The sequence below is a fragment of the Lathyrus oleraceus genome, chromosome 5 (genome assembly GCF_024323335.1).
Source record: "Lathyrus oleraceus cultivar Zhongwan6 chromosome 5, CAAS_Psat_ZW6_1.0, whole genome shotgun sequence".
Classification (NCBI taxonomy): Eukaryota; Viridiplantae; Streptophyta; class Magnoliopsida; order Fabales; family Fabaceae; genus Lathyrus; species Lathyrus oleraceus.
The window spans coordinates 514,365,284-514,437,372 of NC_066583.1; the positions used below are offsets into that span (position 1 = coordinate 514,365,284).

Sequence of the window (72,089 nt, forward strand, 5' to 3'; positions counted from 1 at the left end):
CACACCTCGATTGATAATTCAGTATGATTGATCAACACGTCATTACTTCACCATACTAATGTCAGTTTCCGAAGCAAATGACCGTTGATCGCTCAAAGGAATAACAATCATTAAGTGTTTGAATGAGCAAAATAGAAACAATATATCCTATATACCATATTTTGCATCAGAATTACTTATATCATATATATAAACTGATCTATCTCATTTGTGTAACCTATGGACGATCGATGTATCGCTGCTTCACCATACTATCGTCGGATTCCGAAGCATAGTCAACATCCATCATCCAAATCGTACACACATGATGCCAAATTTAATTACTCGATTATTATTTAATTCGTTCTGTCTTTTAGTCATATTAATACAGAAAATACAAAAAATACAAAAAAATAAACAACTATCAGATGCATGGTTTCGTAAGTGGCTCTGATACCACTTAAGAAAAAATGCGATCCAAAACGCAGTGGAAATTAAAAAATTTCCTTTAGTGATCCTTACGAATGGACATGATCAGTGATAGAAACGGTTACCTCTTGTGGCGATTGAAACCTTTGATGCAGATATAAGGAGTGATCATGAGCATTGAATGGTGACAACGCATCTACTCAGTCCATACGAATGGATACCTTCAGTCTCAGTGCTAGTTGCTATGAATGAATGCTTTGAGAGAGAGAGAGAGAGAGAGAGAGAGAAACAAAATTTCATCAAGTGAAATGTTTCTGCACAAGGGTTCTATTTATAGAACCACGTGTGTGGGCTGCAAGCTAAAAAGCCCACTTAAGTGTATGTGGCCCATATCTTATGGTATACTGAAAACCACTTAAGCGCGTGGTACCTTACCATATTTCGTATTCTACTTAAGTGCATCATACCTTACGATATTCTACAATTAATTTAAGTGCACTGTAACTTACGATGTTCCTTATTTACTTTGTCTCTTATCAATCTGTCCTTTTGTGTGTGACTCTATAGATTTTTGCGATATTGACAATTATATTAAATCACGTATTTAACATAATAAACAGTGAGCGGTATCTAGAAACACATCACTGCTATCCAAGACACAAAAATGTCATGTGATCTGACAAATACCTTTTTGTGATAATACTTGTGTGTACAATTACCCATTTTGCCCTTATGTCTATATTGAACACAAGGCATAAACTGTATCATCCTTGTCCAGTTCAATATTGGGCCCTTAGACATTTATCCTGTTACGCAGGATGGGAAAATTCCATCTAAGTCACTCATGTCCCTCAGCATGCTTCATGGAGTATCCATCAACTGTCTTTATGGTCATCCAGTTATGGACAATATTTGATCAACAATAAAGCACTCGGCTCTACATCTAGGGTCCATAGTGGTTTCAGGTCGAAGGGTGGTGTACACCACTATCACCATGAGAATAACTTATGACACTTTTCATAACATTCTATGTAGTATTCTTATACAGGGTCAATCTAGTATAAATATTACTCCTAATATTCATACTTATGTTTAAGACTTGATAACTCCTTATCCATGATCCATGAGATGTGACCATTAGTTTATATACATAATAGTTTAATGCTTTAATGTTATCCCACTTCATAACAAAGCTCGACTACGGATACTTTAAGAATAATGTCCTTATGTTTAATGGGATCTCATGATTAAGTCACACTTGATACATTAAACGGACTAGCTATTCTAGGGACTTTATTAAACAAACATAATAAAGAAAAATCCTTTTATTATTAATAAATAATTCCATACAAGTACCAAAAGTATTGGCCTCTAGGGCTTACACCAACAGGAGGTGCGTTGAATTAGGAAATTGGATGATGATATGTGGAAGCTTCTCTTCAATATGGTAACTTAAGTTTGGTGAATGGATGGAAGAGGAACACCTCCGACGCGATGGCTTCGAAGAGGATAAACTGAAATTGATGAACTTTGAACTGGTATGCTCACTTCTCCTTGATCTTTCCTCTCTTGCTTGCTTCTTCTTCTTCTCATTTCCCCTTTGCTTCTCTGAATGAGAGTGAGTGGAGAGGTTTAAGTCATGACCTCCATTAGAGCTTCAATTCAAAGCTCTAAAGGGTCTCTGAAAGGACTCTGAGTGATGGAGATAAGTGGGGATTCAATTGGGCAGAATAACTTTAGGTGCTTCCTCCCTTCAAATGTGAATTACAGTGTCATTTATAGGCATGACTTGTATGAGGTTCACTCATGTGAGGTCATGAGGAATGGAATATGAGTCAATCAAGTGTAATTCAGAATCATGTGAATCAAATGTCATGTACCTCAAGTGTTAAAAGTGTGACTCATTTCTCCTTTTGTCTATAGTTAGCTTAGAATTGGTCCCCTCGTAATTTCCAAATTGAAATTCAACTACTGAGCTGGATAATTAAAGAGTGGTAAACAACAAGTTATTATAACTAGCCTTAGTTCGAATGAGATAGGGTGCTTTGCTGCAATGAATTGTTCCTCTTATTGGTCCTGCTGCACTCAAACTTCTATTGCATTGCTTTCCATTGCATTTTTCCCTGCTTTTGTTAGTTTGTGATTTTGTTACCCAGATGCATGCTTGCCTATTGTGATATTGGTTATGTTTGCAATGATAGGTTTGAAGCTAATGTAATTCTTGCACTGTGATGAATTGGTTTTAGGTTATTTGCATTACTTTACAAAATTATGTTGTTGGATTGCTGCAGGTTAACATGAGTCTTGGTATGGTATGTTTAGCCTGAACTGTTAGCTTGAACTATTTGTGCATTGCTTTGTTGATTGTTGTTATGGACAGGTTGCTTGTATATGGAATGGCCTACTTTGAGGATGATTTTATGTTGCTTATTTATTTTTTACAATAGGTTTTGATGTGGTTTTGCTGTCATGGATTATTGGACTTTGTAGGCTTGGTGTGTTGTGTTTGGTTGATGCATTGCCTTGGCCTGCTGTAGGTTGATGTTGCTTGACTTTTTAGGACATGCAGGTTTGAGTTGTGACCTGCATCTTGTATGTTTGGACTGTTAGCTCGTAGGATAAATAAATGCCATGTTAGTTTAAAATGAACTACTGAAAGTTAGGTTGTATTAAGATGATACCATTGATGCAATGCCCTTTCCTTGCCCTGTTATTATGCTATGCAATGTTATGATTTCTTTTCTTAATTTGGACATGTTATGATGTTGCAAGACTGTAGGATTGAATTCCATGGTTGCTTTTGAATGCAATGCTTCATGTGTATGAACAAGGTTATTATGTCATGAATGTATTTCTTATGGATTGATTGGATGCTTGAAATAATGCATGTATGCTAATGTATGTAGATTTCTTGTGGCTATTAATGTCATGATCATAAAAAATGCACAAAATGGTGATGCTTCCTTGTTATGATATTGTTGCTATTATGGATTGTTGCATTGGTTGAAACATGAGCCTTATGCAAGCTCTATGGAAATGACAAAGTGATGACCAATGCTTGCTTGCACATGAAGCAACATGGAATGGAAGATAAATGATGGAAAATGAAGAATGAAGACCAAAAGTTAAGACTTTAGAAAAGTGTGTTGACTTTGGTCTAAGTTGACAAAAAAGTCAAGTGTTGACCAAAGTCAACTTTGGTCAAAATTGCTTTTTTTTGTATTTTTTTTTTTGTAAAATGGTGTAGATGTAATGGACATTTTTAAATCATGGCTTATTTATTTTAATGAAAAGAAAGGCATTTCCCACCAAATCTCACATTTGAATTGCTTTGTTTTGAAACATGCACCATGAATTTGAATGAATGAAACTTAAAGTACTAAAATCAAGGGATCATGAATCATGCCTTAGGAGTGAAATGGACTATCATCAATGGTATGCCAATGAAACTATAAAATAGGGAATACACAACAAGAATCGATCTAACACAAGCAATGGTCCAAAATGATGAACAAAACTTATAAACCAAGCAACCAAGTGACTTGAATGCATCTTGACTATGACATGCTTGTAGATGGAAACAAACCCTTGAATAAAATTATGGGTGAAGCAACACGATGACATGAACTATGAATGCATGAACAAGTAACCAACATGTAATACACCAAAATTTTCCCTACCCTTTTTACCTTTTTTCTAAAGATTTCATTTGCATACATTGAATCATAGCATGCATCATCATGACCATTGCATTTGGTCATTGGCTCACAAGTATGGCTACCTTCTTTCAGTTGATTTAACATTAGGGTTTATCACTTTATTTTGATTTTCAAACTAACCAAAGCATCACAAGAGATGGTACTTGCTTGTTCATTTTCTCATATAGTTGATCATGCCTCAATTCAATAGAAACAAAGGTCTTTTGGTCAAGGGAAATGCAAGTTTGTCTCATTTGATTCAAGAGTGGTTCATGTGTTTATTTCCATGCCACATCACTCAATCTTCATGCCATCTTCAAGATCATTCAAGCCCAAATCAAGTTCTCCTCAAGGAATGATCATTCCATCATCATTTTGGCCTAATATGCAAGAAAACTTCATGTTTGCACAAGTCGGCACAAATTTGGTTGACCTAATTTGCAAGTATGGCATGCTTTTGGTCCAAACACTTTAACTCTATCATTTCTCAACATTTTTGGGATCTTATTTGAGCCAAATGTTCCATTTGATGTCTTCTACAGCTTTTCTTCAAGGGTCAAGACTCAATTTATCCTCTAAGACCATCAATTTTGGGGTTTTCTCAGCAGCCCATGTATGCATAAAACTAGGTCATGACATGTTTGACCTACTGCCTGGCTTAGAATTTCAGGTCATGACCTCAACTTCCCAAGCCTGCCATTTCCACCTCAAGAATCCTTTGGACTTGGTTCTTTTTGCATTGTGTTCTACTCCATGAAAAGACCATTTGGCCTGATGAAAATTAGAAAATGCACGATTGGATTTTATTTGGCCTAAGCATGAACATGGTAACATGAACTTTGTATTGAACCATGACCTATAATTTGGAAGCATACCAAAATTAACTTGGGACCACTTCTCACATGTGCAAACTTGCTTATCATGATCAAATGCATATCACCACAACACAAATGACTTGAAGTGTGTCAAAATCACAAAATTCGTGCCTTTCTTTCACACGGTTTGGATCTAGAAATTTCTGATTTCGGTTCACACGTTTGGGATCCAAATAGGCACGTACCTTGACCTCAATATCTTCCCTATAAATAGAGCATCATTTTGATTCATTTGAAAAAGGTTAGATAGCTACAGAACCCCTACCATTTTCGCTCTCCAAAAGCTCAAAAAACCAGTTTCTCTTACACTAAACCAAGCTTATTTGATCGTGTTTCTTTGCCCGTAAAGCTTCACCATCATCCTCTGAACCTTCTCCAACTGAAACCAAGCTTCGAGACTGCCTGAATTGCTCTGACCGTTTTCAACATCTTCAACCTCGAGCTTCGACTTGGACAAGGTAGATACGAGTAAAATTAAACTTCAAACAAGTTACCATCCTATTAGTATTGATCTTCTGGTGTTAATCCCTCACTTACATGTGATTTATTCATCGTGTTGACCATTTTATTTAACTTTTAAACCTTAGGGTTTTTATGCGTATTTGTGCAAATTCTCTCTACAAAGAGAAAATCAATTGCTCTGATGTAGAGAGACAAGAATGATGATGGTATTAGAAGCTTGCACGCATAGTGTTTGAGCTCAAAACTCCAAGTTCTTGGATCTAAAAAATCACACTTCAAAGTTTGAAGGTGAAGTGCTTTATGCGCTATTCAGCCAAATTCAAATTCTCCATCCAATCAGCGTGTGACACTTCACCTAGCTGTTGCATTTGATTTTTCTTTTCCTATTTTTAATTCATTTAAATTATTTTTCTTTCAAAATTAGTTTTAAATAGCTCCTTTATTATTTTTTATTCCAACTTTTTGTCATAGTTTCATAAGAATATTTTCTACCAAATACAATTTTTGCATAATTTTTAAAAACTATTTTGCATTTAGTTCATATTTTTTTATATTTTTTCATTGAATTTTCATTTAGCCTTTATTTTTAATCATTTTGAAACGATTTTCACTCCAACTTTTGAGGTTTCAATACTTATAATATTTCTAACTTTCTCAAATGTTTTAGAACTTTTTTTTGGTGTTTTGATACCTCTTTGACATTTTCCCTTTAATTTTCATTTAAAACCTCTTCTTAAAAATTGTTTTATTAGTTTGATCACCCTTTTTGGTCCATTTTTGTGTTGACTTGTGTTGACCTTTGATCATGTGTGCATGATTTATGCTTCGTCTTGTTCATTTGGACTTTGGATTGAGGCTATGATGATTTGAACTTTCTCCATTTCAAATTTATCATTAAATGATCATTTGATCATATATGATACTTTGGATTGATGACAAGTTTATTTCAAAGTGTCATGAAGAAGTTTGTATGAAATTGATGATAGATATTCCCCTTACCTTTGTGGTTGATGATCTCTCTCTCTCTCCATCTCTTTTTCATTCTTGTTTGGTTTTGACTTGTGTTACATTGTTTTAGGAGAATGATTTTGTATCATTTCTCTAACATGTATGACACATAGATTGTTATTGACCAGACTCAGATAGGTATGGCTTCTACATAAGCCTACTTACAATTTCTTAACATAGCACTAAATTGTCCCGACACAATCAATTAGTTACTAACTCTCACCATTAATAATTGACTTTACTTTCTTGTCATTTGATTCAGTCATTTATTCTTGTCATTTAAATTCAGTCATTTACTTCTTGTCATTTAATTAAAGTTATTTACTTTATGTCTTTACTTTATGTCCCATTCATCATCTTATCTCATACATTGCTCATAATATGTTGACCATCTTATCCTATTCTTCTTGTGTCTTCTTATATTGTGTTTGATTTGATTGACAAACCTCAATGAATCAAAACATGATAAAATGAATTGACTTGATCTTTAAAGACCTTTGCTTGATATGGAGTGTTGGTATGCTTTGTGGACTTTGGACCTGAGAATTAGAACCTTTGCTTGACTTGGAGTGACCTTGGACCCATGGACCTGGTGGACACTTGGACTTGGCACTTAGCCCTTTTATGGAACTGATGACTTTGTCATCTTTGTTTTTGCAATATTTACTTTATGTCTCTGCATATTGCATTCATCTGTTTAGGTTAGCACACATTAGCACACACATGGCTTTCTCTTGGGCTACCTAATAATTAGACCAGGCTCAGTACACTTTGCACCCACATGGGTTTCTCTTGGGCTACCTAACAATGAGGCATTAGGTTAGTCTTTGTATGATCATGCATTATGTGTTTCTATCCCTCTCATTCCCTATGATTTGGCTTGATCAAGGTCCACTTGATCAACTAAGTCCCTTGACTTTGAATATTCCCTCAGTATTTGTCAAGTGACTATAAGTCCATTGATCACTTGAAGGGACTCGCCTCTATTACCTTGGAGTCCCATCTTCCCTTTGAGTTTAATACTTTAAGAGTAAGTACAAGTTTTCCAGTGGACCACATGTTTCCTCAGCAAATCTTAGTCATCTGACTCATCCTCACAAAGTATCTCAGTAGACCTGCTTCAATAACCATGTCAATCATTGACAAAGATTGCATGCCATAATCCTTAAGCAATAGAGAAGGGGTGAGAGGGAGCATCCCTATCCTCATTCTGAATATTTTTGGTATGGGATGAATAACCTAGTTGCTCAGAGTATTCACCTCTATTCATAGGCTCTAGTGCAATTCCAGTCAGTTCACTGTCAAGTCTGCAACCGACCATATGGCTCCTTAATAATGCGAAAACGTATCGTATATTTGACTTAATATGCATTTCTTTTTACTTGATTAACACTTAGTATTACGCAGTATTTTATGTTTATTTTAGGTATTTATCGAATAAAAGATGTATAGGCAAGCAAAAAGGAAAATAGCAAAAAGGAAAGAAAAAGAGAAAAAAAATGGAGCAAAATAGGAATGGTGGGCCCACCACACAAGGAAGCATGTCGCCCACCACACCAAATGAATGGTGGCACCCACCACTTGGATGTGTGGCGCCCACCACAAGGCTTTAGGAAGTGGTGGAGCCTACCTCACACACTGTGGCGCCCTCCACAAGGCCTTAAGAAGTGGTGGCGCCCATCTCACACAATGTGGCGCCCGCCATGTAGACCACATTAGGGTTGTGGAAGCCGCCATCAACCCGATCTTCCTTATTCTTCTCCACACTTTTTGCCATGACCTTCTCTTACTTTTTCAACCAACCACTCCCCACTAGTAGATATCCAATGCTACATTTAAGGAGAGTGGGGAGTATATATGGGAAGGTAGTTTTTACGAAAAGGTGCATTTTTCAGTCAGATTCTTGTTGTTAGATTTTTCTTAGGCAGTTTCCTACTTTGTAAAAGCAATAGATTCTCCACATCGGGGACTATTGCAATTATTGTTTAAGCATCTGAATTTGATTGTAATGGTGTACTCGATTGCCAAAGCGTGTCGGCATTGTTTAATTTGAACAATCAGTATTCATTCCAAGTTCTCGATTTATATTCCAGGTTTTATTTTAATTGCCATTTTAATTACTTATGCCTTATTGTATGCTTGATTTTCTGAATATCATGTCTGTTACCGGATCTATGTCCGGCTAAACCTCGAGGTATCGGTATGTAAAGACCTTCGAAACGACGGGATTCGTAAATAATTGGCGTTGGCTTTTATAAAATATAATTTTCCGGTTTTAGTTTCTTGTTTTATTCAAAACTGTTTTTCGTACGAGAGCACAAAGCAAACAAAGGTTACGGTCAATAAGAACGAGAGTTTGAGATTTTAACCGAATAGTTGAAACTAGGCATTAATCCTAAACACGGCGAGAGCACTTTAGGATTAATTAGACTTTATTCATATTCAAAAATTACTTTTAAATTCATAATGAGACCACGAGAGGCAAGCATTCTGGTTTAAGATTATGGTCAGAGTAAATGTCAACGAGAGTGTGAGAGAAAGTCCTTTTTATAAATAATTTCTACTGAAGAATATTTTGATCTTTAAGATTACACCAACTATCTATCAAATCCCCAAAGTTTGATGCATTACATACCGATATCCCTTTATTAAATATCTTTATTAATATTCTATTTACGTTATAGTTATTTCTCTTCATCCCTCCACTCTTAGAAAGATCCTCAGCCTTAGATTTACATAGTAACATTAGATAACGATACGTTCGATTATTAGTTCTTTTGGGTTCGATAATCTTTAAAACTAAGCGATACGACTGTGCACTTGCAATCACGATTCCCATAGACTTACTAAGTCGCGATCATGTTTTTTGCGCCGTTCTCGGGGACTAATTTAGTCGATATCATAACTCCAGTATTGCCCTGTATAGACTAAGGCAAACAATTATATTTCCCTTTCTAACTTGTCGAGTGTATGCTAAGTACTCGCTCTCAAGGCAAGAAATTAAAGCTACCGTTCGACGAACCTGAGTGTTATCTAAGATTAGAACGCCGAATACGAGACCTGATATGAGATCATCGTATCAGGCTAAATTTTCATGGTCCTAATATCCCTATTCCTGAACCAGTTACACAACCAGAGATGGCCGAAGGACCGCATAACCATCCTCTTAAGTATATGTCATCCCTTCGCATGATGAACCGCATAATAGCATCGTTGCCCCTGCCCCTGTCATCCGTACAACAAAACCAATTTTCAGGTAGTCCCACGGAGGACCCGAACCTACATTTGTCAATGTTTTTGCAATATGAAGACACAGTGAAAGCAAATGGTGTCAGCCCCGAAGCTATAAGATGACGTCTTTTTCCTTTCTCATTAAGAGATAGAGCTAGAGCTTGGCTCCAGTCTCTACCATCCAACTCTTCCACTACGTGGAACGAGTTGAAGAAAGTTTTCTTAGCACGATATTTCCCACCTAGTAAGACGGCTATGCTAAGAGCCCAAATAAACGAGTTTAAACAAAAAGATAACGAATCATTTTTTGAAGCTTGGGAAAGATACAAAGACATGATGAGGCTTTGTCCACATGACGATCTAGAAGAGTGGTTGATCATCCATACCTTTTATAACGGTCTCTTGTACAACACAAGATTGATAATAGACGTTGCCGCAGGTGGCGCACTGATGGATAAACCCTACAATGAGGCCTATCAACTTATCAAAAGTATGGCCCAGAATCATTACAAGTGGGGAAGCAAAAGAACCTCCGTAGAGATACCTCCAACGAAAGGTGGTATGTACGAAGTAAGTAGTCTTGACCATGTCAATGCTAAGGTAGACGCTCTTACTCAAAAGATAGAAAACCTGACCATAACACCCGCAGCCACCGTGGCTGTCGTAGCACCAACTGCAAGATATGCGGAGTTCCTGGGCATGCTGCCCCTGAATGTCATCTTTTGGCAGGAGTCTCCACAGACCAAGTGAACTATGCTCAAGGAAACCCTTACTCAAACACCTATAACCTAGGTTGGAAGAACCATCCCAATGTTTCGTACAAAAATAATAATGTATTGTATGCACCTAACTAGGCACCTGCTGTACCACCAGGATATCATAAACCTGCCACAAATACTCAAAATGCTCCTAGGAAGTCAAACCTAGAAATAATGATGGAAAACTTCATAGCTACCCAATCCCAAACAAATAAGGATTTCCTAAATCAAAACATACACACTAGTGAGCAAATCAAGCAGTTAGCAAACAAGGTAGACACGTTAGCCACCCATAACAAAATGTTGGAAACACAAATTTTGCAAGTGGCTCAACAACAAGCACCTACGACTGCTCCTGCAAGCACGTTTCCTGGACAGCCGCAACCAAACCCGAAACTTCATACAAATGCTATTATACTACAAAGTGGGACAGAACTAGACGGACAGACCGACCCTAGGATTCAAAACCCAACCATGCACCAAGACACTGGTAAGGTAACTGAGAATGAAGACGAACTAGAGGAAGATAAAAGCAAAGAGGCCGTAGAAAAAGAAGAACCTTATGTGCATCCACCACCATATAAACCTCCAATCCCTTATCCTCAAAGACTCTTTAAATCTAAAAGTGTAGGGAAATTTTAAAAAATTGTAGAGCTTCTAAAACAATTGAATATCGCAATATGCTTTACGGAAGCTATCACTCAAATGCCCTCATACGCTAAGTTTCTCAAGGAAATCTTATCTAACAAGAAGTAGATAGAGGATAACGAAACAGTTACATTTACCGCTGAGTGTAGCGCCATAATACAAAACAACATGCCTCCTAAGCTGAAAGACCCAAGGAGTTTCTCCATACCCTATGTAATCGGAAAGTTTGTCATAGATAAAGCACAATGTGACTTAGGAGCCAGTATTAGCTTAATGCCCTTATCCATATGCGAAAGGCTTAAAATGGGAGAACTAAGACCTACTAGGATGTCCGTACAACTTGCGGATTGTTCTGTTAAATTTCCCGTAGATATGTTAGAAAACATTCTGATACGCATAAGTCAATTCTATATTCCTACTGATTTTATAATCATGGATATAAAAGAGGACTCAAATATCCCTATCATATTAGGAAGACCATTTCTAGCCACTACCGGAGCTATTATAGATGTTAAGAAAGGCAAGCTAACCTTTGAAGTTGGTGAGGAAAAAGTCGAATTTATTTTGACGCAATTCTTAAAGGCACCAGCTATAGACGATACATGTTGTCTGCTGGATGTCATCAATGAATGTATAAGAGAAATGGAGAATGAAAAAACATCATACTCCGAAATACTGGAAATTCCAAGGCCTCATACCTTTGAAGATGAAAATTGGAGTAAGGAATACCCCGATGACAACCTAAGTGAATGCCTAGCACTAACGCCTGATCATATGCCTTGCCCAAAGAAACTAGCCGTAGAACTTAAAATGCTACCCAAAAATCTAAGGTACGAATTCCTAGACACTTAACTCGAGCGACCTGTAATAGTCAATGCAGACTTAGGGCAGATAGAGACCGAAAAGCTTCTACATGTTTTAAGAAAATATCCAACTACTTTAGGCTACAACATCTCAGATCTAAAAGGAATAAGGCCTTCCATATGCATGCGTTGCATAATGCTAGAGGAAGACAATAAGACCTCTAGAGAACATCAAAGAAGGATAAATCCCATTCTGAGTGATGTAGTAAAGAAAGAAGTTCAAAAACTGTTAGAAGCAAGGATTATCTACCCAATATGCGATAGTTAATGGGTCAGTCCGGTACATGTCGTACCGGAGAAGGGAGGAGTCGCAGTTGTTAAGAATGAAAAAGGCGAATCTATAGCATAAAGAGTGGTTACTGGAAGTAGAATTTGCATTGATTATAGAAAATTAAACAAAGCCACTTGGAAGGATCATTTTCCTTTACCGTTTATCGTTCAAATGCTTGAACGATTGGCTAAGCATTCTCACTTCTACTATTTAGACGGTTATTCGAGATTTTTCCAAATTCCTATTCATCCTGATGACCAAGAAAAAATGACCTTCACATGTCCCTATGGTACATTCGCCTATCGACGAATGTCGTTCGGACTGTGTAACGCTCCCGCAACATTCCAAAGATGCATGATGTCATTTTTCGCTGATTTTATATATGACATCATGGAAGTCTTTATGGATGATTTCTCTGTTTGTGAGCATAGCTTTGAAGGATGTTTATCGAATCTTGAAATGGTACTTAAAAGATGCATAAAAGTGAACCTCGTGTTAAACTGGGAAAAATGCCATTTCATGGTCCGACAAGGGATCGTACTCTGACACATAGTGTTCGATAAGGGGATTGAAGTTGAAAAAGCTAAAATAGAAGTTATAGAAAACCTTTAACCTCCGAAAATCGTAACAGAAATACGAAGCTTCTTAGGACATGTCGATTTCTACCGGCGATTCATTAAAGATTTCTCAAAAATCACCAAACCACTGACTGGCTTATTGATGAAAGACGCCGAATTCATCTTTGATGACAAATGCCTAGCGGCGTTTGAACAACTGAAAACAACTCTTATCACCGCACCTATCATGCAACTGCCCAATTGGAGATTACCTTTTGAAATCATGTGTGACGCTAGTGACTATGTTGTAGGCGCAGTCTTAGGACAAAGAAGGAATAAGAAACTTCATGCAATGTACTACACAAGTAGAACCCTAGACCCTGCACAGATGAACTACGCCACCACAAAAAAGGAACTTTTAGCCGTAGTGTTTGCTCTAGATAAATTCCGTTCTTACCTAGCAGGAGCAAAGATAATTATCTATACCGACCATGCTACAATTAGGTACCTATTAAATAAAAAGGACGCCAAACCAAGATCCTAAGGTGGATGTTACTACTACAAGAGTTTGACCTAGAAATCAAAGATAAGAGGGGAACTAAAAACATCATGGCCAATCACTTGTCAAGAATGGAAGGTATTGAACCTGAACGAGTGCCTATAAACAACGATTTCCCTTACGAACGACTCATAGCCCAACTGGAAAGCAATACAACTAAATGTGTATTAACCTATAAGGATACCGAAACAAACGAGGTAGTGGAAGCAATTTACACTAAAACCATATTGCCATGGTACGCTGACTTCGTCAACTACTTAGCAGCTGAGGTGCTTCCACCAGACTTGACTTACCAACAAAAGAAAAAATTCTTCCACGATCTTAAACATTGCTATTTGGATGAGCCTCTGATATTCAAGAGAGGCGCCAACGGTATCTTCCATCAATGTGTCCCCGAAGATGAGGTAGAAAACATAATCTCCCACTGTCATTCTGCTCCCTATGGAGGACATGCAAGCACCTCGAAGACTTGCGCTAAGATGCAAGCCGGCCTTTTTTGGCCCACTCTATGGAATGATGTCCACATCACGATCATCAATTGTGACTGGTGTCAACGCACTGGCAACATATCTAGACGCGACGAAATGACACTTAAAAGCATTTTGGAAGTAGAAGTCTTCAATGTTTGGGGAATTGATTTTATGGGACCATTCCCATCTTATTTTGGTAACAAGTACATCCTCATTGCAGTCGATTACGTATCAAAATGGATCGAGGCTATAGCCTCTCCAAAAAAACGACACACAAGTTGTAATTAGACTCTTTAAGCGCATAATCTTCCCTAAATTTGGCGTGCCGAGACTTGTCATCAGTGATGGTGGCTCCCATTTCATTTCAAAGATTTTTGAAAATCTATTATTGAAATATGGAGTCTGGCACCGCACAGTAACACCCTATCACCCACAAACGAGTGGGAAAGTAAAGGTCTCGAACAGAGAAATCAAACAAATATTAGAAAATACAGTTGCCACCTCTAGGAAAGATTGGTCCTCAAAATTACACGAAGCCCTGTGGGCATATAGAACAGCTTATAGGACCCCAATAGGAACCACACATTTTAACTTAGTTTATCGAAAGTCGTGTCATCTTCCGGTAGAATTAGAACATAAAGCATATTGGGCCATTAAGACCCTTAATCTTAATTATACATCTGCAGGAGAGAAAAGAATATTAGATATCCATGAACTAGAAGAACTTATATTAAATGCGTATGAGAATGCCCGGACCTAAAAAGAAAGAACAAATAAATGGCATGACAATCGCATATCGAGGAAAGAGTTTAAGGAAGGTGACAAAGTACTTCTGTTTAACTCCCGCCTTAGACTCTTTCCAGGAAAACTTTTTCTAGGTGGTCCAGTCCCTTCGAAATTACCAACGTCTTTCCAAATGGAGTGATAGAGATAAAGGGAAAAGCGAGCGAACCATTTACAGTAAACGGGCAGCGTTTGAAACATTACCATAACATTGACAACAATGATTTCATTGCGAATCTAAAGCTTGCAGAGTTGCCCGCTCATTCACCAGATTAACATCTATCCTATTTCTGTCGAGCTTACGACAATAAATAAAGCGCTTGGTGGGAGACAACCCACACTCTATTTTTAACTATTAATTCAATTATCTAAATTTATGTTTATTACTATTGCTTATTTTTCATTTTCTTTCTTTCTTATTTTTCATAAAGTCAGTCGGTATCTTTCTTTATTATTGATCATTACTAACTTAATGCTATTATCTACTTAAATTTATCTAGCTACTGACCATCACAATGTAACAAGTAGATTAAAGGGATATAGTCTTCAGAGGCAGGGGTCAAAGGAGACGTTTTAAGGCTCTAACTCAGAGAGAAATGGCACTAACCATATACCTAGATAGACGTACTATGACCAAGTTAGGTATACGAGACAATGTTATATTCCTAATTAACCAAATAGGCTGGGACACCTTTGCTATCAAAATAAATTTTAGTTCCTATCGTAGGTTAACTTTAGAATTCCTAAGCTCCCTAGTTTACCTGTCAAACCATGGTATGGGATTTAACAAAGGCATCATCACCTTTAGGTTGTTTGATATTGAGTATCGCTACACTCATAGAGAAATAACTAAACTCCTAGGATGCCCTAATAGTATTGATACCTTTACCACTACCCGGGAAGATATGCTTGTAGATCTTGAATTAGATTACTTTTTTGGTAGCATCACAGGAAACAACCATCCCGAGCCGGATCTCATGTATTCCGAGAACATCCACAACCCTGCCATTCATTACTTCCATAAGATCCTAGCTCACACCCTATTTGGAAAGGAACATAACATAACCTTCGTGTCCAAAGACGATCTCTTTATAATGTATTCTGCATCATAGGCCCGACCTGTTAACGCCGCTACAATTATGATAGCTAATTTGGACCGTATAGCGCAAAATAACCATGGACCAATCTTAGTGGGGGGCTTAGTGACCATGATCGCAAATTCCATTGGACTGAAGCATCCACTTATCATACTTATACGACCAATGAACATCTGATTCTGTTTCAACACTAGTATCATTAGGAACCTAGGCCCGGATGTGTTGGAATTTCTAATAAACCGGCAAGTAGTACACTTGTTTACCCTACCAGACCATAGGACGAGTGTACATGATATGAACAACTAGATCTATGATTTGGATGGACCACCAGATGCACCACCTTCTCCTCCAGAGACGCCCCAAATCTATGACCATTATGATACCTTTCTCTCTGATGCTGAATCACATGTCCCAGTTATACCTGATGCGCCTCCTACCGATCATGTTGCTGCCATCGAAGTTGTCCAGACAGACATCACCAACCTGAGAGGCAAGCTGAACACTTTGCGCATGAATTTCGACGGCTTTATGGATGTAGTGGCAGAGAACCTGGATCACATTTACCAGCACTTCTACTCGTTCGCTCCTCCTACCAGCAGTCGCCGTAATGGCTAATTTATTTGAATATTAGCGATTTACTGACATTGATCTTAGATTCTATTTTATGTTTGGAATTTTATTATTGTTTTTACACATTGGGAATTTTTATTTATTTCATTTCTTTTTATTCTAGTAGACGAATTATATTATCCTTTCCTATCTACCTCATTCTTCGATTTTGCATTTAAATTTCATTTTACCATATCTTATTTCTAATTCTTACTTCTATATATTATGTTGGCTTTCTTTTACCTAATTGTACAACTACTATTTAATGTCGGTCAAATTAATTTATCATGCAAAAGATGTGGTCAAAGATAATATGCAGAGGCTAAGAATCTCAAAAGGATCACACATGGGAACACACAACACTGCATGTGGCGCCTGCCACACACAGGCTGTGGCGCCCATGTGAACACTGTGGCACCCGCCACACACATGAAAAGTGGTTCCAGCCACTACATTAACACTCATGCGCACGTTGCTGTACTTTTGTCACATAAATCCTTTAATTGCCTTGTCCCTTGCATGCTAGACATTGTAATAAAGCTTCTTCAACCACTTTCAAATCCTTTGACCGAGACATTGAAAACCATTAAATAAAATTTATTTCATTCATCAACCTCCATCACCTCTATATAAACCACCAACATAATCTCACAAAACCACACCTCTTATAAGCATAATTCTCCTCTTTCTTGCTATATTCTTACTACATTACACGAGTAGTGTGAAATTCAGTCATGACACAAATAAGGGAATACGAAATATTGTTCAGAAACGGCAAACTAGGTGATTTGCAGGAAAAGACTTACACGACTCTAAGTGCAAGAGAAATCGAATCAACAAGGTACGCTGATGAACCCTGCTTAATAGCCTTAGGAATTCTAGATAGTGTTAACCATATGCTAAACACTTTAAGTTTAAATTATTTCCTATCTTTTAAGGACCCAGTCTATGCTCAATTAACACTAGAATTCCTAAGTTCGTTAATTTTTAGTCTCACACCCAACACAAATTGTTCTAGTGGGACTGTCCAGTTTCGCTTGTTCAACATAGAATATGCTTTTACCTTTGCCGAACTAGCGAACCTGCTACAATTTCCCCATGGGGATGGCGTAGTAAGTGAGGTCGCAGATACTGAAGGTTAGCAACGCGCCTTTCAACCATTTTGGAGGGCCATAACAGGTACAGTAACCCATAGTTTTGAGGGAAACATAGCCACTTTAATTCATAATCCGGCTATTTGATATTTCCGCCAAATATTGGCATGCACCATTTTTGGTCGAGTCAACTCTAACAAAGTGAACAAAAAAGAACTCTTTTATCTGTTCGCCACTTTTCTGCCACAAAAGGTAAATACTGTCCCTTTTACGTTATCTCAAATGCAGGCCATTGTCAATGCAAAGAGAGGGCCAATTATTTTTGGAGGTTTAATAACCTCAATAGCCAGAGTCCTAGGACTCGAAGAAAAATTCTCCCAGCTAACTCCTCTCCTGCCTCGTGCCATTGGCATTGACATGGCGAGGAACATGAAATTGGTAAAACGAAGACGAGACGGTAAGTTTAGCCTAATAATTGCAAATAATGTTTTACAAGATTTCATCCTCCCAAATCCAACTCGCACAGATGTGCATAACCCAGATAATTATTGTTATATTCATGATCAGGTGCCCGACCAGGTCCCCGCGCACATTCCTGAGAATGTAGCTGCTGGCGAGGACACCGACGAGGATTATATTCTGGAGCAAGTTGCTCCCGCTACTGACACACACCCATACATCACACACATGTCATCAGAAAATGTTACAGGTACATCATTCATCCAAAGACCCAGAAGAAGAAATGTGGCACCTGCCACACTTGATGAGATCTATGTTGAACTGTTGCGGCATAGCGAACTAGACGCACAGCGCGACCAACAAATCCAAAACATGGAAGCTCAGCAAACAGAAATGCTGCAAATCCTTTGCCAGATGCAGCATGACCAGCATGACTACGCTTTCAGAACCGAACAAAACATGTCTGGCTTGATTGATGAAACGGAAGCATTAACAGTGCGTGTGGAAGATCTACAAGACTACGCGCCACCTTACCAACCTGGAAATGGTGGACGTGCATGAACATATGGCAGAAGGCGTCAGTAGCAGGCTACCCAGGTTCTACCTTCCTTTCCTATCTTATGTTGTTGCATTGGGGACAATGCTCAATTTAAGTATGGGGAAGGAAGCTTTACCGCTTTTATTTATCGATTTCTAGGTAGATTTAAATTATTGTTATTTCCTTTTGTTATTTTATTTTTGTTAAGTGTCAGTCAAGTCAAATATCAATGTGATGTCAAGTCTTTATGCATGATTTCCGTTATTTACTAATTCTCCCATTTTCTTAAGCCATACAATTTTTTTTGTAAAAATCTAGACTTAGAAATACAGTACATCTTATAAAAATTCTAACCTATAAATAAAACTGAGGTAGAATTATAGAGGTTTGGAAAAACTTTACAAGATCGGTATCATTTTAACACCTTAAATCTCCCAAGTATAAGATCGATTTGAGTACTTGTCATGCCATAGCCTTAAATTCTATCCTTTAATATTCCTTAAGTATTTTATCTAGCGGTCAGCACCATCCTAAGCATACACTACGCAAGAAGTCGATGCAAATAAGTGTAGGATCTCAGGCTTAAAAGAGAAAAAAAAAGATTGACAAAATTTATGAAAAATGTTGTTCCTTCTAAGTTAGGTGACCCTCACCCGGTCATTTAACCCAACGATATAACCATCTTTAGCTGTATTTGAGCCAAAGTGCGAGAAAAGAAAGAAAGAAATAATGAGATCATAGTCACTAACAGACTATCTTGCTATGAATGTGAAAGGATAACAGGCTTAATGTGATTGCGCCAGAATGAAAAAGGATAAAACGAAGGATTAGTAAGGTAGGCTTAGGCATGATGACATGATTCGGATTGGTTTGTATAGGAGGGAGGCTTATGGTTGCACTATTGTGACTATGTGTTCCATCAAATACCATGCCCCAACGGGAACCAGGTTTTGACCCTTCTTCAAGCAATGGTTCATCATAATGTTTCATTTTCAAGTACAAGATCTCTTCATCAAGAAAATCATACTGCACTGACTGATAATCTTCAATTGGTTGGAGAGCCAAATGGTCAGCCAAGATACTAACTTTGATTGTTTTCTGAGATCGATATTCAATATCATACTCTGATAAGAACATCTTCCAACGGGAAATCCTCCCAATTAAAATAGGTTTCTCAGATATATACTTGATTGGATCCATTTTAAATATCAACCAAGTGGTATGATTCAACATATATTGACGCAGACGCTTAGCAGCCCAAGCCAATGCGCTACAAGTCTTCTCTAGCATAGAATACTGAGTCTCACAGTCGGTGAACTTCTTACTGAGGTAGTAAATTGAAAATTCTTTCTTTCCAGTCTCATCTTGCTGACCAAGAACACAACCCATACTATCTTCGAGCACAGTCAAATACATGATCAATGGTCTTCCTTCAACAGGCGGAGACAAAATCGGAGGCTCAAGCAGATATTCTTTGATACTGTCAAAAGCTTTATGGCAGTCTTCGGTCTAATCACAAGACTGATCTTTCTGAAGAAGCTTGAATATAGGCGCACATGTAGTAGTCATGTGTGAAATGAATCTCGAGATATAATTCAAGCGGCCGAGATAACCTCTGACTTGCTTCTCAATTTTGGGCGCAGGCATCTCTCGTATTGCTTTGACCTTGGCGGGATCAACTTCAATACCTTTCTTGCTAACAATAAAGCCCAACAACTTACCAGAACGAACACCAAAAGTACACTTATTGGGATTCAAGCGGAGTTTATACTTCCTCAAACGCTGGAAAAGTTTCAACAAATGCTCAACATGTTCCTCTTCATCAATAGATTTAGCAATCATATCATCAACATAGACTTCAATTTCTTTATGCATCATATCATGAAAAAGAGTAGTTATCGTGTTGGTGTAAGCCCTAGAGGCCAATACTTTTGGTACTTGTATTGAATTATTTATTAATAATAAAAGGATTTTTCTTTATTATGTTTGTCTAATAAAGTCCCTAGAGTAGATAGTCCGTTTAATGTATCAAGTGTGACTTAATCATGAAATCACATTAAACATAAGGACACTATTCTTAAAATATCCATAGTCGAGCTTTATTGTGAAGTGGGATAACATTAAAGCATTAAGACTATTATGTATATAGACTGATGATCACATCTCATGGATCATGGATAAGGAGTTATCAAGTCTTAAACATAGGTATGAATATTAAGAGTAATATTTATACTGGATTGACCCGCTATGAGAATACTATATAGAATGTTATGCAAAGTGTCATAAGTTATTCTCATGGTGATAATGGTGTATACCACCCTTCGACATGAAACCACTATGGACCCTAGATGTAGAGTCGAGTGCCTTATTGATGATCAAACATTGTCCGTAACTGGACGACCATAAAGACAGTTGATGGGTACTCCACGAAGCATGCTAAGGAACATGAGTGACCTAGATGGAATTTTCCCATCCTGCGTAACAGGATAAATGTCTATGGGCCCAATATTGAACTGGACAAGGATGACGCAGTCTATGCCTTGTGTTCAATATAGACATAAGGGCAAAAGGGTAATTATACACATAAGTATTATCACATGAAATGTTCGTGTCTTGGGTAGCAGTGATGTGTTGCTAGATACCGCTCACTGTTTATTATGTTAAATGCGTGATTTAATATAATTGCCAATGCCGTGAAAACCTACAGGGTCACACACAAAAGGACAGATTGATGAGAGATAGAGTAACTAAGGAATACCATAATGTACGGTGCATTTAAGTGAATTGTAGAACATCGTAAGGTACGGTGTACTTAAGTAGAATATGAAATATGGTAGGGTACCATGCGCTTAAGTGATTTTGGCATATTATAAGATATGGGCCACATACACTTGAGTGGGCTTTTTAGTTTGTAGCCCACACAAGTGGTTCTATAAATAGAACCCTTGTGTAGAAGCATTTGTGCAGTTGCAATTTCGTTTCTCTCTCTCTCTCTCTCTCTCTCACTCAAAGCCTTCATTCGTAGCAGCTAGCACTAAGATTGAAGGAATCCGTCCGTGTGGACTGAGTAGAGGCGTTATCATCGTTCAACGTTCGTGATCGCTCCGCAGATCTGCATCAAAGGTTACAATCTCCATAAGAGGTAACGATTCTATCACTGATCATGCCCATTCATAAGGATCACTAAAGGAGAAATTTTATATTCCGCTGCGTTTTGGATCGCTCTTCTCCTTTAGTTTACTCCCAGTCCACCACCAACAAAACCTCCAAGTTTCCAAAAGAGAACTTCATTGCAAGTCAGACCCAACAAAATAAAGAATTTACAAACCAAAATGTATACACAAATGAGTTGATAAAACAATTGATGAACAAGGTTGATGTCATGGCTACACACAACAAGATGCTTGAGACAATGATCTCTCACTTAGCTCAACAACAAGCGGCTAATGCTGCTCCTGCTGGCACATTTCCAGGCCAACCTCAACCCAGCCTAAAAATCCATGCTAACTTCATCACACTACAAAGTGGGATGTAACTAGATGGACCTGTTGATCCGAGAGTTTCATACCTTATGATGTATAGGAAAGTTGAGAAAGAACCCAATAAAGTAGCTGATGAGAGCCAAGTAGGAACACATATAGCTGATAATGAGGAGATGATCATAACCAAAGAAACTGTTGAGAAAGAAAAGTCATATGTTCCTCCACCACCCTATAAACCAACAATACCATATCCTCACAGACTTGCTAAAACTAAGAATGAGGGCCAGTTCAATAAATTTATAGAGCTTCTAAAGCAACTTCATATCATTGTACTTTTTACAAAGACCATTACACAAATACCCTCTTACGCCAAGTTCCTAAAAGAGATCATGTCCAATAAAAAGAAACTTGAAGATGATAAGACAATGGAACTCACTTCAGAGTGTAGCACCATTATCCAAAATAACATGCCCCCGAAGCTGAAAGGCCTTGGCACTTTTTCTATACCATGTGTGATAGGCAAGTTTGTCATCAACAAGGCATTTTATGACCTAGGATCTAGCGTTAGTTTAATGCCCCTCTCGATTTATGAAAATCTGAACTTAGGAGACTTGAGGCCAACGAGGATGTCCCTTCAGTTGGCCGATCGCTCCGTTAAGTACCATGTAGGAATGTTGGAAAACATTCTAGTGCGCATTGGCCAATTTTACATTCCTGTGATTTTATACTGATGGACATAAAGGAGGACTCTAATATTCCTATCATCTTAGGAAGACCCTTTTTAGCCACAGTCGGTGCAATCATAGATGTGAATATAGGGAAACTAACCTTCGAAGTTGGTGAGGAGAAAATTGAATTTATTCTTTCCCAATTTCTGAAAGCATCATATATTGATTATACTTGTTATTTTATAGACATTATTGATGAGTGCATAAAAGAGTTAGCATCAGAAACACCACCAACTACAGAGTTGGTTGAATTTCCAACTACTAACATGGAAGAGGAAGATGAGGCTTAATATTATCGCCCTTATGTAGAGGATAGCCTAAGAGAATGTCTTGAACTCGCTCCTAATACTATGCCTAAGCAACCATCAGTAGAACTTAAGGAACTACCCAAAAAATCTAAGATATGAGTTTCTAGACGAGCAACTTAACCATCCAATCATAGTTAACACTGATGTTAATAGTGATGAAACTTAGAAAGTCTTGGTTTTGTTATGGAAGTACCCTACAACTTCAGGCTACCACATCGTTGGTCTTAAAGGAATCATCCCCTCTGTATCCATGCATATAATTATGATCAAAGAGGACTCTAAAACCTCAAGATAACATCAGATGAGGATTAATCCTATCATGAGCAATGTAGTTAGAAAGGAAGTGTTAAAGTTGCTTGAAGCTGGAATAATTTATCTGATATCATATAGTCAATGGGTTAGTCTGGTACACGTAGCACCAAAGAAAGGAGGAGTAACAGTATTTAAGAATGGAAAAGTTAAATTTGTAGCTAAGCGTGTAGAGACAGGGTGCCGAATTGTATTGACTATATAAAATTAAACAAAACCACCATAACAGATCATTTCTCCTTCCTTTCATTGATCAAATGCTAGAACGTTTGGCTAGACATTCATATTTTTGTTACTTAGATTGATATTCAGGATTCTTCCAAATCCCAATCCATCTTGATAACCAGGAGAATAGTACCTTCACTTGACCCTATAACATGTTTGCATATCGTCGAATATCGTTCGGACTTTGCAATGCACCTGCAACTTTTCAGAGATGTATGATGGCAATATTCGCAGACTTCCTTGGTGATATCCTGGAAATGTTCATGGATGACTCTTCCGTATGCAGATCAAGTTTTGAAGGGTGCCTTGCTAATTTAGAAAAGGTACTAGAAAGGTGCGTGAAAGTCAACTCAGTGTTTAATTGGGAGGAAATTCCATTTCATGGTAAAATAGGGCATAGTCTTAGGGAATATAGTGTCTGAAAGGGGAATCGAGGTTGACAAAGCTAAGATAGAAGTTATTAAGAACCTCCAACCACCCAAAATTGTCAGAGCATAAGTTTTCTGGGACACGCTGGTTTATACTGATGTTTTATTAAGGATTTCTATAAAATCACAAAAACCATGATCGGCCTCTTAATGAAGGACGTCGAGTTTATCTTTGACGAAAAATTCCTTGAACACACCCTGATCTATGCGCCTATTATGCAACCTACTGATTGGAGTCGACCGTTTGAGATCATGTGCGATGCGAGCAATTATACAGTAGGCGCTATTTTAGGAGAGAGGAAAGATAGAAAATTTCATGTCATCTATTATGCAAGTAGAACCCTAGATGGAGCTCAAAAAACTATGTCACGACTGAAAAGGAGCTCCTAGTTATGGTATTCGCAATTGCATGCTCGAATATACAACAGAGTCGCCATTGAACTTTATTTATTCCCAAAGGAAAGGGAAAACATCGATAAAACCCGGGGAAGAGAAAAAGGGTAAGGAAGTTGGTTATGCAAGGGGAAGGTATTAGCACCCATCACATTCGTTGTACTCAACAGAAACCATTTTGATTGTTCTTGCTCGAATGGGTGTTACTATCTAACTGATACTCGCGAAAGGAGAAAAAAGAAAGGAATAAACAAAGTGATTGAAGAGGATTGTGACCCTCAAGCCTATGTATCCTTATAGTGAAATAAGGAATTCAGAGCTCCATAGTTCATAGAACTAAAGGTGGGAGATGAAAGAAGTTGTGATAAAGGTATGGTTTGAACCAAAGGATAATGGTGTTTGAACCCAAAAGATAGGTATATCTGAACCAATGAGAAAAGTTGGCATATGGCCAAAAAATAAAGGGTATTGCTTATATAAGGCTGCAAAGTAAGTAAACAAAGGAAAGGTTCTTGGTTGAGAGGCAGACATTGGTTATTGGGCCAATAGTATGTATGAAACTCAAAGAAATAGTATACTTGGCTCAAAGAGAAAGTATATCATTGGGGATGAATGATTGAAGGTATTGAATTATGGATGATGAAAGATCTGCGTGGTGCCCTAAGGCAGAAGAAGAAATAATAATAAATATGTTCGTCAAGGATTTGAACCATTTTGCCTACGTATTCTCATCGTGCAATGAGAAAGTCAGAGTTGTGTAGTTCATAGAACTAATGCGGAACAAAGAAAGAAAGAGTTGATTGGGTTGCCAAAAGACGAAGCAAATTGCTTGGATAGCAGGAGTGTGTCATTAAGCAGTATATGGTGTTTAGCCAAAGTGACAAAATAACAAGTGTTTTTGAATTTGTGAAGGCATGGTCTGAACCAAAGATGCTATCAGAGCTTGTGACTCTACAAGGTAGGAAAAGATGTTTTCCAGGGTCTGTAACCCTACAGGATAGAATGAGAGATAGCCAAAGTCTGTAATTGTATAGGCAGGAAAAAAAGGGGTAAGAGTCTGTAACTTTACAATGAAATGCTTGTTTGCCAAAGTCTGTCATTTTATAGGGCAAAGTGCAATGATATGTGTCATAGTCGATAACTACACAAGGCAAAAGGAAATGAATTCCAGAGTCTTTAACTCTATAAGGAAAAAGAGAAATGATGCCACAATCTGAAAATATATAAGGCATTGAAATGGATGTGCGCCAGGGTCTGTAACTCTTTAAGAAAAAAGAAGAAGAAGCCAAAGTCTACAACCCTATAGGCATAATGAATGAATGCCAAATTTGTAACTTTATAGGAAGAAAGAAATAGGGCTTTGCCAAAGAATATAACTCCTTAAGGCAAAAAGAAAAGTTTCCAGAGTATATAACTCTATAGGACAAAAGAGAACTTGCCAGAGTTTGTAACTTTATAGGGTAAGGAAAAAGAATGCCAAAGTCTGTAACTTTATAGGCAATGAAAAGAGGATGTCAAATTCTATAACTGTATAGGAAATTCATGAAGAAATTGATTAGGAGATGGGTGCTTGACCACGAGGTGATGAACCCAAAAGATGTATGGATATCAAGGAGGGGAGTATGACACTGGATCCAATAAGGAGAGTGTAGTTGAAATAGCATTGCAATGTTGCAGTGTAGAAGAGCTTTCCTGAAGAAGACCTTATCAATTACCTAATTTGAATTGCACTAAAGACTATGAGCAGAGGTAAATACTCTGAGAAACCGGGTCACTCGTCCCATACCCAAAAATATTCAGAATAAGGATAGGAATGTTCCCTATTATCCATTCTCTATTTCTTAAGGCTCATGGTGTGTAATCCTCATCATAATTGACAAGTTTCTGAAGGAGATTCTTCTTGTTGCTCCTTATGATGAAGTGTTGCTTGTGAAGAAAGATACTTGACAATCATTTGATTTGAATTGTACTAAATTCTATGAATATAGGTGAATACTCTGAGCAACTAGGTCATTCGTCCCGTACCCAAAGATATTCAGAATAAGGATATGAATACTCTCTCCCATGTCTGCTCTATTTCTTAAGGCTCATGACACACAACTTGAATCATGATTGAAAAGTGTTGATACACCTTTGTTGCGCTTGAACATTAGTCCACTTTGTCTGCAATGTGAATGTCTTGTACTGACTTGAAGTCTTGAACTTGGGTTGATCTCTTGAGCTTGTGAGATCCAATACAACTTTAACACAAGGGACTTGTACTATCAAGTGATCGAGGGTATTTTGATCACTTGAACATGCTTGAGGAATGAGAACATATAAAAGGATTTGGTTGATCAAAGTAAACTTTGATCAAATCAATCAATGGGAATAAAAACAATTGAATTGTGTACAACAAACCTCATGAATTACTCAAATCAATGCTAAACTTGGTTTGAAAATCAACCTAACACTAGGGGAACATGGTAATGATACAATGATTATCAAACATCCACATGAATTAATTAAAAAGAAATTAAGATTCTAATTATCATGGTGAACATGATTAAATCTAATTAATTCGAAAAACAAGAAAATAATATATACATTATTTCCTATTATTTTTTAAAATCATGAACTAAAATCTAATCTCTAATATCTACATAATTTCATCAAGAAAATTAATGCAAAAAATATATAATAAAAATGTAAAAATAATGAAAATATAAAAGGAAAAAAGCAGGGGGTTTATTGGTTAAGTGGGGTTGTGTGCTAGGAAAAAAAAGCCAAATGAGCCTGGGTTAGCCCAAAAGAGAATACGGATGATGGATGAGGAACATAACGTGGTTGCCTTCATTGTGAAACACGATTTCAACGTTCGTGCTTGAACCAAATCACCATGATCCTTCCCTCACTGTTCAACCAAAATCTCCGGAAAAACTCTATCCAAACATCACACGGGTATGATGTGAATTGAAAATGGGGCTGCTATGCATTTCGAACTACTGATTATTCATAGGCTCCAAATGTGTAGCATAGCCATGAAAATGGGGCTGCTAGGGAGATTGTTGACATGAACCTTTTTTATGCACTTTTGTTAACAAATGGAAAAGTTGCACCAACAGTTAGTTGTTATAATGATTGAGAATTAGTTATGCTTGAGAATTAAGATGAAAATTGTTAACCATTAGATATTTGTCATTAGCTCTTGGTAATTCCATTATGCACTTGAATTTGAATGTTCAATTAGTTACTTGCTTGTTTAATTTGTGTTAGTGAAAAAACCATTGGAGTTAGTTATTAGGTTCAATTGTGTTAAGAAATGATTAGTTCCAATTGAATTGACTTGTATTACTTTTGTGTTAAAGATATGATGTGAATTGAAAAATGTAGTATGCTTGAATAGATCATTTGTGTAAGTGAATCTAATTGTGAGTTTAATGATCCTCTTGGTTTGGAATTGAGATTTAATTAAGGTGTGATATCAAGGCATGAATCAAATGGATATGGGCTTGAAGATCAAGATGAGGTGGTTTGGGCAAGAACAGATCATGGTGATTAGGAATTATGAATATGTGGTTGATTTTGGTCAATTGATTGACCAAAAAGTCAATAATTGACCAAAGTCAATTGTAGGTTATAAAATAGGATTTTCCTTGATGTAATTGTATGGACTTGTAAAAATGCACATTTGATGACTTGTAATGTGGAAAAGATCCTTGAAATGAATATAACTTAGTTTCTTCTTAAAGGAAACATGGCTTTTTATGACTTCTTCAAATACATTTTCCTCAAGCAAAAATGAATGAATCTTGGTCTTGAATTTAAACAGGGATCTTGAATTTGTACATTGGATAAAGACAATAAACCCTTGAAATGAAAGGAAACTTGAATTTTGATTAGGAATCTTGAAATTTTGGACATTAATCTTGAATTAGTCACAATGCACGACTTGGATCCAAACCAAAAAGATGGACTAATGCAATGACCAAATCCCCATAAAGAGGTTGATCAGTCAAAATTCAACTTTCATGGGTGTCCAGGCATACTTGTAATCCTTGGTTAAACTCCAACACCAAGATATAATCCACATGACCCATTAGGTGCCAACAACTAAGAATTAGGGTTTTAGTTAATCACAAGTCCAATAGTCAGCCAACATGGCACACAAGTACCAATTATCCCTGATTAGGGTTTCATGATACACATTATCTAATCAAGGTCTTCAAACCAAGCACAAAGGCTTCATTATCAACTTTCCAATACATGGGCTCAAGATTAGGGTTTGGTGGTCAAGTCAAATGCTCATGAAGTCAATCACACGATCCAATAGGAGCAAAGTCAAGAATTAGGATTTGGATGCACAAATGAATACCATGTTGTGGACTTCATGAATCAAGGTTCCAAAGGCCAAAGAATTAGGGTTTCACCCCATATGATGAGCAATACCACAATCCTAGGGCTTGATCCATAGGCAAAAGCTTAGCTTTTGTTAACTACAAACTTTGAATTTATGATGATTATTAGAAAGTGTTAGTATGAATGAATGATGAATATGAAAGAGGCATGAATGAGTGCAGATGAATATCAAGGCAAAGGTTGGATGAAAAGTGAAAAGGGGAGGGCAAATTTTAGGGTATGACAGATATAAAATCATTATCTACACAGATCATGCAACTATAAGGTATCTATTGAGCAAGAAAGACGCAAAACCAAGGTTACCTCGATGGATCCTACTTTTGCAGGAATTTGACTTGGAAATCTAAGACACAAAGGGAACCTAAAATGTGGTAGCTGACCACCTACCTAGACAAGATAATGTTAAGCCTAAACATGTTCCCATCAATGACGATTTTCCCTATGATAGACTTGTAGCACTAGTTGGAAACAAAGAACCTACTTATGCTCACCTAACTAATTATTTTGAGAAAGGTAGCTCCAATATTAAAAGTGAAACAAAAGAAGCTGCCCTAGCATAAACTACAATTCCATGGTATGTTGATTTCGCAAACTACCTAGCAGACGGAGTCATAACTCCATATATGACTTACCACAACAGAAGAAGAAATTATTCCACGATCTAAAACAATTATATTGGAATGAACCCCTCCTTTTCAAAAGAGGATCTAACAGTATCTTCCGTGGTTGTGTTCCTGAGGAGGAGATTCTTAGTATCATAAACCATTGCCACGCCTCTTCTTATGGAAGGCATGCAAGCACATAAAAGACATGCGCAAAAATTCTTCAAGCAGTCCTTTATTGGCTAAACATATGGTGGGATGACCACGCTATGGTCGTAAACTATGACTGTTGTCAGTGCACCAGAAACATTTCCCGATGAGATGAGATGCCATTGAATAATATTTTAGAAGTAGAAGTCTTTGATGTTTGGGACATTTATTTTATGGGTTCTTTTCCATCCTTAATACACATAATGCAATCTTTTAGATTTTGAGGTGGCGAGGTGCACAGTGGGAAAAAGGTTTCCGAAAAAACGTATCGTGTCAGATCAATACAAACTATATAAGTTCGTTTAGCTTCGTGAAAAATAAAATTCAAACTCGCTCGAGATATGTTGTCAACCAACTGAGAATAAAGATTATTGTCTTTAAATCTGTTGAAATTCTAGTATCATATATGAGATGTCGAAGGTAATGTCACGACACTAATATCTGAACAACAACTAAAATATAAACAGGATAGAAAACAAAGAAACAATTGAACAAGTGACACAAGCAATTGTTAACCCAGTTCGGTGCAAACTCACCTACGTCTACGGGCTACCAAGCCAGGAAGGAAATCCACTAAACAGAATCAGTTCAAAGACTCTCAGTAAACAACTTCAAGTTACAGTCTTTTCACCTAATCTCTACCCGTGTGACTTCTATCTAAGAACTCTTAGATATGAGACCCTACTCACTCCCCCTCAATCACAGCAGTGATATAAAAACAAATATTACAAAGAAAGAAAACACTCTTCCAGAACACATACTTGATCTTGCTTAAAAGCTTCAACCAAGTAAACACACACTCGTGCTTCAAAGCTTAGACTGGACAAATTACAACAAAAAGTCAGTCCAATTCAAACATCAATAAGATGAATGAATGGCTCACAATACACAAGCTCACACAAGACTAAAACCTTAAAACTCTCTCACTATTTTGTTTGTTTCTTGTGTGTTAAAACCAGGTTTTACATGGCCTTTAAATAGAAGCTTTTGAATGGGCATGGGCATCATAAAACCCTAAATTTATTTTCCTTGTGTATCTTGTTATTAACGACAGCTAATCATCCCTTATTGGAAAATAGATCATTCTGGTTTTAAATCAAATTACTCCTTGAATAGTGCATTCAATCTCCACATAATCACACACAGATTTGCATGAAAAACGCAATCTTAAGATACATAACATTCAGACTGAATGTTCTGTATCCACATGTCTTAACATCGGGTCTGACATCTTAGCTAAATCCTGCACAACCATATTTAAACATCCTGCAAGAAACTGATATCACATGTCAAGACAACACGCGTGACAACTTGTGATAACTCTAGGTTTTACCAAAATTGATGGCAACATAGAACCAACAAACTCCCCCTTTGGCAAATTTTGGCTAAAATATACATCAGATCATACATTTCACAAGAAATCAATCACAGTATCAGTTCAGCAGCAGAAGTAGACATACACACATTACTAGCAAAAATAGCAACTAGTAAACACGCATGTGCTTGTGCTCATAACACACCACCTCCCCCTTCAGCTAGCACCAATATGCTTTACACAGACAGAACACTTCCCCCTTTTCTCCCTCTTTGTATCAACCATCTAACATCATCTATAACATCATCTATAACATCATCTATAGCATCATCTATAGCTATAGCTACTTCTCCCCCTTTATAGCCAAAAGAGACCAAAGAGACAAAATAAATGTCTATTCAGTCAAAAACCAGAATGTCAAAAGTTAAGGGTTACAGAACCAAGTACATAAACAGCTTTAAACAAGCTGAGATACAAACTAATAAATCCATCAAAACAGCAGAACATAACTGCCAAAATCCAGAAAATCCATAAACACAGCAACAAAAACCATCACATAAATGGGTGCCAAATTCAAAGGAGCTAATCAGAGGAGCTTGAGCTTGCAGCGTCATCAGCATTAGAAACAGAATTGCCACTTGTCTCATCATTAGTTGCAGACCTCTCACTAGAGGTGTGGGCTTCATCTTCCTTAGCATGTTCAATATTCTCACCTCCAGCTTTCTCCAAGCTTGCAATCAGGGCTTCCAACGAATTCTTCCTAGTTGTTGCTACCCTTATCCCTTCACCCAGCTCTTTACACGTCTCCTTCAGCTCAGCAATAAGTCCAACTTTTGAGGTTGGCTTTTTCATAGCAGATGTCATGACAATGTCTTCGACATGACTGCCTTCAAACAGTTTATAGTGTACTGATAGAGCAGGTTTTCTTCTACTTGGTAGGTCATTAGTACTCAGAATCCCAGGGTGTTGACTTAGGATAATCCCACAAATCATAGAGGAAAAGGCTATAGGCAGCTTCACTGCATTAGTAGATGCATGCTTGACAATTTGTTCAAACATAAATCTACTATAGTCAAACTTTAGTTTGGTTCCAACAGCAAAGATAAATCTTCCAAGGGTATTAGAAATTGTGGAAATGCGGTTGGTAGGCACCCAATTTGCAGATCCTATTTTATGCAATATAGCATACTTGACAGTCAGCTTCCCAGCAGGAAGATGCTTTTTAATAGGCCACCCTTTCACTTGCCTTGCTGTAATTTCTCTACATACCTCATTGTCTGTAGCTTCCAATTCACCTGCACCCTCTACTCTTCTTCCCAGAAAATTGTTAATGACAATGGGAGAGAATGTGATACACTTACCTCTCACAAATACTTTGCAAAATTCCTTGTTGTTCTTATCAGCAATATCTTCAGGAATGCTGACAATGAATTCCTTAACCAATCCCTCATAGCACTGAGATAACCCAGACACAGTCTTCATTAACCCAACATTCTTTATTAGGTCCATGACCTCTTTGACTTCAACAACATCCTTTCCTAACTCCCTCTCTATAGCCACCCTTCTTTGAATCACAAATTTTCATTTGTCAGCTCCATCTTCAAGATGGAAAGAGATATTATCCAAATGCACAGCAACAACTTTCATAGGGGACTTCCTCACAACGGTTCTCTTTACAGGGGAGATGTCAAGGACATCTTCCTCAACATCTTCTTCAGACTCAGAAACTGCTCTAACCTTCCTCTTCTTCACATCAACCTTGCTCCAAGATTTGGAAGGACCAAGACCAGCAGTCTTCTTGGCAGTTTTAGCTGACATCATTTCAGCCGCAGATCTTCCTTTTCTAGTCTTCACACGCTTAGCCACACTAGGCTTTAAGTGTTGAAGTAAGTTATCCTCTTGATCATCAGACATATCATCCTCTAGGTCAATCACATTATTTGCAGCATCATGCTTCTTAGAGTGGGAAGCATTGGCAGTTGTAGATGCCACAAATTTTCCTTTACCAGACACAGTTTTCCCTAGAGAGCACAAACCTTCAGCAACCATGTCCTTCTCAGATCTAGAGGAATCGTCATCCTTCTCACTATGATGTTCAACCTCAGGAGAGGGGTACATTTTAGACAGGGGAGTAGAGACTCCCTTCACAGAATGTCCTTCATTAAGGATTCTAGTGACTAGGTTTCTTATGACACGATCAGTGTGGTGCATATATTCCTTAGAACTAGTGGCATGAGTTGAGCTTGAAGGGATACTAGATTTGTTACCTTGATTGGGGCATGCATAAGATGATGCATCCATGGGATGGTTTAAATCAAGGGCTTCGCCTGGAATAATAGACAGAGGGACCACATCCAAAATCTCATCATCGTGAATGTCCATGGAAGGAGTGTTATCCTTGTGAGTAGGCTTAGTAGTTTTTGAACCAGATGGAGTTTGATGTTGCGACATCTTGACGTTTCTGTGGAAAATTTTCAGTTGCCCTAGCAGAGGAGTTTGAGGAAGAAGCGGGGAGTTGGAAAAGTTGGAGTAGGTAGTGAGGTTGCGTGTGAAAAGGTAATAGATGGTATTTCCAAGACTAAGTGATGATTTACCATAAAGGGGCGCTTTATTTTAAGAAAGTAAACAATAATTTGATTACCTTTTCCACTCCATATTAATTGCTACAAATTTTCATAAATGCAAATCCCTAATTTCCCTCTTAGGAATTCAAATTGATTTGCATCCAAGGCCTTTGTAAAAATATCAGTTAACTACATCTCAGTAGCAACATGCTCTAGGGCTACAATTTTATCCTCCACGAGTTCTCTAATAAAATGGTGACGGATATCAATATGTTTTGTCCTGCTGTGCTGAATAGGATTCTTAGAAATGTTTATAGCACTCAGGTTGTCACAGTACAATGTCATGACATCTTGCGTGACATTATATTCAGTCAGCATTTGTTTCATCCATACCAGTTGAGAACAACTACTTCCAGCTACCATGTATTCAGCTTCAGCAGTAGACAGAGACACACAATTTTGTTTCTTACTAAACCATGATATTAAATTGTTCCCCAAGAAGAAGCATCATCCTGATGTGATTTTCCTATCATCAGCACTTCCAGCCCAATCAGCATCACAATATCCAGACAACACAGATTCAGATCCACGAGTGTATAGCATCCCATAGTCACTAGTGCCACTGACATATTTCAGGATCCTCTTCACTTGGTTTATGTGACTCACCTTTGGTTCAGCTTGATATCTAGCACATACACCTACAGCAAAAGCAATGTCAGGTCTACTTACTGTGAGATATAGCAGACTCCCTATCATGCTTATGTAGAGACTTTGATCCACACTGACACAATTTTCATCTTTAGACACTTTCAGATGAGTAGGGGCAGGTGTCCTTTTGTGGCTTTCATTCTCCATGCCAAACTTCTTGACAATATTTTTGGCATATTTACTTTGAGATAGAAAGGTAGAATCTTCCATCTGCTGGACTTGTAGCCCAAGAAAGTAGGTTAGTTCTCCAACAAGGCTCATTTCAAATTCAGACTGCATTTGTTCAACAAAATGTTGAACCATCTTACTTGACATCCCACCAAACACAATATCATCCATATATATCTGAGCCACCATGAGCTTTCCTCCTTCATTTTTGACATATAACGTCTTATCAATGGCTCCCTTCCTGTATCCATTGTCAATGAGAAACACTGTGAGTCTCTCATACCAAGCTCTAGGAGCTTGTTTCAACCCATAGAGGGCTTTCCTCAACTTATACACATGCTTTGGAGGATTTGGGTCTGTGAACCCTTTAGGTTGATCAACATACACTTCCTCATATAAGTAGCCATTTAAGAAGGCACTTTTCACATCCATTTGGAACAATTTAAACTTCAGAACACATGTCACTCCGAGCAGTAATCTAATGGACTCCAGGCGAGCTACAGGAGCAAATGTTTCATCAAAGTCAACTCCTTCAACTTGAGTGTATCCTTGTGCTACCAATCTTGCTTTACTTTTAGTAACCACACCTTTTTCATCAGATTTATTCTTGTAAACCCACTTTGTTCCAATAACATTTATTCCTTCCAGTCTTGGAACCAATTCCCACACTTCATTTCTCTTGAATTGGCCTAACTCTTCCTGCATGGCATTGATCCAGAATTCATCAGTTAAGGTATCTTTGACATTCTTGGGCTCAATCTTGGACACAAAACATCCATGTGAGATCACTTCCCTTGATCTAGTGGTGACCCCTTTATTTGGGTCTCCTATAATGAGATCTTTCGAATGATCCTTCTGAATTTTGATAGAGGGTCCCTTATTAATTTTATCAGCTTTAGGTTCAGCTTGAGTGGACTCACTCTCATTACTTTTGTCCAGGAGATCAGCTGGGGTACCCTTTAGAGATGTTTCAACATCGTTTGTGACATCAGTCTCTTGATCATCAACAACAACATTGATAGATTCCATCATAACTTTTGTTCTGGAATTAAAAACTCTAAACGCTCTTCTGTTTCTTGAGTAGCCCAGAAATATTCCTTCATCACTCTTGGGGTCCATTTTCCTTCTTTGTTCACGATCAGCCAGGATATAACATTTACTACCAAACACATGGAAGTATTTGACAGTAGGTCTTCTTCCCTTCCAAACTTCATATAAAGTGGTTGGGGTCCCTTTCTTCAAGGTTACTCTGTTGTGAACATAGCAGGCCATGTTTATAGCTTCATCCCAGAAGTGGTAAGGCAACTTCTTAGCATGAATCATAGCTCTAGCAGATTCTTGGAGAGTTCTATTTTTCCTTTCTACCACACCATTTTGCTGGGGGGTAATGGGAGAGGAGAACTCATGACCAATTCCTTCAGATGAACAGAATTCAACAAATTTATTGTTCTCAAATTCTTTCCCAGGATCACTTCTGATTCTGATAACATGACTCTCTCTTTCTCTTTGAAGTCTTAGACAAAGATCTTTGAACACATCAAACACATCAGATTTTTCCCTTATAAAATTTACCCAGGTATATCTGGAGAAGTCGTCCACCATAACATAAGCATACCTTTTCCCACCAAGATTTTCCACCTGCATAGGTCCCATCAAGTCCATGTGGAGAAGTTCCAGCACTCTAGATGTGGGGTCATGTTTGATCTTCTGATGTGACATCTTTGTCTGCTTTCCAATCTGACACTCACCACAAACTCTTCCTTCATCAATCTTTAATTTTGGGATTCCTCTGACAGCTTCAACAGATATAATCCTCTTCATTCCTTTAAGATGCAGATGACCCAGTTTTTGATGCCATAGTTTCATTTCTTCTTCTTTAGCTAGAGTGCACATTGATGAATAACTAGTTTCTTGAGAATTCCACATATAGCAGTTGTCCTTAGACCTGACTCCTTTCATGATCACCTCATTTTTTCATTAGTAATCAAGCATTCAGTTTTTGTGAAGTTCACATTTAGACCTTGGTGCATAGTTGACTGATGCTAATCAGGTTTGCAGTCAATCCTTTAACAAGCAGCACATTATCAAGGTTAGGGACTCCAGGACAGTTTAGCTTTCCAATCCCCTTGATTTCACCCTTTGCTCCATCACCAAAAGTTACATAGCTGGTGACATGAGGTTGGAGGCAATTAGCAGGTTTTTGCTTCCAGTCATGTGTCTGGAGCATCCACTATCAAAGTACCAGTCTTCTTTGGCTGAAACTCTGAAGGAAGTGTGAGCTATCAAGTTAGTAGCACCAGCCCTAGGAACCCACTATTTTCTATTAACAAGGATGCGATATTTGGGTCTAGGTTGATGATGAGTAGGACTAGGATAACCATACAACTTAAATCATAATGGTTTTATGTGGCCAAATTTCCCACAGTAATGACATCTCCATCTTTGGTGTTTTCCTTTATGTTGTCTTTCCTTGTGATGTTGAGACACCTTATGTGACATCTTTGGTTTGCTGCCAGTGGGACTACACTCAGGAGAGGATTCATTGAACCCAAGGCCATTCATGTCTCCTACCATCTTTCTAGTCTGGAGGATTTTGTATAAGGTGTCAGATCCATTGTTTAGCATTCTGACATACTTGGTCATCTCATCCAGTTTGGAGTTCAGGAACACGACTTCGATCTTCGACTTAGAAATGGTTTCTAAGTGTTCTGTCTTCTCATCCTCTAGTTGGGTTATCAATTTCTTCTGATTCTCCACTTGTTGACACACTTCTTCACTTCTGAAACACAACTTCCTGTAGGTAGTAGCTAATTCATCAAAAGTTACTTCATCATCACTGAATTCTTCATCAGAATCCCATCTTTCAGTCAAGGCAGTCACAAGATTGGCAGACTCTCCTTCTGTTTCACTTTCATCAGACCAAGTAGCAGCAAGACTCTTCTTCTGTTTCTTGAGATAGGTCCCACATTCAGCTCTAATGTGTTCATATCCTTCACATTCATGGCACTGAATTCCTTTGCCCTGTTTGGATTTTTCCTCAGATTTTGTTCTTCTTCCAGCATCATTGGACCTACTGATGTCAAATGAGTTGTTCTTGACATTAGACTTTGACCTTACATCCATCCTCTTCTGGAGTTTGTTGAATTGTCTCCCAAGTAATGTTACATAATTTTCCAGATCTTCATCAGTATCTTGACTACTGTCTTCCCCTTTCTCTTCAGTGTTTGACATAAAGGTTATGCTTTTGACTTTCTTTTCAGATCCATCACTCATTCCCAACTCGAATGTTTGGAGGATCCAAATAGCTCATCCACTCTCATCTTGCAGATATCTTGAGATTCTTCTATGGCTGTCACTTTCATGGCAAATCTCTTGGGAAGTGGCCTGAGAATTTTCCTTACAAGCTTTTCATCTGACATCTTCTTACCTAGGGCTCCTGAGGCGTTAGCAATTTCAAGGATATTCATATGGAAGTCATGAATACTTTCATCTTTTTTCATCCTCAAATTCTCAAACTTAGTAGTAAGCAGCTGCAATCTAGACATCTTCACTCTAGAGGTACCTTAATGAGTGGTTTTGAGAATATTCCAAGCATCTTTAGCTACCTTACTGTTGTTCACCAGTCTGAAGATGTTCTTGTCAACCCCATCGAATATAGCATTCAGTGCTTTAGAGTTTCCAAGAGCTAGTTCATCCTCCTCCTTGGTCCATTCTTCCTCATCCTTCTTATCAGTTGTAACTTCTCCTTCCTTAGTAATGAAGGGATGTTCCCAGCCTATTAGAACAGTCTTCCAAGCCTTATTATCCAAAGATTTCAAGAAGGCTACCATTCGAGGTTTCTAGTAGTCATAGTTAGATCCATCCAGAATTGGTGGTCTGTGTACAGATCCTCCGTCTCTATCCATAGTACCAAAAAGTAACATCCCAAGATCTCACCCAGAACCAGAGCAGGATGCCTGCTCTGATACCAATTGAAATTCTGGTATCAGATATGAGATGTCGAAGGTAATGTCACGACACTAATATCTGAGCAACAACTAAAATATAAACAGGATAGAAAACAAAGAAACAGTTGAACAAGTGACACAAGCAATTGTTAACCCAGTTCGGTGCAAACTCACCTACGTCTGGGGGCTACCAAGCCAGGAAGGAAATCCACTAAACAGAATTAGTTCAAAGACTCTCAGTAAACAACTTCAAGTTACAGTCTTTTCACCTAATCTCTACCCGTGTGACTTCTATCTAAGAACTCTTAGATATGAGACCCTACTCACTCCCCCTCAATCACAACAGTGATATAAAAACAAATATTACAAAGAAATAAGACACTCTTCAAGAACACATACTTGATCTTGCTTAAAAGCTTCAACCAAGTAAACACACACCCGTGCTTCAAAGCTTAGAGTGGACAAATTACAACACAAAAGTCAATCCAATTCAAACATCAATAAGATGAATGAATGACTCACAATACACAAGCTCACACAAGACTAAAACCCTAAAACTCTCTCACTATTTCGTTCGTTTATTGTATGTTAAACCCAGGTTTTACATGGCCTTTAAATAGAAGCTTTTGAATGGGCCTGGGCATCATAAAACCCTAAATCTATTTTCCTTGCGTATCTTCTTATTAACGACAGTTAATCATCCCTTATTGGAAAGTAGATCATTCTGGTTTTAAATCAAATTACTCCTTGAATAGCGCATTCAATCTCCACATAATCACACACAGATTTGCATGAAAAGTGCAATCTTAAGATACATAACATTCAGACTGAATGTTCTGTATACACATGTCTTAACATCGGGTTTGACATCTTAGTTAAATCCTGCACAACCATATTTAAACATCCTGTAGGAAACTGATATCACATGTCAAGACAACACGCGTGACAACTTGTGATAACTCTAGGTTTTACCAAAATTGATGTCAACATATAGAACCAACATTTGTGTTCCAAAATTGTGATGCTCCGACCAAATGATGTTTGTACCTCATTATGTTGGTTCTTAATCATTTAGTTCACAAGGCCTCAATCTCTACATAAATCGCCCTTACTAATTCCCATCAAATTCTTCAATGTAGCATGGGCATACTCAACTCGGTTAATTTTTGTATTTCCAAGGTGTCTAACCTGATCGGTCCAAGCACAAACAATTTTCTCCTTCACCTGGTCAAGAATTGTGCTTTCAACATATTTAAACAAATCCGGATATTTTTTGCACTATTTCCTGAAATGCATAATGAAATCGGCAAATAATTCTTTAGTGGGAGAATTTACTATACGATTCCATGCATCCATTATTTTTCCACAACCACACCCGCCTTCACCATTTTCCCATCTTCAAAATTTATTTGTTTCGTCCCAACCGCGGGTTTAACCCGACTTATCACATTCTTTGTTATGTGATACCTACAAAGAAATGCATAAGAAGTAAGAAATACCTTTGCAATTGAATTCATCAACGCGGTATCACAGTCGATAACAATCACTTTAGGCATCTCTTTTTTGTCCTTCAACATTTCCCGACACACCTCTAAGGCCCAAGTAACATTCTCCTCTTTCTCACTCTCTAGTAATGCAAATCTGATAGAATAGGTCTTCTCGGTAGAGGTAATACTAACAATCTCCAATAATGGAAGCATGTACTTGTTGATCTTGTACGTTGAATCAAATATTAGAACAGTATGAAACGTGTTGAACAACTTGATAGAATCAGGATGAGTCCAAAATATATCTCTAATGGTTACTCCATCCTCGCAAGTTCGGTACCTAGACATATAATTGTTATCATCCAATTGTTTCAAGAGTTGTTTCATTTTAGTTCTACCCCCCTCAACGCCTTGTTATTTTGGTGTTGAATATTATACACTTGCTTTATATTTTAAATATTTTCAGATCTTTTGTGTTTCAAAATTGCAAGTATATTTTTTGGTTGAACCAAATCAAATGTCATGTCAGCAACACACTCATTCTCTTTCGACAAGAGGTGACACACAATTGGATGGCCGAATAACTTTTCACACAAGTCATGGTTATGCAAACTACATATAATATTAAATATTTATTTATTGTTTACCAACATATAACCACTCAACTTAAATGGACACTCGCATTTTCAAGAATCGGTGTCGTCTCGTTTAAAATTTTGAAGATGAGGTCTATATTTCTCACTTCTTTCGCACGTCATTGTCGTAAAAGCACATCTTCTATCTGAACCATTGTTGAACCTTCCGATTACAACACCAAATCCTAGTTTATAGGCCTTCGTATGAATCCATTGAAGCATATGATCACTAATTTCAAACTCTTGCTCATTGCTAAATTGGTTGTGAACATCTACCGCCTCCACAACAACACATTTGGCATCTAGAGACATAATATTTTTGGGGGAATTATTGGGGTGCATCATATCTAATGGAAACAATTACCACGGAACAGTAAATAAGTGTTAATTCTGTAAATAGAGCTGAAAAAATGAACACATACTGATACCGGAAATGCATTTTCATATGAGTTTATACTCATTCCAGAAATGTATCTCCAGAAATAACATGTGGTTTTCTAAAAACAAGTTGAATGCAAGCAATGAGGCTTGAAATAAATTATCTTTATCCAAAATTCCAATTTCTTTTGCTCCATTTGATGTGGTGAAACATAAGATTAAAGTTTTGGAGTGAAAATGTGGATTGAAAATGGAAGGGATTTGGGTGAGGGTTTTGAGTGAAAAACAAGTATGGTTGTGTGATCATGAAGCTCTGTGTTTTATCAAATTATTTGGCATATGCATCTCTGAAAAATATCTGACATGCAAAGGTGACATAAAATTTCAAAATTTCGTCCCAAACTTTCGAAGATGCATCTCCGGAAGTACCACTGGATTGATTAAATTTCAATATATTCATTGAAAATATCCGGATATTTATCTTTGAAATTTTTTATAGTGTTCCTATAGGGTAACACTTCGTTGATGCGCCATTACCTTAGTGCATGGTGAGTACAGAGATGCATCTCCATAATCTAAAGAACGATTTCGACTATTCATAAGATATTTTTCCACCATAGAGAGTGTCATAAAAAATTCTCATAATATTATTTATATTTTAGGAATTTCATTGTACAATGTGGCCCAATAGGATGGATCATGCTCATCACGGGGCACTCATAATGCAATTCAAACTGACTTTTTCATTCTTGTTGTATTGGTTCTAAGTGTTGGCAGCACTTTTGGTAAAACAAAGAGTGTTCACAAGATGTTACATGTGATGTCTTAACATCTGATATAATGTACCTGCTGGATATTTAAAAAGGAATTATGCAGGATTGTTCCAGGATGTCAGACCTGATGTCATGACATCTGTACACAGAATATTCAGTCTGAATGGTATGTGTTATGTGATTGCGCTTTTAATGGCAATCTATGTTCGATTGATGAGTTAATTGCAAACGCTATCAATCAATGATTACAACGTGATTTAACTTATTTTCCAAAGAGATCTAACCAACTGTCATAAGAAGATTTGAATGGAAAATAGTTTTAGGGTTTTATGATGTCCAAGCTCAGCTGAATGCTTCTATAAAAAGGACATGGAAAACCTGATTTGATACACAAGAAATACTGAGTGAAATATTGAGAGAGAATAAGGGTTTTAGTCTTGTGTGGTCGTGTGACTTGTAAGCCATTCAATTCATCCATAGATGATTGAATTGGTCTGATTTTTGAGTTGTAATTTGTCACTCTAACCTTTTAAGCATGAGTGTGTGTCTACTTGATTGAAGTTGCTAAGTAAGATCAAGTATGTGTCTTTGAAGAGTGTCTTCTTTTCATAAGAAATTCTTGTTTAATATCACTGGTGTGATTGAGGGGGAGTGAGTGGGATCTCATATCTAAGAGTTCTTAGGTAGAAGTCATACGGGTAAAGATTAGGTGAAAAAGACTGTAACTTGTGTTGTTTACTGAGAGTCTTTGAACTGATTCTATTTAGTGGATTTCCTTCCTGGCTTGGTAGCCCCCAGACGTAGGTGAGTTGCACTGAACTGGGTTAACAATTGTTTATGTCTCTTGCATTACTATTCTTTATCTTTATCCTGTTTGTATTGTTCAGATATTAGTGTTGTGACATTACCTTCGACATCTCATATCTGATACCAGAATTTCATGTTGTTTAGGCGAGGCTCACAAATTGTCTTCATATACTTCTATTACATCGTATACAACTGTCTATGTTGATTATGACTCACACTAGCCCAACCATTGTCAAACTTAGCTTCAAGTTTTGCGAGAAAATGTTTAGTTGTACTAAGCATAAAATTTTAGTAAGTTTTACCTTAAGAGGGAGGGCTACAATCAAATCTTAATATTTATTATTAGGATTAGAATTAGTAATCATATCATTTGTTAATATAAATGGATGTTTTTATTATTAAATCACTCACTATTTATTATGATTATTATGCACCATGTTCAATGGCGTTGATCATTCAGGGAGTGAGTTAAGTTTTATACATTATGCAATATATCTTGTAAACTTATATTTATAAGTGAAGGTAAATTTGATCTTATAAGACAACTTTATAAGATTGAGTTAAACTCGACTCAAATTATTAAATTATCATAAGATAACTACTATTTGATAAAATAAAAAGTTGTTTTAATTAAGAAAGAATACTAATTTAAAGGAGTTCATCCAACATGTCGATCTTTTCATCTCACCCTAAAAAAAATAGAAAATAATTTAAAGTAGCATGCGCGAAACTTATAGGATATAGTTAAATAGAGAATAGAAATACATTATTTACTTAATCATTTTAGACCTAAAAACTTAAAATCGTAGTGATAAATAGAACGAGTTTTATTTGAATCATAACAATGTTATTGATAACTTAGATATAAGATAATCTTAATGAGCCAATGCACGAGTCATTGTCTAAAAATCTTGCAATTATGAATTGAACTCATTTTATTTTTTACTATTATATAAACTCCTTGCATGTTATCAAAGTATTATCTTTTTATCTCATAAATTACTTTATCATTTTGGATCATTAATAAAAAATTTAATTAACAATCCTCATGGGATTGATATCTTTTTTATCACTTGTTATTAAATTGATTGTTCATACTTGCATGACTCATCCAAGACATAATATTTCTTATCACTTTTTTATAGTATTGAATTGAATTGATTGTTGTATGATATGATCTTCGACTTTCACGTCTAAGTTTAAAATATTTCTTCTTTTACATTCCATGTACTCCTTATTTTTACTTAAACGGAAATCATAGACTTTAAAGTCAATCTATATGTCTTCAACAATAAGAAATATAATAAATAAACAATAAATGGTGGTTGAGATAATAAATTTCTTTTAAATATCTCACATAAAACCACCTCTCACATTTTGTCTTCTAAAGTAATTTTCTTAGAGATATTTAATCATTTCTTTTACAATAATAACTAAACAAACAAAGAATACATAAATTGTGGTTGAAGATAAATGGAGGGAGACAAGGAAAGAGGGTGAAATATTTAATAATTTATATATTTGATTTAAATTTTAATAGAGGGAGATGAGGTAGATGGAGGAAATCAAAATCCCTCCTGAATTCTTTTTGTATCCCTCATTTTGGAGAGATATGGAAGAGAATGGAGGTATTTCATTTTAATTATAACTATATTTATATGTATATCTTTATTTATTTATTTAAATACAAAATTAATTTATTAAAATATTAAAAAATTTATTTTAAACAAATTTCATCTTACTATTATATTTTTTGTATTTTTATATCATTATGTGTTTAAACTTTTTTATTTTATCTTTTATATTTTAATGTTATTTTTTAATTATCTTAATGTAATGTTGTTGCAATAATAATTTTTGTTAGATTATTTTGTATTAGATAATCTTTTTAAAATTATATATTATAATCGTTACATTTTCATAAAATCTTTCAAGATGATCTCTGAATGAATATCTATATTTCATTAACAAATTTGCATTTCAATTATAAACGGTAAATATCATTATCTTGATAAAGTTAGAAGAATAAAAAAATAAATTAATTTTAAAATACATCTCCACCCCCATCTGAACCATACATATTTATAAATAAAATATCTCCCCAACCCTCCCATCCCCTCCCCTCCTCTCCACTTTCATATTTTGAACAAAGAATATTATCTATAATTAGACAGACATTGAACTTTATACATATAAAGAAATTGACAATGTGAACCAATAAAAATAAAAAAGAATCACAAATTATCAAGAGAAATCAAACCCAAGTATCACATTATGGAATCAATCAAAACGAAAAAATTCTTCAGAAACTGTTACATACATGAATGTCTTACCTCTCAAAAAAATGAGGTTAGAAACCAAAACAACTGCTCATTATTCGAGTACAACTACTCTAGACCTTTTCTGTGTCTCCTCATCATTTGATAGATTAAATACTAATCTTACACACTTCATACCAGAAAGTTCAAATTATATGAATGAACATGTGATATTAGATTCCACTAAAATTTGAGGGTGACTCTGTTTTCATCTATGCAATATGCCCGGCTAAGGTAAGGATCTTGACATGCTTCTTCTGCCTCAACTCATGAGGAACTGGTCCGAAAACTCTGGTCCCAATAGGCTGCCCTTGTTTGTCAACAAGGACAACAGCATTGTCGTCAAACTTGACCTCACTGCCATCACACCTCCCCTTGGGCATTGCTGCACGAACAACTACGGCAAATACAGTTGATCCCTTCTTCACTTTTCCATTAGGATGTGCTTCCTTCACTGATGCTTTTATCATATCACCTAGTCTTGCTCCTTTCTTCCCTTTCAACGCGTGTATGCACATCACCTTTTTAGCTCCAGAGTTGTCCACAACCTTCAGAACAGTCCTCATCTGTATGAAGGTTCGCTGTTGCTGCAAAAAGAGAAACATGTTGTTTTCTTAAGGAAAGAATCACACCAGTGTGTGTAAGAACTAAGAACTGAATTGTGATTCATTTTAAGAGCATGTGTATCCTTACACTTCATGGAAAATTACTGTTGTTTTCTACAAACTTGATTTAAGTTTAGCAATACCATGTTTGGCAAGCATAAGAAAATAATAAAGTAAAGGAGAATATAATAATTGAAACATGATCATGCAACTGATTCCTACACTTACCTGAGAAAAATAATTGCTGCATGTCATCTCATGTGACGTGGTAAATAGACCAGGGGAACTGTTGCTTAATCCACCGAACAGAGAACGGCCCACTAATTTGGTTTTTCAACACATGAAACAATGAACAAATAAATTAATAGAAAGATTACTAATAAATTGATAAAAATATCATCTTATCAACATAAAAGTTCTTGAGCACATGATTGACTTGTAAATAGAGGGAGGGGAGTATCAGTGGCAGGAAAGCAGACTCAATATGTACCAAGATAGAGTTATGCAGCTCAAAATATGAAATTTCAGAGTGGTTGCAAAATGTAGTGGTTAAACAAAACAGTTTATTGCAAAGGGAACCGTTTATCAATGGTCCATGTTCTAGGGAGAAAAATCATCATGTAATAATGAAGCGACAACATGGCTCCAAAAGTTGTGAAGACAACCTTTGGAAGAGTATAAGCATCTGCATCATGGGTTGTGTCCGGAAATTTTGAAAAGACAGAATTACAAGATTTAAAATACAACAAATCATCAATCCTCTTGTCTTTTTTATAAGCATAAGTAGTATACCTTGAATTTGTGGATCTGTCAATATCATAATACTAAAACGAATTGACATTTTAACTAATGGAACATCAATTGAAATTTTCAAAAAAGTAAAGGGAGAGATTCATTGTTTCCTATGACATAGAAAACAGTTAGTATCTTTAATAGTTGACTTTCGGGGAAGCTCGCATTTCAACTTCAGATGAAAATGACATTTTTTCAATGGTCTTGGAAAGTTGGAGCAATTCATATCTACTTATCTATTTCTGGAAGAAGCCACTAATCAGCTATATATAAAGACATTCCTGTAAGAATTTGAGGCAGGTGCCGAATCACGTAAACTATGTGTCCTTTGTTATTTTCTTTGCAATGTGTTTGTGTGTTCCAAATATTGACCCTTAGTGTGATTTTTCTCAATACTAACAAAACCAAGAACACGGGAATATCATATAAAAGTTCTAAACGAGATGAAGAAGCTTGTGAGTTTCATAATTCTTGGAATTTTCCCAAAATTTGCTACTTCTTGGAAGGGAAGGGTGTGAGTGTCCACTTATGAAAAAACATCATTTTATGGGATTATAGGACTTGTTCTCTAGGTAAAAGGTATCTTGAGATTGTATCTGACTGCTAGGGAAAGTTTATAAAAGTAGAATATAACTCCAAATCACACATCAGATAAAATTATCCAAGAGATATACTTTAAAGAGAACATAGAAGACATGGAGTACATTGCAACAAAACGAAGCAGGAATGCAGAATACATTTGCACATAATACACAACAATATCAGGGTAGTTCAGTACTTCAGCAAAGCTAATGACAGTAAAGTGAAGGAGCATCCTAGGCTGCTAACCTAGAAAAAATTTAGCTCAAGGCCACAGCCAAATCTGGCCGTGTTCCCACTCAAATCTCAGTGAAAGCCAAAATTTAGAAGAAAATTGGAGATGCCAGAAATATGGACTTTTGTATGGGTAGCAACTAAGGAAAGTCAATGTTAAACACTCACCTAAAAGGATATGGTACCAGAGATTTCATTACCTATGATACATGGGTACTTCTATATGGCTACATACGCTTTACAACATACATAATTATAAGTTCTCATTTTGTACACAAGTGGATTTAGTAAGCATATTATCGTAATTTTTCTAAAACTTTTGCCATAGAATACATGTTGATACAGCTTAGTTTTGAAAGCAACGAATCAATATTACTCAATGCAAGTCAGTGAATGCAAATCTCAGTAGTTTGGTACTAAACTAATTTTCCTATGTTACCAAATGAAACATTCAATACAAGTTAATTCTTTTGAATATGAAAGGCAAACATCATATTTTAAAGAGGACTAAACTCAACGGCGTACTATCAGATCATGTGCCCTAGGCCTCTTGGGCCTCGTAGCATGTACTACTTTGACAATATCAGACTTTCGGTCAGTGTTACCAAATCCGCCATGGCGGTGCTATGGCGGATAAACATGGTGGTTTTGGGGCTCACCACAATGGTAAATATTGGTTGATATTGCGAGGTTTTCCACTATAACAACGCCACAAAGTGACCAGTATGGCGGGATTTTGGCTCTCCGCCATCGACAAGACTGTTTTGGGTAACCAAAATGGTGGTTGCATCATAGATTCAACCTTTTAGAATCCCAATAAGATTCAAAACTCTATAACCAGTTAACCACAAAGATCACCAGAAACACTAAAACTGAAATAAAATTTCACAAATTTTCAACATAGAACAACAACAACCAATTATTATCCCACTAAGTGAGCCTTAAAGTTCAATGGAACTACAAAAACTAATTTAACACCAGATTTTGATTGATAAATAATTAGGGTTGTGAAAAATGAAAGACAAGAGGGAAACATAAATCAACATACCACGAGAACATCTGGAAGCAAAGGTTGCAGCCATTTTCAAAAGTTACAATCTTCTATATTCCCTGAAGGAAATGAAGAGCAAAAAGACATGAGATTTTCACACAAAATACAAAATAGCAATTCCGTTGCCAAAAAAAACCCAATGTGGGAAATAACAGTTTATTCAAATTCCACTATTCTAAAGTTCTATAGTGCTGTTATTGAACAACACTATGATTCATAGATTCTGATAATCGCTGCACCATATTGAAAACAGGGTCTCATGAAGGAACATGAATCGCCACATTATAGAATGTTGAAAATAGGGTTTCATGAAGAAGAAGAGAAACAGAAAATGAAAATGACCTGCGAGGAGAGAGAGAAGCTATGAAGCCGGAGAAGAGGGGGAAATGAGTGTACGCAGCAGAACCAAAGTCACGAAAGATGCAGTCGCATAGTAGAAGAAAAAGATGATTTAGGTTTTTTTTTTCTTTTGTTTTATTTTTTTAATTTTAATAAATCACTTTTTTTTTTTAAATTCTGAAATCGTAAATAATCAAATCAATATTTATTTTCTGAATAACTTTGGTCATCCATCCTAGTGAAAAATAAGTATATTCTTAAAATTTGAAATTTAACCTTCGGACACATACTTTTAGTTATTAAAAAAAGAATTGAAATAATTTGAAAATTAATATAAGTATTTTTTATGGAGGTTAATGTTCGTATTTTTATCTAGGTTAAGGTTCGGACCAGTTTGATTTATATAACGCGCGAGATCTTCCTTTTTTTTTTATTATTTCATGAAGTTTATTAGAGATTTAAAACAGAGCTCGTGAGCAAATTTCATTTCTATCATTTTTCAAGTTTCTCCAATACTTCTACTGCATTTCGTTCAAGTCTAAGACACCACTCAATCTTCATTCCACTCATTCAATCAGAGATTTCTTTTTTTTTATCAAAGAAAAAATTTTATTCCAAAAAAACAAAGAAATACAAAGTCAATCTGAGGATTCTGGAAACCAAACGACTACAAAGACCAAAAGAGATAAAGGACACAAATCAAATCAAACTCTACTATAAAATATAGTAAGTTTTCTATCAATCTCAGCTCTCAAAAGAATCATATCAATTATGTCTTTACTTTGAAGGTGCTCCTTTGTCTTGTTTTGAAAAATAATCTTTTTTTTAGTTGTTCATATTATGTACACTATTTCCGCTAAAGCAATCTTCATAAGTCTCTTCTTGCACCCTCTACCATGAGTCAGCTGGCAAATTCAATTTAGTTCAGTATTCCAACCACCAGGTGTATGAATGACATTCATCCAAGAAAGAACTTGATTCTAAGGCACACTCAAAGAAAATGTGTTTATAACTTTCAAGTAATCCACAATTATAATAAGTGACAGTCCCAAAACGGTGTAATCTGTCTTTGGTGAACAATCTTTCTTGACAAGTCAACCAAAGAACGAAAGTGGCTCTCAGTCTAACAAAATTCCCATATAAGAGTTTTCTCCATGTCACTTTAGGTTTGATATCTCTCCGCATTTGATAAACCTGCTTAGTCACATACCTTTATGAAGCTTGAAAAGAATTTTATACTGTATTAAAACTTAATATGGGTAATTAAAAAATATCTATGTAATGGGTGATTATTTAAGGATATAACCGTATTTTAAATTACATGTGAAAACTACATAACCATAGTTATTTGTCTTAGATTATAAAAAAAATTCCTTTTGAATCATGCAAATAGTGCCCGAGACATTTTTTAGATATTACAAATAAATAAAATATTATTTTTAAAAAAATTAATTATTTCAATTTCAAAACATTGAATACAATAATTTATAAGAAAACATATTTTTTTAGTCTTTAAAAAAAATCAATTATTTTAGTTTTCAATGCATTAAATACAATTATTTAAAAAAATATTTCTTTTTAAACTCTTAAAGAATGCTTCTAGATAGGGTGACAAACAGGACTGGACCCGCGAAAAAAATGGGATATGGTGGGGTGGACACATTAGAAGGTGAGGTCCTAAACCTTTACTCCGCCTCACATTTTACGGGAATGTCCAACGAATTGGGCCCGTTTTGCCACCCATACTCCTATAAGAACTTGTTAGTATTTCCCATTTCTTTATATAAGATATTTTTTCAAAATTCAACCTGTGTTTAATCATACTTATAAAAATACTCTTATTTAATGTACCATTAAAAAAATGTAAGTTATGTTTTTATTTATGAATGACAAGCGGGTATTGTCCATCATAATTAAGTCCTTATAAAAATACTCTTATTTAATGTACCATTAAAAAAATGTAAGTTATGTTTTTATTTATGAATGACAAGCGGGTATTGTCCATCATAATTAAGTCCGCAAAAAAATAATGTGGAGTATGGTGTGTATAGTAGAGAGTACGGGCCTACAATTTTGATTTGTCCTGCAAACAAATGAGGTCGGGGAGGGGAGGACCCGCAGTATTGCATCTCTAAAGCATAAAAATGCAAACACTTATATTAATGTTCGCATCCTCAAAAGTCGAAAAAATGAATGAAACAGACACATTAAAGAGTTTGGGCATAAAACTTTGATTTGCTCAGTAAAAAATGTGGAGTAAACAGACATATTTAGCGGGTTAGACCATTTTACCATGCCAACTTTTGCTCAGTAAAATATTAATATTCAAAATGTTAGTAATATTTGTTTATGATAAAATGTTAATATTTATACTAAAAAATATTAATATTCAAAATAAGAATATTTTTTATGATAAAAATGTTAGGATTTCCACTAAAAAATCCTATAAATATTTGTTTTTATAAAAATTCATTAGACATATATAGTGAATACAAAAATTTCTTATATGTTGGAACATTTAGGTTAAGTCTAATTCTATTTTAATATAATAATTAAGTCTATTACTATTTCAATTACGTTAATCTATTACTATTTTTTTTTAAAATATAGAGGTGTACATAGAAAATAGGATAGTATTTTTTAAATCTAATTTAATCTTCATATTTGATTTATTTTTACAATTATATATATATATATATATATATATATATATATATATATATATATATATATATATATATATATATATATATATATATATATATATATATATATATATATATATATATATATATATATATATATTCAATTACAGTGCTTGTGACGACATCCTTTGTCTTTCCATTAAACCTAAAGGTTTAGTTGCATTGTGGAATCCTTCTATTCGGAAATTCAAGGAATTACCCCCTTTTGAAACCCCTCAAATTCTTACCAAGGTTTATTCCACTTTCGGCTTCGGCTATGATCACGTTTCTCATCATTACAAAGTGGTTGTTCTTTACTATACCGCATTTAACTCATTTAACTCGGTTGACACAACTAAAGTAAAAGTTCATACTTTGGGTACCAATGGTTGGAAAACCATTGAGACCTTTCCTTTTGGTGCTGTGTTTGATGAGCAATCTGGAACATATGTAAGAGGTACCATTCATTGGATTGCCTATACTCAATGGTGTCAGAAAGGTCCCCTCTTCATTATTTCTTTTGATTTGGGAAATGACTCTTGTCAAAAGCTTTTGCCTCCTCATCATGCAGACATCAGTCCCGATTACTTGATATTGTCTGTCTTGAGGGACTCCTTGTGCTTAATTTCTCATCATCATATTTGGGTCATGAAGGAATATGGAATTCATGATTCTTGGACTAAATTGTGCACTGTTTCATACATGCAAGATCCTACTAAGTTTTATATCTTGTCCAAGGCATTGTATGTTTTTGACGATGACAGACTGCTGCTAGAAACTCATGAGGAAACTAATGACAATGAGGAATGGAAAAGGAATCTGGTTGTTTATGATCCAAAGAACGACACTTTTAAGGTTACCATGTTTAAAAACATCCTATATGTCTGTCTTGAAAGTTTGATTTCACCCTGCTGTTCTTAATCCTACCATGTATTATGTGAATGCATGGGTGGAATGGATGCATCTTTATGTAAAACTCAATGTTATCTAGGATGATGTTGAAGTACTTTCTCTGTCAATGTATTATGTGAATTCTATAAAAGATACTATTGCATATACCATTGTTTTTTAGCCATACACAATTAGATTTGTGATCAAGAATATTGAAGCTGTCAAAGTGTCTAATTAAAATTTTGATCTTTAATTTTTAAAAACAGTGATAATATTTTATTAATTAATTAACAATTATTAATTTTCAAAAAGAAATTTTGGAATTATAATTTATAACATGCGAAAGTATCGCTTCTGACTTGGATTCTTTTATTGTTAGCAAGATGTTATTAGGCATCTTTTATTGTTTTCTTTGGTTACTACTACATTTACTAGTTAGAGATTATAGAGAGACAATCATTGAACATCCACAATATATTATTCATAACATTATCCAAGTTTTCTCAAGAATCTACAACAAATGTATCACATATATAGGATACAATATTGAAAATTTTATCATTATACATTTTTATCTAATTTATCATTTTATTTTTTATATTTATTTGAGACTTTTGAAAATTGCACCCTTATATTTTAATTCCGGAAAATTTTGAAAATTAATTCTCAGAATCTAAACAAAAAAAACTATAGAAGAAGAGAAAAAGATTACAAAAATAAAGAAATCAGACAAAGGTAGCTTAAAAAACTGTTGGAGTCTGATGAAAGAATAAATAATAAAACTGAGAAGAAAAAAAAATAAAAACAGTTTAAATACACAAAATTTTGACAAAGGTAAAAACATTCAAAAAAATTGAACCAATTTAATAGTTCTGACGCCAATTGAAATTTTTTTTTGACATCAATTGAAAATTTCAAAACTATTAAAACTTTTCAAAATATAATTAAATTTTTTTAATAATCTGAAATAATTTCTTTACTTCTTATGGTAAATCACTACCGTTTTAGTTTCCAAGGAGTAATTATGATCCAATATGGCATGCTTAATTAGGATTTGACTTTTATATTTTCAAAGCTTAGAAACTTAAACAGCTTCCACTTTTGTTACTAAGATAGGTGATGCTTTACGCCTTCTTAATCCCATTGGCTCTCTTACCGACTAGGTGAATCTTTTGGTGATGGGTGTAACAAGGAAGGACAAGTCTATGAGTTCTTCTCGGGCTACCCTAACATCCACTAAGGTATCCCTTTCGGTGGCTCAAAGAGAATTAGAAGTTGCGCGCCTTAAGAATCCTTCTTTGGCTCAACATTTAACTGACTGTATGATCGCCAACGTTGGAGCTGTTTCATAGTCTTTTGTGAAAGCCATGCAGAAAGGGGAACATTTTCACCATCCTTTGCATGTTTAGAAGGAGAAGATTCGCCCAGATCAGATGTTGAAGGATGAGAGTGTTGTTTTCCATGTTGGGGTAGCATTCCTTTTTTTTTCTTTTTTCTTTTTCTTTTCATCACATGATTTGTGTAAAATATGTTTGTAATGGAGAAATAATTTTGTGTATATTTGTAATGAAGTATTTTTACCCGTTTGACATATGTTTGTGTGATCCCAAGTGTAGAGTTCTGAAATTTGTACAAACTTATAAGGTTTTAACTTGAAGTTTACTGGGTATCTCTAGGACAGTTCACGGCCAAAGGTTGGTTCTCCTTCCCCCGCCCAAATGAAAACCTGGTCCGAAGTCGACGTCTGGCTAGCCCACTGCGACTTCTAGAATGGATAGCTTCCAGAGGGGTGGATCATTATTTATAGTGCTTTACACAGTGGATAATTGAGTAATATAGTCGCACACCCGTGGTGTTTGTGATAACACCTCTGAGTTTATTTGTGTGTGAGCTTTTATATGTGAAGAATTGATTAATATAGTCACACACACTTGGCGTTTGCGATAGCACCATCGAGTCTTTATTTAGGGGCCACGATCCTTTCGGTCATACACGAGACACACTGTAACCTTAGAGGGATGGAAGTTCATGCTTCGGAGTTGACGATTAAGTCTAACCACGTTATTCTCTCCTCTCTGTTTTTTATTTAGTCTAACCACGTTTAGAGGGATGGAAGTTCATGCTTCGGAGTTGACGATTAAGGATGCCACGTTGATTTTCATTGTCTTGCCTTCTCCTTGGTCTCGCTAGAGTGCTTGATATATTCTCTTCGTTCCTTCGAGATCAACCTTGATTTTTATCGGCTCCCCTTGAAGATTATGGTATTTGAGCTTGAGATGGACCAGGGAGGCTACAACCTCCAAGGTGGCTGTGAAGGGTCTTCAAACAATGAAATAGTAAATTCTCTTACATGGAACCACAAGGAATTACAAGTTGGCGGGTTGGACGTCATTCCTTTCTCCCATGGATATAACTAATTCGACATAACCCTGGGACGGGTTTTTGTATCATCAAATGCCTCTAGGTCCGATCCTTTGTAAGACCATAAACTTTCTCTGTCAATGCCCATTTTCTCAAATAGTTCAAAACACATGATATCGCACGAGGTGCTGCCGTTGATAAGTATTCGAGAGACCTCAATCCCCTATGCGGGAAACACAAATATTATACGCTACTACAACAAACTTCAGATACATCATGCAAGCAAATTCTAATTACAACGAGCATGCACACCGAATAAATAACAAAATAGGTGTCAGTTAATGCATTAAACAACAAGTTACAACATATCAATATCAAACAAAAGAGAAAGATTCATGAAAAATCCCTGAGGTTAGGTACAAGAGACTCAAAATGGTACAAAACATTACATAAGGCAACTTCTTTATGGTCCCCATCTGAGAGATCTTGTAGTTTGTTGCCTAAAGTGTCCCGCTCTTCTTGGAGAGCTCTCAACTCTTCAGATTGGCCGGTCCTCTTCTCCTCAAGCTCTAACCTAACACCCTAGGCGGTAGAAGACGAAGTCTCCAACTCAAGTTCCATCTAGGAAGTGTAAAACCCTATTTCCCTGACTTAACACTTAATTAAATAATTTGATATAACTCAACAAATAGAGTGTCACACATGCTTCACCATAGCATAAAAGAACCACAAACAAAAGTTTCAGAAATAAGCAGCGGAAAACAAATAAGTTTAATGTATAAATCTCAACAATAATAAATGAGAAAGTGGTTCAACAGTCCTCAAAGGAAAATAAGATGTGCAACAAAATAAAACATAGAACAACTCGTTCCTTAGTATTACATATCAGAGCGACCCACTAAGACCCAGACGATAAATAACTAAAAAGGCATAACATCATCCTTTAGTATCAAGCATCTACTCTTGCACTTGATTGTCTATACCCTAGAGGAGGACATACACAACAACAAACAGAAAGGGGTGGGTATACGCTCAAATAAATTAACGGTGTAAAACATGGAACAATAGTATCACCTAAACACAATCACATAACAACACACATATTCATCATTCACCCATATCACCAAACAATCACATGTTCATTTACAACATCAAACAATCATAATGATAACTCGATCACAAATGTAGGTAGATGTGTAATGTATCCTCAACTCGACTCTACATGCAAATGTAGTACCAACTATTTGGACATCAGAGGTATGTTACTAGTATTCGTCCACAATCGCTCCCAATCCCATAACTGGACCAAAGCACACCAAATCATTATTGACTTGTCACCATAGAATCAATAATGCTTCACTGATTCCCATTTATGGAATGCAACTACTCGCTCCTGATTCCACTGATCGCTCGACTGTGTGAGTCGAGAATGGGGTACAAACTGCAAGTGCACAGTTCTATCGCGTAGTTTTAAAAGATATCGATCCCACAGGGACTTATGAATCGATATACCGTTATCTAAGGTTACTTCGTAAAGCTAAGGCAGGTAATACTTTGATTGTTTGGGGGAAGAGCTAAAACTAAAATAAGATCTAGATTAAATATTAATAAAGCGGATATCGGTATGTAGTTCGTCGTAATTAGGGAATCAATTCTTTGTCGGTTTCTTGGTTTTAAAATAAATCGTTTCAGTTAACTTTATTGATTAAAGGTTTTATCTCAAACTCTCGCTCTGTTGAATAAACCATGATTTTATGTTAATGTAGCTGTCACTTATAATTAAGTCAAAAACCATTTTTTGAAAGCAATAAAGTTGCAGAAACTCTTTTTAAGAAAACATTGACCGTTTTAAACACCCTTATCTCAAACTCTCGCTCTGTTGACTTAGGTTATACACTTAAATCCGAATGCTTAACTCTCGTCCTCACATTCAATCTTTAAAAATACTTTTTGGAAAAGGTCAGAATTTAATTAACTCTAAAACTTGCTCTCGCCCTGATCTAGAGTTAATGCCTAATTTACACTGTCCAGTTAAAACCTCAAACTCTCGCTCTATTGATTTTAACTTCTTTATGTCTTTTACTTTTGTAAAAAAATCTTGTTATTAAACCTGTAAATTGAGACCGTAAAAAGATTGATTTTAATTTTAAGTTTAATTAGACCGACTTAGTCTTGATCCCTTATTCCGCTTACTTTACATACCGATATCTAGGCGAATTAGCCAGACATGCTAAACAAACAAAAATACATATCATGCATAAGCAGACTCATCCCAGGCAGATAATATAAATAAATAATAAAACAAAGCATTAAATAATAATTAAAGAACCTGAATGCGTTAAACAATAATCTTGAACACTCCACCACAAGCCGGTAGGATTTGTTCTTGGATTCTTCAATTAAACAATAAATTAAACCAAGGAAATAAAAACTAGATTCTAACGTAAGGTTAGATCCGGTAAAAAGTTACACAATAGTTTCCGGTGTAGAAACTATTGTGCGAAAAGAATTAACTAAATGCTAAAAAGGAAAATGTAAATTGCAAGGGAAATAGTGTAGAACTTGTAGAAAATAAATAAAGAAACAATGCCTAAATTGCTGGAAAAGAAAATTGCAAAAGCGAAAAACGGCAAAGAAAAAAATTGGAAAAGCTTCGGAACCACTTTAGGTTTTAAAAGTGGCTATTTATATTGGTGCCATTAAGTAACTGCCTGCTGCCAAAAGGTCTTCAACGTGGCTAATTGCATGGCGTGGATATAGGGCCCAACACTCCTCAACGTCTCTTCAAGTCTCTGAGGCGTTACTTGCGTCCAAAAAGTAGGGGAATGGTGTGACGTTCGTCACACCATGTGTGACCTTCGTCACAAGGCTGTTTTGCGTGACGCTCGTCACGCCCTCTGTGACGTCCGTCACAGGCACAACATTTGTGTCTTGCGCTTTGGGCTGGGCTTTGGCATTTGGTTCTTTTTCTCTCCTTTTTGCACCTCCTTTTCTTCCATTTTTACTTGTGCTTCAAAATAAACCACCTGAGACAAATAGGAAGAAAATACCACGTAATATCTTATAAAATGAAGTGAACTGAAATAAATAGTCATAGAATTTAATGGAATTAAGTCCTAAAATATGATATAATTTCGTGTTATCAAACTCCCCCATACTTAGATCTTTGCTTGTCCTCAAGCAAAATTCAGTATAGAACTCGTTTTAAAAATTTAGCCAGATGAAATTTCAAAACACACATCAATTCGTAATAGGTTGCAAGTGGATTTTGTTTAGAAGCAACTTGAGTTAAATCTTGATATCAACACCCACTGTCACAACCTAGATAACCCCACCTTATGCAAATCAGTTCAAGTACACTATGATAGCTATCCTAGTTCCTTTACTCTTATTTCACCCGTTTTCATTCTAGCGAAATCACATTAAGCCCTTTATCTTTTCGCGCACATAGTGGAGTAACTGGTTAGTGATTATGATTCCCTTTTAGCTAGAAGTTCTGGTACATAAGTCGGATAACTTCGTTATTCAGTCCATTGCAAATTGCGGGGGATCGAACCGTAGTCCGCCCTACCGAGTTCAGTACCAGATACCTACTGAACCAACTCATAATGGATCTTTCATATTGTGTTTTTGTATGATCTGCAACCTTTAGATTAAATGATCTGGTAAGGATCACCTAATTTAATTAGTGCATTTCCTGATATATTTATATATATATATATATATATATATATATATATATATATATATATATTTTTTTTTTTCGTTACTTTGGGAATCATCCACTTATATTCATCGGCTCTCCACGTAGTTTGCTATTGAGATGGTGCTGACTTCTCGTATAAACTACTTGGGGTTACTATAAAACTAAAAGTTCAAGGAATCGGTATAATAGGTACTTATCCTGATCTAACATGTTGAGGTTCTCAGAGCGTTGTTATGGTAATGATTTCGTTTTGATTTCACTCAAGTTTTATAAAATAAGCAACCTTTATACTTATTTGGTGTGTTAAATTTTTGTTATGGCTCAAGAAAATTGAGGGGAATAGATAATACGAAATTTATTCACACTCGGGACTTAACTTAAAATAATAGATTTTTTTTTTTAAATAAATAATAAAACAACAATGGAGGGAAAGGTACATACTTGAAAAATGAAAATAGAAAGAACATGGTTTCCCCCCCATACTTAAACTAAACATTGTCCCCAATGTTTTAAGGAAATGAAATACAATATGGAAAGGAAAAAGAAACTACAACTAAGGTTGTCTTCCGCCTCTGGTTCTTGGACCTGGTGATCTCGGACGTAAGTCTAAGTTGTCGAACCTGCTGAACAACTCAGTAAACCGCTGGTCGGTTATGGCATTCCTAGCATCCTGTTGTTGTTGCATTTGATGCATTATCTGCATCATCTCGACATTTTGTGCCTGCATACCATCAATAGCATCCATGATGTCGTCGTTGGTTGCAGGCCTTCTTCGTCGACGACGTTGGGAGGATGGGCCAGTTGCATTGCCGGAAGGGTTGAGCGGACTGACTGTTGTGTAGGCGGATGATCACCTTGCTCCATTGCTTCAAACTCGTCTGTGTGCGGGTTTGTTTGTGAAGGCTCGGTGGCTTCGGGAGCGTTTAGATCATAGAGGTGGCGGTCGGGGTTTGTGACATCAGTTAGGGCGATATTTGGTAGAACAACGCTTGGGACTGCCTGGTTGTTCACCATAAGATAATATCCTCCGCCTACTCTGTTCTTAATCAGGCGGCTGGATCGACAGTAGCTGATATCCATAGATAGGGGAGGTAGAGATTCTAAAGTTTGGAGTTTATCCCCTAGGTTTAGGCCAAGTGCTATGGTGGTGATTAATCCACCAATTATAAAAGGTTGTCGGCCTCTAGCACATAAGGTGCGGATATGATGAAATAGAAAGGAGGCGGCGTTTACCTGAGTATCCGGTTCGAAGACGCATTGGAGGAAGAATAGCTCCTTTGAGTTGACCTTGCTGTTGTTTGGTCTTCCAAAAACTGTGTTTTGCAAGATGCGGATAAAGTACCGGATAGTGGGGTTATGTATATGGGAAAGAAGGAGCTCTTCCCAGTTGTAGGTATCGATACCGGAAATTTTCTTGAAAAGGCCGAAAACGTCAACTGTGTTCCAGTTTGAGTGTGGAGGGATTCTGGGGTGTAGCAGACCTTCTATGGGAAATTGTAGCATGGTACTCAATTGGTTTTGGGTTAAGGAGTACTCGGTGTTAAACATACGGAAGGTTGCGGTACCGGTTAAAAATTCGTCTTCACCGGCGGGAGTGGTGTAGTCGTATGAACTTAAGAATTCTAAGGTTAGGGATGGGTAGGTGGGTTGATTATGAGTGCAAAGGAAGGTTAAGTTGGCTTGACGGAGCATCCATTCGATACCTTGGAGTAATCCTAATTGTTGTAAACAAGTTAAATCGGGGTACCTGGTGGAAACGACGCCTCGCTGTTGGAAACGCTCGAATTGCTCTCTTTGATAATTTTCATCTTCGGATCGGAAGATGATATTTCCGAAATTCTGATTTCCCGCCATTGTGATGAATGAATTTTGAAGGGGTGATTTGGAAAGAAAAGAAATGTATTTTATAGGAGAGAATGGTTTGTGGTGAATGAAGGAAGGTTTGGTGGGTATTTATAGGAAAAGAATTTGGAAGTTGGAAAGAAAAAGTGGTTGAAAAGTAATTAAGTGTGGTTGAATGGAAATTAATGGGGAAGGTAAAAAGTAAAAAGGTGTAACGTTCGTCTCCAACGGCTCCTTAACGTTCACTAGTCTGAAGGGTGTTACGCCCGTCACAGGGGTGTGACGTTCGTAACAGGAACTTGGCGTGCCGTCCGTTATGGATTGTGTGACGCTCGTCACACATTCCTTTTTGGCAAGGCTTCAGTAGCGTTTCACAGAATCACTTTGGTAAAGTATTTTATTTTTATTATTTATTTTGTTTTGTTTTTGATTGGTTTATTCTGCAATATAATTTCTCCTGCACGCTTATTCTACTTTGTATAATAATAAGTCATAGGTAGCAACAGTAGAGAGAGCTTAATAGCTATTGCATAATAAAATTAAATAAACAGCTTCAATAAAATGATCATAATGTAATACAGGAAAGGAAAACAATGAAATGAAAGAGAAATAAATGTGAACATGAATTCAAATAACATTAATGAATAATCTAACTTAAAACTAAATAACTTAGAAAAATAACTAAATTCTATCCATCTGCACGATCTCTGGCCGGAGGAGCAAAAGAGTTAACACGATGTAGCAACTCGTGAAACTGATCTGTCATACTGCTCATGTATCCTAGAACTTCGTGTCTCATGTCAGTAAATTCTCCTCTGAGGGCGTCTTGTTCTGACATCAAAGCTTCAATGGCGGTGTTATAATCAGTTCCGGGCATATGATGCCGGAGGTCGGATATTGCTGATTCTTCGGTCTGAATAGGCTGAGGAGGAGGGTCAATATCATAATAGTCGGATGGTGTCTGAGGGTCAGATTCAGCATGAGGGATCTGGTCATCATAAGTCTCATAGTCATCACAAATCTCATAGTCCTGGATGGATTCAGTGGATCTAGCAGGAGTAGGGGTTTCGTTCAGGTTGTAGAGCCAGTTACTGCGGTTATGAATGCTAGTCCTAGGGTCGGGCATGGTGAATAGGCAAAGAACCTGGTTATCAATAATAAGCTCAAACTCGTCAGACCCTAGGTTTGCTATAAACATAGTGTTGAAGAGGAAGGGTATACTCATAGTAGTAATGCCACAAAAAGGGCTTAGGTCAAGCATAGGCTGACGTAATCCAATAGCATTACCTATCATAGTTATCAAACCGCCTATTCGGATTGGTGCTCGCTCATCCTGGATAAGGTGGTCCAAATTAGCTAACATAAAAGTAGCACCGTTTACTGGACGGTTCTGGGAAGCACAAAAAATGATGAAGAGTTCATCACGTGAAACTGAAGTACTGTTTGGCTTCTTCCCAAATAAAGTGTGGGTCAGGATCTTATGGAAATAGCGAAAGGTCGGGTTGTGTATGTTTCCAGAGAGAAACTCATGTTCTTCGGGCTCATCATTTCCAGTCAGCTTACCCCAAAAGTGTTCAAGTTCTCTATGTTCAAAAAGTTCTTCCTGGCTTACTGTGAATGTGTCAAAGGAGGTAGGAAAACCCAAAAGGTTGGTAAAGTCTCTAATATTAAATTGGTACTCCATGTTGAACATTCTGAACTGGATAAAACCTCTGCTAATTCCTTTCCCATGGCTGGGTAGATAGATTAATGAGCTAAGGAATTCTAGTGTGAGTCTCCGGTAGGTGGTGAAATGTCTCAGGATAGGGGATGTCTCCCATCCTATCTGGTTCAGCAAATACAGGACACTTTGTCTCAGTCCAAGGGCAGTCATAGCCCAATCATCAGCATATAAACTAGGTAGCATCTCTCTAGTGGCTAGTTCTTCAAACTTTTATTTCTGAGCCATTCCTCTGAATTTGATACCCATACGATCAATATGTCCCATCTGGTTGGTGCTAGCTAGGGAAAAGAAGACATGAGTTTTAGTCAGGATTTGGCCAAATGCCGAAAGAAGAAAAAAAATTATTATTATTATATATATTTTTTTTTCTTTTTGAATTAAAATAAATCAGGAATGAATACTAAATAGAGATTAAAAGAATAATTGAGGAAGAAATAGGAAAATGATAATAATAGAATAAGAAAATAATAAAATAATTGTGGGTTGTCTCCCACTAAGCGCTTTGTTTAGATGTCGCAAGCTCGACAAAGAAACTGTTAAATATAATCTATAGGTCCTGGGGGCATTTCGTCTAAGTGTAGGATTTGTGAATCCCCATTGGTTTCCGCATAGTGATAGTGTTTTAGACGTTGCCCGTTTACGGTAAACGGTTCTGTGGATTTGCCTTTAATTTCTATTGCTCCACTGGGAAAGATGTTAGTGATATGAAAAGGACCTGACCATTTGGATCGTAGTTTTCCCGGGAATAACTTTAGTCTAGAGTTAAATAAAAGGACTACGTCGCCTTGCTTGAAGATTTTCCTTGATATACGCTTGTCATGCCATTGTTTTGTTCTTTCTTTATAGATTCTGGCATTTTCATAGGCGTCTCTTCTGAGTTCCTCTAATTCGTTTATGTCAAGGATTCTCTTTTCACCGGCGGCTTTATAGTTTAGATTCAGATTTCTAATAGCCCAATAGGCTTTATGTTCTAACTCTACCGGGAGGTGACAGGATTTTCCATAAATGAGCTTAAATGGGGTCGTCCCTATGGGGGTTTTATAAGCAGTTCGGTATGCCCACAAAGCTTCTGGTAATTTCAATGACCAATCTTTCCTTGAAGTGGCGACCGTTTTTTCTAGTATTTGCTTGATTTCTCTGTTAGATACTTCCACTTGTCCACTGGTCTGAGGGTGGTAAGGTGTCGCTATCCTATGTCTCACTCCATACTTAAGCAGTAGTTTTTTCGAGTACCTTGGATATAAAGTGCGATCCACCATCACTGACTACTATTCTTGGGATGCCAAATCTCGGAAATATTATATTCTTAAAGAGTCTAGTTACTACTCGGGTGTCGTTTGTTGGGGAAGCTATAGCTTCGATCCATTTTGATACGTAGTCAACTGCCACGAGTATGTATTTGTTACCGAAAGAGGATGGAAAAGGTCCCATGAAGTCTATTCCCCACACGTCAAAAATCTCTACTTCCAAAATACCTTTTTGCGGCATTTCGTCACGTCTAGATATGTTTCCCGTGCGTTGACATCTGTCACATTCCTTAATAGCCGCATGTACGTCCTTCCATATAGTTGGCCAATAAAAGACGGCTTGTAGGATTTTAGAGCAGGTCTTGGATGTACTTGTGTGTCCACCATAAGGAGCGGAGTGGCAGTGTTGGATTATATTTTCTACCTCTTCTTCGGGTATACATCGACGGAAAATACCATCGGGGCCTCTTTTGAAAAGTAAGGGATCATCCCAGTAATAGTGTTTTATGTCGTAGAAGAATCGTTTCTTCTGCTGGTAAGATAAAGTAGGTGGGACTATTCCGGCAGCTAAATAATTGACGAGATCAGCGTACCATGGTGTGACGGATATAGCTAAGGTGGTTTCTACTTGTTTGTCGGAGTTGCTCTCTTCCAAAGTAGCTATAAGTTTGTCGTACGAGAAATCATCATTAATTGATGTTCTTTCCGGTTCAAGGTTCTCAAGTCTAGAGAGGTGGTCTGCTACTACGTTTTCAGTTCCTTTCTTGTCCTTGATTTCTAAGTCGAATTCTTGTAGCAACAAGATCCATCTTAGGAGTCTAGGTTTAGCATCTTTTTTTGTTAAAAGGTACTTGATAGCAGCGTGATCGGTGTAAACTATTATTTTGGCTCCGACCAAGTAAGAACGAAATTTATCTAGCGCAAATACCACTGTTAGGAGTTCTTTCTCGGTAGTGGCGTAATTCATTTGCGCTTCATCCAGGGTTATGCTTGCGTAATATATAACGTGAAGCTTTTTATCCTTTCTTTGTCCTAAAACAGCACCTACAGCATAATCACTGGCATCACACATTATTTCGAATGGTTCATTCCAGTCTGGTGTCTGCATTATGGGTGCTGAGATCAATGCTTGCTTAAGCGTTTGAAATGCTTTTAAACAGTTATCGTCGAATATGAATTCAGCATCTTTCATCAATAGTCCGGTTAAAGGTTTAGTTATCTTAGAGAAGTCTTTGATGAATCGTCGGTAAAAACCGGCGTGTCCTAAAAAGCTTCGTACTTCTCTCACGGTTCTTGGGGGTTGAAGATTTTCGATTACCTCTATTTTGGCTTTGTCTACTTCGATTCCTCTGTTCGAGATGATGTGTCCTAAAACAATTCCTTCTTGTACCATAAAGTGGCACTTTTCCCAGTTAAGTACTAAGTTTACTTTTACACATCGCTCAAGAACTCTTTCTAGGTTTTCAAGGCATTCTTCGAAACTTTGTCCGTATACGGAAAAGTCATCCATAAATACTTCCATGATGTTTTCGAGAAAGTCGGCGAAAATTGCCATCATGCATCTTTGAAAGGTTGCAGGAGCATTACACAGACCAAACGGCATTCGTCTATAAGCGAAGGTACCAAAAGGGCACGTGAACGTTGTCTTTTCTTGGTCATCAGGGTGAATTGGTATTTGAAAGAAGCCTGAATAACCGTCTAGATAACAGAAATGTGAATGTTTTGCTAATCGTTCTAACATTTGGTCGATGAATGGTAAAGGGAAATGATCTTTTCGGGTTGCTTTGTTTAGTTTCCTATAGTCAATGCACATTCTCCATACCGATTCGATTCGTTTAGTTATAGTTTCCCCTTTTTCGTTTTCAATAACGGTTATGCCTCCTTTCTTTGGTACTACGTGTACAGGACTAACCCATTTGCTATCAGATATAGGATATATAATACCTGTTTCCAATAACTTGGTTATTTCCTTCTTTACTACCTCACTCAGGATCGGATTTAGTCTTCTCTGGTGTTCCCTAGAGGTTTTACAGTCTTCTTCTAACATGATGCGGTGCATACAAATAGAAGGACTTATTCCTTTAAGATCGGTGATGTGGTACCCTAGTGCGGTTGGATACTTCCTTAAGATATGTAGGAGTTTTTCTATTTCGAGTCTTCCTAGGTCTGCATTAACTATCACAGGTCGTTCAAGTTCTAAGTCTAGGAATTCATATCTCAGATTTTTGGGAAGTGTTTTCAGGTCGGGGGTTGGTTTGTTAAGACATTGCGTAGGGTCCGGTGTTATTGCTAAACATTGGTATGATTTGTCTTCTACAAGGCAGTCAGATGATTTGTCTTCTCCTAACTCTGCTTCTTTTATGCATTCATCGATGATATCCATGAAGTAACATGTATCTTCTATTGCAGGTGCTTTCAAGAATTGGGAAAGAATGAACTCAATTTTCTCTTCACCTACTTCGAAGGTGAGTCGTCCTCGTTTTACGTCTATGATTGCACCGGCAGTTGCTAAGAACGGTCTTCCCAGTATAATGGGTGTAATATCATCTTCTCTAATGTCCATAATTGTAAAATCAGTGGGAATGTAGAATTGACCTATGCGTACGGGAACGTTTTCAAGGATTCCTACAGGATATTTGATGGAACGATCTGCTAGTTGCACAGACATTTTGGTTGGTCTTAATTCTCCCATTTCCAGTTTCTTACATATGGATAAAGGCATAACGCTAATTCCGGCTCCTAAATCGCATAAGGCTTTGTCGATGACAAATTTTCCTATGTGACAGGGTATAGAGAAACTACCCGGATCCTTGAGTTTAGGGGGCATGTTTTGGATTATAGCGCTACATTCGGCAGGGAATGTAACGGTTTCGCTATCCTCAAGTTTCCTCTTATTAGAAAGAATTTCTTTTAAGAATTTAGCATATGAGGGCATCTGCGTAATAGCTTCGGTGAACGGAATTGTAACGTTTAATTGTTTAAGGAGATCAACAAATTTTCTAAATTGGCCCGCATCTTTGGTTTTAACAAGCCTTTGAGGGTAAGGGATAGGTGGTTTGTAAGGTGGTGGAGGTACATAAGGTTCCTTCTTTTCTAGGGTTTCCTTATTACTCTCTTCCTTTTCCTTAGGTTCACTTTCCTCAGTTGATTTCTTAGGGTTTTGGTTTTCTATCCTTGGATCAGACGGTCCTTCCACTTCCGTTCCACTTCTTAATATAATTGCATGAGCGTGGCTTCTCGGGTTAGGTTGGGGCTGTCCAGGGAACGTACCAGTTGGGGCAGCAGTAGGTGCTTGTTTTTGAGCTACTTGTGATATTTGTGTTTCCAGCATTTTGTTATGGGTAGCCAAGGCATCTACTTTGCTTGCTAGTTGTTTAAGTTGTTCGCCAGTGTGTACATTCTGGTTTAAGAAATCTTTATTGGTTTGTTGTTGGGAAGCTATAAAGTTTTCCATCATGATTTCCAAGTTGGATTTCCTAGGGGCGTTATTGTTAGGCATGGATGGGTTCGGTTTCTGATATCCCGGAGGTATAGCTGGGGCTTGATTTGGAGACTGTCCAGGTGCGTACAAAGCGTTATTACTCTTATATGAAAAGTTTGGATGGTTCTTCCAATTTGAGTTATAGGTATTCGAGTAGGGGCTTCCTTGAGCATAGTTTACTTGCTCTGCTTGGATTCCTGTCAAGAGTTGACAGTCCGTAGGAGTGTGACCTTGGATTCCACAGACCTCGCAATTCTGAGTTATAGCAACCACGGCGGCTGGAGGTGATACATTTAAACTTTCAATTTTCTGGACCAAAGCATCCACTTTTGCGTTAACGTGATCAAGGTTACTTATCTCGTACATGCCAGTTTTCGTTTGAGGTTTTTCCACCGTTGTTCGTTCGGTTCCCCACTGATAATGGTTTTGGGCCATGCTCTCGATAAGCTGGTAAGCATCAGCATAAGGTTTGTTCATTAATGCACCACCTGCAGCGGCGTCTATTGTTAACCTTGTGTTGTATAAGAGACCATTATAAAATGTGTGAATTACTAACCAGTCTTCCAAACCATGGTGTGGGCAAAGTCTCATCATGTCTTTGTATCTTTCCCATGCTTCGAAAAGAGACTCGTTGTCTTTCTGTTTAAATCCGTTTATCTGGGCTCTTAACATAGCTGTTTTGCTTGGCGGAAAGTATCGGGCAAGAAAAACTTTCTTCAACTCGTTCCATGTGGTGACTGAGTTGGAAGGGAGAGATTGAAGCCATCTTCTAGCGCTATCTCTTAATGAGAAAGGAAAAAGAAGAAGTCGAATTGCCTCTGAAGTGACACCATTAGCTTTAACAGTATCAGCGTATTGGACAAATACGGATAAATGAAGGTTTGGATCCTCGGTAGGATTTCCAGAGAATTGGTTCTGTTGCACAGCCTGCAACAGCGAAGGTTTAAGTTCGAAGTTGTTTGCTTCGATTGCGGGCGGAGCAATACTTGAATGCGGCTCATCTTGCGATGGAGCGGCGTAATCTCTAAGAGCACGAGCTGGTTCTGCCATCTCGGTTATCGAAGGAAAAAGGTTTTTGAAATCAGGAAGTTCTACAGGAGGGAGATTGTTTGCAGCACGATATTCCCGAATTCGTCGTAAGACTCGGAGATATAGTTCAATATCGTTGATTCGTAAATAGAGCGGTTCGCCTTGTGAGCGAGTGCGTGGCATACAAATCAACGAAAGAAAGAATAGAAGAAAAAGAAACCTTAGTCTCTACAGCGTAACGGAAGAGTTACGATATCGATTAAATAAAAGTCCCCGGCAACGGCGCCAAAAACTTGATCGCTCGACTGTGTGAGTCGAGAATGGGGTACAAACTGCAAGTGCACAGTTCTATCGCGTAGTTTTAAAATATATCGATCCCACAGGGACTTATGAATCGATATACCGTTATCTAAGGTTACTTCGTAAAGCTAAGGGAGGTAATACTTTGATTGTTTGGGGGAAGAGCTAAAACTAAAATAAGATCTAGATTAAATATTAATAAAGCGGATATCGGTATGTAGTTCGTCGTAATTAGGGAATCAATTCTTTGTCGGTTTCTTGGTTTTAAAATAAATCGTTTCAGTTAACTTTATTGATTAAAGGTTTTATCTCAAACTCTCGCTCTGTTGAATAAACCATGATTTTATGTTAATGTAGCTGTCACTTATAATTAAGTCAAAAACCATTTTTTGAAAGCAATAAAGTTGCAGAAACTCTTTTTAAGAAAACACTGACCGTTTTAAACACCCTTATCTCAAACTCTCGCTCTGTTGACTTAGGTTATACACTTAAATCCGAATGCTTAACTCTCGTCCTCACATTCAATCTTTAAAAATACTTTTTGGAAAAGGTCAGAATTTAATTAACTCTAAAACTTGCTCTCGCCCTGATCTAGAGTTAATGCCTAATTTACACTGTCCAGTTAAAACCTCAAACTCTCGCTCTATTGATTTTAACTTCTTTATGTCTTTTACTTTTGTAAAAAAATCTTGTTATTAAACTTGTAAATTGAGACCGTAAAAAGATTGATTTTAATTTTAAGTTTAATTAGACCGACTTAGTCTTGATCCCTTATTCCGCTTACTTTACATACCGATATCTAGGCGAATTAGCCAGACATGCTAAACAAACAAAAATACATATCATGCATAAGCAGACTCATCCCAGGCAGATAATATAAATAAATAATAAAACAAAGCATTAAATAATAATTAAAGAACCTGAATGCGCTAAACAATAATCTTGAACACTCCACCACAAGCCGGTAGGATTTGTTCTTGGATTCTTCAATTAAACAATAAATTAAACCAAGGAAATAAAAACTAGATTCTAACGTAAGGTTAGATCCGGTAAAAAGTTACACAATAGTTTCCGGTGTAGAAACTATTGTGCGAAAAGAATTAACTAAATGCTAAAAAGGAAAATGTAAATTGCAAGGGAAATAGTGTAGAACTTGTAGAAAATAAATAAAGAAACAATGCCTAAATTGCTGGAAAAGAAAATTGCAAAAGCGAAAAACGGCAAAGAAAAAAATTGGAAAAGCTTCGGAACCACTTTAGGTTTTAAAAGTGGCTATTTATATTGGTGTCATTAAGTAACTGCCTGCTGCCAAAAGGTCTTCAACGTGGCTAATTGCATGGCGTGGATATAGGGCCCAACACTCCTCAACGTCTCTTCAAGTCTCTGAGGCGTTACTTGCGCCCAAAAAGTAGGGGAATGGTGTGACGTTCGTCACACCATGTGTGACGTTCGTCACAAGGCTGTTTTGCGTGACGCTCGTCACGCCCTCTGTGACGTCCGTCACAGGCACAGCATTTGTGTCTTGCGCTTTGGGCTGGGCTTTGGCATTTGGTTCTTTTTCTCTCCTTTTTGCACCTCCTTTTCTTCCATTTTTACTTGTGCTTCAAAATAAACCACCTGAGACAAATAGGAAGAAAATACCACGTAATATCTTATAAAATGAAGTGAACTGAAATAAATAGTCATAGAATTTAATGGAATTAAGTCCTAAAATATGATATAATTTCGTGTTATCATCCACCACTTAATCATATCACACCACTGAACCAAAGTTCGTACACTAATTATGCATGACAAATTCACAAATACACCGAATAAGGCCACTAACACGACACAACATAATCATGCTTACATTATGACTCACCATTGCATAATTTACACAAGCATGACAATAACATACATATTCACAACGCATATTAACATTTATGCACAATAATAATTCACCAATATTAATCATTTAATTATCTGATAACTTTCAGAGTATATCAATTCACTCACCAACACATCAAACACCTTAACTGAAGACGTCCACCTTGAACTAAGACAAGACTTAAGGACTTAGACCTAGATCCTACCCTTGGCTGAGGAGTGGTCCTTTGTGACATAAAGCACAATTCAAAGTACGATCATGTGACCTCAGTTTCACTAACCCCATGCCTTGTCCAAGGATTGCTTGCAATTTTCCAAAAACAACATACAAACCAATACACTACTACAACAAACACTCAATATAATAGACGAGCATAGAAACAAAAAATGGTATCCTACATTATTCCACATACTAAGTTGTAAAAAGCTCGAGAATCCCATAGGCACATTTGCCATCTCATTACAATCAAATACAATGTCTCTTTCGTGAAGAAAAGTAATAGATACTCTCATGCCCAGAGAAGGCATCCCGCTATAGATGATGAATGTCGGCGGTCTGGCCTAAATTCTAAAGTAAATAAATATTTCATAGGGAAAAATCAGGCCCTGAAGCTACACATATTCATAAACAATCCATGACTTAAACACAATCCATGACTAATTGCGCATTTGATACATGCTTAATGCATTTATTCGATTATAATATGGCTCAAATGTGCACCTCACATCTGAGGCCTATTAAACACGCTTCTGTGTAGCTGGTGTACCCCATCCCTCGGACCTAGCCAATCATTGGGCTTATGTGGTGGAGCCTGAAGACGTCCACCTTGAACTAAGACAAGACTTAAGGACTTAGACCTAGATCCCACCCTTGGATGGGGAATGGTCCTTTGTGACACAAAGCACAATTCAAAGTACGATCATGTGACCTCGACTTCACTGACCCCATTCCTTGTCCAGGGAATGCTTGCAATTTGCCAAAAACAACATACAAACCAATACACTACTACAACAAACACTCAATACAATAGACGAGCATAGAAACAAAAAATGGTATCTTACATTATTCCACACACTAAGTTGTAAAAAGCTCGAGAATCCCATAGGCACATTTGCCATCTCATTACAATCAAATACAATGTCTCTTTCGTGAAGGAAAGTAATAGATACTCTCACGCCCAAAGAAGGCATCCCGCTATAGATGATAAATGTCGGCGGCCTGACCTAAATTCTAAAGTAAATAAATATTTCATAGGGAAAAGGCCCTGAAGCTACACCTATTCATAAACAACAATGTTGACAAAGAAAAATTCGGACAAGGCTCTAAAGATGACAATACTCGAGACAATCAAGGTAAAATATTTTATTAAATATAAAATTATTACACCCAAAGCACAAAAACTAGGGAAATATTATAGGAAATAAACCCTACAAATAAAATAGAAAATCAATTCGATGCATTTGAAGTCGGGGCACCGAGACCATCTCCTTGAGTCGCATCGGAAGCAGGCCTAAAAGGATCTACCACCTCGGCAGAAATCGCATCATCATGTTAGAACTTCCTTGACTGCTCCACCATTCGTTCTCGAATTCCAAGCATATATTTCATAATATGTTGGAGAGCATTAAGGAGTTCCCACTTCAGGCCAACTGCCTCGTCCTGAATAGTCTTCAAAGCCTCTGGGTCTTTCTGGTATTCTTCCACCTGCAAGCTTTTTCCCCGATAGAGTCAGAAGTAGTTTTGTAGCGTTTATCTACATCTCGGAAAGAATCCTCCAATTTGGTCATGCGAGCCTCCAAGTAGGAAGGGGAGCCATATACTTCCACTCCCTTTTGCAAAGAGTCGGCAGCATTAACTTCCTCCTACAACATAAGGAGTTCTTTCTGAAGATTGGTGCACTTCAGCTCCATAGCTTCGGTCTTCCCCTTCCAATATCCATTTCTTTGACGAGACTATTCGAGGCTAAGACATCACCCCATCATGCAGAAACAAGAGAAAAGATAGAGGAAGCTTTGCACATGATGTGAGCAAGTTGAAAAGTCAATTCCATCTTATCTCCCTCAGGGAGATTCTGGACGAAGGATAAATCAGACATCAAAACAATAGTAGCAGCCTCCTCAGAAGTGTGTGGAAACCGAGAAGAAATTTTTTTAGGTATCTTTATAAAAATGGTCACCTCCCCAGAAACACCGCCTTCAGCAATACGAATCCGCTTTGGAGAAACCTCGTCCCTGGGAGATGAATGTTCCTCATTTCGAGCCCTTTTGATTGAAGTTGAAGGTGAAGTTAGTTCCACATCATCAAAGTGGCCATAACATCCACAAGCTGATCCACCTCGAGCATATGAACCAAATCTTCTCTCGCTAAGGTAGGATAAGGTGCTTGAGCCAGAGCGGTAGCCACCAAAGGATATGGGCAGATTTTGAAGAGCCAGTAATCGCTGCAACTCGGATACCCTTGGCATCTGCAAGGAGGAAGAACACATCCAACTTGCTCATTTTACATGATATCTACAAAATGCAATCACAGATGTAAAAAAAGCATTAAGACTATGCTCTCACCAAAGAATTTAATCCTTTATTCAATATTAATTATGCGAAATAATATGAGTATCAATTAGCCTTTACCTTACTTTGGTAGGGGGCACCTCACCAAGGACGAACCCTACCTCATAACCAAGCCCCTAAAACTAGGATTGGATTTCCATCTCCATTGTCACCTCGTACAAAGAAAGAGAGCCCGACTGAGTACAACAGGATCCAACATCCCGATTAAACTGGATCT

General features: G+C 36.9%; 3 protein-coding genes and 1 pseudogene across 3 annotated transcripts; 3 read left to right on the forward strand and 1 right to left on the reverse strand.

Moving 5' to 3' along the window:
- The first annotated feature begins 21,962 nt into the window (after positions 1 to 21,962).
- On the forward strand, positions 21,963 to 22,601 carry LOC127081734 (uncharacterized). Its single transcript, XM_051021958.1, has one exon. It carries the CDS (start codon positions 21,963 to 21,965, stop codon positions 22,599 to 22,601), a length of 639 nt encoding a protein of 212 aa, XP_050877915.1.
- A 21,893-nt stretch (positions 22,602 to 44,494) lies between these two features.
- Positions 44,495 to 48,322, reverse strand: LOC127085957 (50S ribosomal protein HLP, mitochondrial). The gene is made up of 4 exons (XM_051026549.1): positions 48,175 to 48,322; positions 47,830 to 47,891; positions 45,405 to 45,496; positions 44,495 to 45,158 (listed from the first exon to the last, which is right to left on the reverse strand). The coding sequence occupies exons 2-4, from the start codon at positions 47,861 to 47,863 to the stop codon at positions 44,784 to 44,786; spliced, it is 501 nt and encodes a 166-aa protein (XP_050882506.1). The 5' UTR covers positions 47,864 to 47,891; positions 48,175 to 48,322; the 3' UTR covers positions 44,495 to 44,783.
- Positions 48,323 to 49,764: 1,442 nt separating this feature from the next.
- On the forward strand, positions 49,765 to 51,776 carry LOC127081737 (F-box protein CPR1-like). Its single transcript, XM_051021960.1, has 2 exons — positions 49,765 to 49,840; positions 51,028 to 51,776. Exons 1-2 carry the CDS (start codon positions 49,765 to 49,767, stop codon positions 51,774 to 51,776), a joined length of 825 nt encoding a protein of 274 aa, XP_050877917.1.
- Positions 51,777 to 66,671: 14,895 nt separating this feature from the next.
- On the forward strand, positions 66,672 to 66,771 carry LOC127089309 (uncharacterized; annotated as a pseudogene).
- Positions 66,772 to 72,089: the final 5,318 nt, after the last annotated feature.

Excerpts from the sequence above, each read along its gene's own strand:
- LOC127085957 (XM_051026549.1), bottom strand. The coding sequence starts at position 47,863 with ATGGCTGCAACCTTTGCTTCCAGATGTTCTCGTG. Across the intron at positions 45,497-47,829 it reads TGCTTCCAGATGTTCTCGTG|TGGGCCGTTCTCTGTTCGGT; the intron begins GTATGTTGATTT and ends AAACCAAATTAG. Across the intron at positions 45,159-45,404 it reads GCAGCAATTATTTTTCTCAG|CAACAGCGAACCTTCATACA; the intron begins GTAAGTGTAGGA and ends CTCTTTTTGCAG.
- LOC127081737 (XM_051021960.1), top strand. The coding sequence starts at position 49,765 with ATGCTTCTAGATAGGGTGACAAACAGGACTGGACCCGCGAAAAAAATG. Across the intron at positions 49,841-51,027 it reads TGGGGTGGACACATTAGAAG|GTTTAGTTGCATTGTGGAAT; the intron begins GTGAGGTCCTAA and ends TTAAACCTAAAG.
- LOC127081734 (XM_051021958.1), top strand. The coding sequence starts at position 21,963 with ATGTATAGGAAAGTTGAGAAAGAACCCAATAAAGTAGCTGATGAGAGC.